Source organism: Fundulus heteroclitus, chromosome 15 (assembly GCF_011125445.2).
Source record: "Fundulus heteroclitus isolate FHET01 chromosome 15, MU-UCD_Fhet_4.1, whole genome shotgun sequence".
NCBI lineage: Eukaryota > Metazoa > Chordata > Actinopteri > Cyprinodontiformes > Fundulidae > Fundulus > Fundulus heteroclitus.
In genome coordinates this window covers 6,640,941-6,713,029 of record NC_046375.1, presented here as the reverse complement: position 1 = coordinate 6,713,029, position 72,089 = coordinate 6,640,941, and the positions used below count along the sequence as shown (strand labels likewise).

At 39.7% G+C, this 72,089-nt stretch overlaps 1 protein-coding gene across 2 annotated transcripts; it reads right to left on the bottom strand.

The window, feature by feature from the left end:
- Window positions 1–14,841: 14,841 nt before the first annotated feature.
- slc24a4b (solute carrier family 24 member 4b) lies at window positions 14,842–55,215 on the bottom strand. Of its 2 annotated transcripts, none has more exons than XM_036147291.1 (17): window positions 54,444–55,215; window positions 45,909–46,016; window positions 31,257–31,333; window positions 29,064–29,138; window positions 28,885–28,969; window positions 28,678–28,781; window positions 27,796–27,870; window positions 27,685–27,710; window positions 27,072–27,125; window positions 24,395–24,486; window positions 20,311–20,480; window positions 19,991–20,138; window positions 18,694–18,860; window positions 17,895–18,009; window positions 16,680–16,792; window positions 16,502–16,567; window positions 14,842–15,480 (listed from the first exon to the last, which is right to left on the bottom strand). In XM_036147291.1, exons 1-17 carry the CDS (start codon window positions 54,604–54,606, stop codon window positions 15,331–15,333), a joined length of 1,788 nt encoding a protein of 595 aa, XP_036003184.1. In that variant the 5' UTR covers window positions 54,607–55,215; the 3' UTR covers window positions 14,842–15,330. The 2 variants fall into 2 exon arrangements, with proteins under 2 accessions (XP_036003184.1, XP_036003185.1); XM_036147292.1 differs by having other exon boundaries at window positions 19,991–20,132.
- Window positions 55,216–72,089: the final 16,874 nt, after the last annotated feature.

Below are 72,089 nucleotides of genomic sequence, written 5' to 3'. Positions count from 1 at the left end.
GGGCACACAACAGACAACATCCTACCCTCGGGAGGAAGTCATTGGAGTATTTTCTGTATGATGTATCTAATAGTTGTTCTGAAAGCTGTTAAGTGTCAAAGAATGTTGCTTTATTTGACCATAGTGAGAGACACTTAGTTCATGTGCTGCTGGAAAATTTGTCCCCTGCAATGATTAAGCACTCATTTGATTTGTTTTTTATATACAACTCTATTCAATAAGTTTAAATATAATGAAAAAGTCCATTTGTTTCAGTAACCCAATTATCTAAGGTAAACACATTATACAGACTACTCACAGACTGATGTTTTAAAGCCTTGGTTTCTTTGAATGACTTTTTTGCTTACATATGAAAACGTTTACGATTAGGATATTACATCAAACAATAAAAAAGTATTTTAATAATTCCTTACAGACACTTTAATCTGACAAAAGAGCCTCAATTGACCCATATTTTAATTTGTTGACTATGACTATATTCTTTGGGTTATTTGATTGGTTTGTCATTTTGCTTAAAAAAGTATTTTTCTATAATTTTACTTTCTCTGGCTTTAGCAGCTGAAATACACCCATTATTTGTTTATTGCACAGGAAAAACAAAAGCGTTTAGATGATAAGGTAACATTTAAAGCACAACTGAAGATTTTGCCATGCCTCTTGCGAATTTATAAAAATAAACATTTAATGGGGTTCTTTATATCTCTTCCTTACCCGCTGTAGAACTTGATATTCAGATGTGAAAATTTGATGAATAATTCATTTTCTTTGACTTTTACTTTATTGCAGACACCATTACCACAGGGTTTTTTTGTGTTTTGTCTCATGATGATTTTAATAATTCATTCTTGAATTTCAGGCCTGAAACAAAACTCAAAGAAAGGGTTCAGATCCAGTTTGTTAACAAATGTGGCGAAGTAATTGAATTTTTCTTAAAATAATGTTCTTTAAGAATGACCTGAAGGGATTTGCATTTCTTTTTTCCTCTCGCTAGAAATCAACAACACTTGACAGTTGATGAGTTTTAATATTCAAAGGGGAAACCTACGCTGGGATGTTAATACAAGCACAAGAGTAGGGGATTACTTTGGTGAACATTTGTGAATCATGACAATAGCTAACTACAAGTATGTTTAACTCTAGCTTTTAAGTTAGGTTTCCCAGTGCAACGGCATAAAGGAATTTTGTTTGAGGCATCACAGCTTCCACAGTAAATCATTGTTCCTGGAATACAAAACAATTGTAAATGATAAATTAAGAAAAAAAAAAATCGTGGTTATTGTCATTTTTGTAGGTGTGAACCCAAAATCCAGCCAACACAGAGTACATTTTAAAGCGTTAATTTAGACTTAGAATACTGCCAGACGAGGCAGGAATGGCAAGGAGACCCCAGAGGATGCACACAGACCAGAAGGTGCAGGCATGCAGTGATGAACTTGAGCCGGTGGTAAATGTAAGAGGTGACTTGAGCAGATGATGCAGGCTGAAGGTTCACCAGGCCGGGAGGAGCCAGCAGCAGGACCTCACTGGAAACAGAACAGACAAGCAGCACGCAGACAATGGAAACCTTCTTCAGTCTGGGCTGAACACAGGACTGCAAGTGTTACTACGACAGATCACATGAGAGGAGATGAGACGATCTGGCAGTGAGGGGGTGAGTAAGGCAGGTATACGGCGGCTGGGGAACAGGTGAGCAGAGTAGGAACTGATTAGTGGCAGCAGGTGGAACTGGTCTGGGCTGGTGACTGGTGGCTGAGGAGTGGACTGAGCTAATTGGAGGATTTCTGTGGCTGAGAGGTGACAGAGCTTCTAAACAAGTCTGGAAAACTCCAAAACAAACAAAAAGATAAATCGTGACAGTTATATGACGGCAGCAAATTAGCACAGCACAAAATAGTGTTCAAAATAACAGCTGGCCAACATCACTAACCAAGATCTCTTTTTGGTAGCAACAATATGGCAAAGTATTTATTGGTAGGTGTAGTAGAGTAATAGAAAACCAACAGATCCAGCAGACATAGATGCTGCTTATTGACCATGATTGAATAATTAATTGATAATGCAATATCCAAAATAATCAAAAGGGTTGGCAAAGACGCAGCCAATGATCAGCTCCAGGGTGATCAAACATCTGGTTAACTGGATACTGAAGACATCTGCCTGAAGTCAAACAGATGGGTGCTGAAGCTCCACAAAGTCCAATTTCTAAGAAAGAAAAACTATATAAACTGGAGGTTGTAATTTGATAAAAAAAAAAGACACACACATTTCCCTAAAATGAAATGGCAAATTACAGGCTAATGTAAGCAAGATCGTTCTTTTGGGGTCTGGGGCTAAAGGCAGTCTGTTTTCTCATACTGTCGTGTCAGACCATTTACTGCTGAAATTTGATCCTCATAACAGTGGATCATGGATTCATTTGGATGCATCAAAATACTGGGAGACTTTATATTTCTTTTTGCCAAAGAGAAAATATCCTTGAAATTAGTGTTTCAACAAGACGACTCCTTAAACACCAGACTTACGTCAAAGTGACTTGTCAGCCAATTGCCCAGACCTTAATAAAAAATTTAAATAGAAAATAAAAATCTGCTGGGTTGAAGTCAAACTTGCCATTTTAGAGCCAAAAATGAGATATATATAGAGGCATTATGGAATGTAGTGCAATTGTCCTCGGCAGAATACGCATTCAATGGTGTCAATCTTAAGATTGACACAATATTTAAGGGAAAATAAATTTACCAACCACAAAAAATTCTATCCTTAAAAGTGCACCTTAGACAAACTCAAATGCAACACAAACAATAAAATGCTTCATTAGACATTTAACTCTACTATTTTGATGTTGAGATACTGATCAGCTAATTAATCTATTTTCACATGGCTGCCAGTCTGCTTTATTAAAAACATTCAGCAACAAATTAATTTTCCGTGAGCGCACATACTGTCCGTGTGAAAATCTGATTTGTTTTATTTATAGTAAAGGCCTCTGCTTTGGTATCCAAGTTGGCAAGTTTATGCTTGATTAGGACAGAGGACAGTTGCGCTGCTGTAGAGAGTTTATTTAAGGCAAATCAAGGCAGAGTGTGAATAATTAACAGTGTTGTGTCTCAAAGAGAAACAAATACTGGTGAAAAAGGATGGAAACAGATCAAGTTCTCACTTTTACCCAATATATGTGTTGAAAATTTAACATTTCAATAAAAACAAAACACAGACCCGTGTTCCACAGATAGCTGTGCACCTGACATTCAAGAGTTTTTCATATTCTTCTCCCTGACCTTTTGTTATACAAGTTAATACAAAGTAGTAAATGTCTCTTCTAGACATTTACAACAAGAAACTAAAATCATTATTTTGGTGTTTGGATAATAAAACATGTTCACCTTTAAGTATTTTAATAAATAATTATTTTGTAACTCGGTATACCATCAAGTAATCAAATGAAGGAAAACCTCCGCTCGCATGTTTTTTTTTTTTTTTACTAATCTTTATGTCAAGATTTTAAAACCATCTGCTGTTCCTGCAGTAAATGGTTACCCTATGAATGGGGGAAAGCGGTTTTATACCATTTAAACAAAATACTGTACACATGTTAAAAAAGAAGATGGAGTGAAACAATTGGATTTAGATCATAATATAAATCCATTTACAACAGTATTCAATCCCTGCAAATCCTTCAAATAGAGTTAATTTGCTGCAAAAAAATAAGCTTTAAGACTAGATTGTGAAAATTGTATGAGCACAAACAAAACCCATTTTAGAATTAAGAAAAGTGCTAAATATTCATCACAGTAGTTCTGAAATGTTTTAGAACAAGCATCACTCCAGTAAAAACAAATATTTCCAAACACCAACAGGATTACCATTTTAATCAAGAAATCCAACAGGAAAACCTTTTCTCAGTTAGTTTTTCGTGTGTTTCTTTGATCAAAAGAAAAATGCATGATTAAAGGATTGTGTTCAGCAAGCCAGATTACTCATATGTAGCACTCTATATTCTGCACATTATCAATCTGGGCCTGTCTATCGAATCTGTTCGGCAAAAGGAGGGACCTTCAGCAGACCTTTCCGAGCTGATTGGGCAAAGCAACACCTAGTGCCCGCCCACCAAAGGTTGGTTTTAGCCAATCATGGTATCAAATGAAAATGTAAGTAGCAGACACCATGAGAGACCACAAGTTATGCTGATTAAGACTCTTCTTGCTGTTCTCTCAAAGAAGAAATCGTGGATTCTGACAAAACAGATGTGATAGCGTGTTTGTTTTGGTTCGGCTGTGGGCTGTGCTGCTCTTGTTCTTTGTCACACCTGTATGTCCCGCCTTAAACCATAATACTGCAAAGTGATTGGGAGTGCAGGAGCGGGACTAAATGGATTCTCATGTGTTTGTGAACGCACAGATACAGTGAGAATTCAGCTTGCAGACAACCTAAACGTGATCTCCAAGTTGGATAAAGAAAATAAAAATAAAGTCAAAAGGGCATAATAGAGGAAATGTTAAGGTTTCTTACCAACTCTGATCTCAAAATCCAACATGGCAGCAGCAAGCTCAGTATGTAGAGAGAGCTGCAGCCAGAAACTGTTTATCTGCAATTCTAACATTTTCATCCTCATCTGGCACACACAAGTATGTTACGCAGTCTGTTAAACATTTTCAAGTGCTACAATGTGAAGAAGCAGGTCTTAGCGCCAAGTTTGATCCTGAAGACAGCAACAAGCTAATGTTGGCAACACAGGCTAATAATGTGCTTTTTCAAATGCGTTTTACCACTCAAGGTATTGTAAAAACTCCGTTAGTGGGCATGTTTCTTTAAATATAGAAAATAAAAATGCCGTGACTAGCTTGTCCGTCCGTCCGTCCGTTGTCTTCCGCTTATCCGGGGTCGGGTCGCGGGGGTAGCAGCTTCAGTAGGGAGGCCCAGACGTCCCTCTCCCCAGCCACTTGGGCCAGCTCCTCAGGAGGAATCCCAAGGCGTTCCCAGGCCAGCCGGGAGACATAGTCCCTCCAGCGTGTCCTGGGTCTTCCCCTGGGCCTCCTCCCGGTGGGACGTGCCCGGAACACCTCACCAGGGAGGCGTCCAGGAGGCATCCTGACCAGATGCCCGAGCCACCTCAACTGGCTCCTCTCGACGTGGAGGAGCAGCGGCTCTACTCTGAGTCCTCCCCGGATGACTGAGCTCCTCACCCTATCTCTAAGGGAGAGCCCAGACACACTACGGAGAAAACTCATTTCAGCCGCTTGTATCCGGGATCTCGTTCTTTCGGTCACGACCCAAAGCTCGTGACCATAGATGAGGGTAGGAACGTAGATCGACCGGTAAATCGAGAGCTTCGCCTTTTTGCTCAGCTCTCTCTTCACCACAACGGATCGGTACAGCGCCCGCTTCACAGCAGACGCTGCACCAATCCGCCTGTCGATCTCCCGCTCCATCTTCCCCTCATTCGTGAACAAGACCCCAAGATACTTGAACTCCTCCACTAGGGGCAGGACATCCTCCCCAACCCGGAGAAGGCACTCTACCCTTTTCCGGTTCAAGACCATGGTCTCGGATTTGGAGGCACTGATTTTCATCCCGGCCGCTTCGCACTCGGCTGCGAACCGCTCCAGTGAGAGCTGTAGATCACGCCCTGATGAAGCCAATAGGACCACGTCATCCGCAAATAGCAGAGACGCAATCCTAAGGCCACCAAAGCGGATCCCCTCAACACCTTGGCTGCGCCTAGAAATTCTGTCCATAAAAGTTATGAACAGAATCGGTGACAAAGGGCAGCCTTGGCGGAGTCCAACTCTCACCGGAAACGAGTCCGACTTACTGCCGGCAATGCGGACCAGACTCTGACACCGGTCGTACAGAGACCTGACAGCCCTTATTAAAAGGGTCCGGTACTCCATACTCCCGGAGTACCCCCCACAGGATCCCCCGGGGGACACGGTCGAATGCCTTCTCCAGATCCACAAAGCACATGTAGACTGGTTGGGCAAACTCCCATGCCCCCTCAAGAATCCTGCTGAGGGTGTAGACTAGCTTGTATTGTTTACAATAGCGCGCTTGACACTCATCAAAACTGGTTGGATGCTAATAGCTGTGCTGTCATTCCCAGACACACACGTAAAAGACTTCAGAGGGAAAGAAGCACATTTTTTATTTACAGGTTTTTCACGCCATTTTGTACTGTGAATTGTCAATTATTCTCTTTTGATTAGTGGTCGTTTCAACCAGAGTGCTTCAACAATTCATCTTTGATCACCACTGAAGGCGATGCTAGTACTTGGATTTACTATATTTATTAGAAACTGAAGTATAATTACGTCACTTTGAATAAATCAAAATAAACATCCGTTTTACTTCCTTGCCCTATTTTTTTGTGTAAGCAAACAGCTCAATTCCCTTCTTAAATATTATAAGATTGCCTCTTTCTGTGAGTGTGAGTACCAAAGTATGTTCTTAAAAATGCAAATAACATACCCTTAATTAAACTGAATCAGTGCTGTAATTAATTTATATGTTATCTCAACCATCTGTTGTTTTTTTTGCGCTCTCCTATATTCAGCAGGGATGACTACTTAGTATTCATAAACATCGATTAGGCGTTGTGCTGCCTTCATGGACTGTGAAGGATGGGATAATCACTGATCTTACAATGCACAACTGTTGAAGCTTCTATAAACAGATAAGCACAACTCAAATCTTAAAGCACTGTGGGTAAAAGCTCCACACTTTGGTGTATTTGCAGCTTCATTTCTACAGAATATTAAAAGTGGCTTCATTAAAAAGGGGAGGCAAAAAACGAACCAGCGTCCACAGGTTGCAGCTTTGATAATGTCAACGTCCTCATTGTGATTATGCGTCACACATTCGATTCATTTTTCTTTTATATAAATTGTTAAAATACCACTGAGAGGTTACAAAGAGAAAATGAAAAACAGGAGAAATGTACCTCTTAAGGCATCTTGTGAAGAGGTTTTGCAGTAAATGGACGCTGTGGATTTAACTGTGGTGGGTGTTTTAACAGCGAGACTGTTAATAAACGTGAGACGCCTGGAAGTACAGAACTATAACAAGACGTTGAGAGAATATAAACAGTCGTGTCTTTGGAGTCCTGAGATACTTAAGGTTTTTCCAGATCTAAGGTAGGTGAAAAAAGAAATTGCATCCTCACCTGACTTCATTAGAAATAGTTTGTTAGAGATTGAGACCTTGTACGCACGTAGCCGGGTCTTATAAACACAAATTTCTTCCACATTGTCCAGATGCATCTCAATCCAGGTTAAAAACAATGCAAGTCCTCTCGACGGGTTCTTAGTTGAAACATTTCGTCTCGTCTCCAACAGACTTCCTCAGTCTATGTAGTTACTGATTAACTCGGCCCTTTAAGCAGTCCCTTTTCATAGTGGCTCAACGAGTTGATTGGGACAATCAAAATTGTGCTTACACGCAAAGGAGGTCCATCAGGCTAGCAACCAGTCGTTAGTGTGCCCCCTCTTACAATGCATTGTAAGAGGGGGACAATTGAAACTTGAGACCACCTCCCCTGTTTAATGATGGGCGGTTTCTTTTACACAGCAAGCAGGCTTAAATTGAAGGCAACCAGACTTTCGTTCAGTTCTTTCTGATGTTGTTTCAACACCTATCCAGGAGTGTGTCAATTCTGGTAGCTGGCACTTGAGCCACTAGGATTTATTTTACACCGCTTTCAAACCAATGTCTCTCTCTGCACAGGTTGCAGTCATCTTCATCACTAAAAGAGTGACCGCTGACCTGCAGATGTGCATAAAGTGCAGAATCCTGGCCTGATGATGTTCCTCTTCTGTGCTGGGCCATCCTTTTGGCCAATGGCTGCTTTGTCTCCCCTGATTTATAACTAGTCACAGTCCTCCTGGCACCCAACAGCCTGCACAACATTACTCTGTGCAGGGCGACCAGAACTTTGGGGTGAAGCATTTCTAGTCCTAATGTGTTCTGGGGTTTGAAAGCTACTGGAATAATATGTAGCTTAACAATACTAATACGCCACTGAGCCTTGTTATAACCATGCCAATTGTATAGAGGGTATAGATGGCAGGGCACTGCAAAGCTAAAACTAATTCAGCCAGTCAGAATCCTTCAAAACAACGGCAGCATTGAACGGCATTGTGCCTCTGTCTTAGGAGGGGGTTGGTGTAAAACCGCCGACCCCCAAGCACTCTTCCTCCTTTGCACCGCAGCATATTGGAGCAACTGGGCTTGTAAAAAACAAGCAAAAAGCATTTGAACTAACCTTAATGTTTAGAACAGTTCATGTATGTTTTTACGTTGAAGCAAACAGTCAGAGATGCCGTTGATTTCGTAACAGTGACTTTGTCCAATTTAACACTGATTAGATACATATTGTAGTCATTCATAACAAAAAATAAATGAATCAGCACCTTTCTGACAGCATTGATTTTTCCTCGACTGCATGGCCAAGTCCATAACAATCGTCTCACATAAGATGTTGGCGCCACATTATTTGTTACTTACCGCAACGCACCAGACCCTAAACTCCATTTTGCCATGCACAGCATTTTCAAATCTCCACTTTGGCCGAAGTTTTTAAGAATAGTTTTTTACCCATTCATGGTATCTGTAAAACAAAGTTTTCGTGTGGATGAAAGGTCAAAACGCATACAAATTTATTCATTTCCCTCAGATATCCAACCAGGTGTGGACAAGGCCTGTGAAAAATCTGACATTGCAGATATATATTACCATGTATCAATGCAGGAAAATGATCCTTGCAGCATACTATACCCAATCAGTGTTCAAGGTTTTTTTTCTCCATTTTGCCACTCGGAGTGTACGACAATTTCTAAAATGAATGTTTGTTTTTACAAATTTCTAAATAAAATATATTTTCACATTAACTTCTTCCTACCTTACCATATCTGTTTTGGGTGCAAAACATCCAATATTTTCTTTTTCAGTACCTGGTTTGTCTTACACATAGTTATGTGTCAGAGCCAGAAAACACCGTTCACTGTGAGCTCTATTATGGTTTTGCTAAGAAGGGATACAGAAGTTGTTTTATTCTAATGACAATAGTACATTTTATTTGGTATGCTGAAAGAGTGGCAGAAACCCTAGAGACTGTGGCGCAAATTACATAAGCATAAAGCCATTTACTACCTAACGGTGAACATGCAAAGTTCATCTTTTAAAGAGCCGAGGACAATCTAACAACATTCCTTGCACAAGGACTGCAGCAAGCAGCAACCCAGTTTCCCCATCATCCATCACTGCAGTACAGCAATTTACCCAAACAGCGAAGTGGTTGTCAAAAATACTGGCAACACACAAATAAGGAAAGAAAATGTCCCCAAACTATAACTGCGGAGGCGGTGGGTGAAAAGATAAACAACTTTTGAAAGTGGAGTTCTGCTACTGTATATGTCAAGGCCGGGATGCGTGGGCCTCATCTCTAAAAGTGGTACAACAAATGTGGGAGCCGGGCCAGCGTTCACAGAAGATGATCAGTTGCCGCCCAAACGGGCTTGTTAGGGGGCAGAAAGGGAACTCGTCAGTGCAAGAGATCACGGCTGACAGCGAGGCTTGTTAACTTCAGCAAGCTAGCCAGGAGGGTGGCTCATTAGGGAGAAGCACCAGTAGCCTGCTCAAACCATGCTGGTCTCACCAGATGGCTGCCTGTCTGACTGATGAAGGACATGAACATCCATCATTAACAAATTAGGTTTGGCACAGCTTCTGCAGATGAAGTCATGTGAAAAGGAATAATTCCAGCTTCTTTGTCTTTACTTTAGATGCACTTTAACAGTTAAAAACTTGATCATAGGGTGGCAGATTCTTAGTGATGTACAGGGGCTTAATTCTCAGCTCTAACAAAGTTTTGTTGGAGACACCGAGATGAATCATGCTGCAACATTGCCCCCTGCTGGGTATGAAAACAAAAAACCCAGATTATTTGGGATGGGAGCAGAAAAAAAAAAATAACTCTTCAAAAATGACCCCTGATATGACTTGCTACATCATGCTTTAACTTTGTAAACAGTTTTCCCCAATTAGAAGAGTACTATAATATAGCCATGTTATACCATAAACAGGCTCGTATATCTCAAAGACGATGTAAAACTGTGATTTGTCACCCTTCAAATATTTATTCATTTGATATGTTGAGTGTAAGGAGATGGAAACAGATTAAAATGTGCATTTAAATATTTAACAGGCAGATGGAACTGAGATTTTCTAATTATGGCCAATACAACAATGTAAACATGAGTACATCCAACTTATTGACTTGATCTCGAGATTTTTTATTTTTCATTAAGATCCATTACATATCTTAACTTGGTTACACCAGAAATAATTCAAAAATCAGCAAGTATTCAGTTCCCTTCCAGTTATGTTGGTTGCAAATAAAATACGTGTAAACTAAAACAAATCACTAGGAGAGTTTGTGTGCATGTGGAGTGGAGCAGCATTTCACAATCAGAAGAGTACATGCTTTCAAAGGTTTGTCACTAGCTTGATTTTCTTAAATTCTCCATTTAGCATTTGGAATAATCCTGAAATAATCCTGTCAAATCCTTGATTATTTTGAGTTTTTATCAACTTTTTCTCCCATGTTGTACAACAAATGGTTAATCAGTGCAGTCTTCTCAAAATAAGTCACCAAATCAATCATAGGAAACTGTTAACTTCATTCATAACACTCATCAGTTATAGTGTAAAACTACTTTTGTGCCAAGTGCCACAATATTGTATAGCTTGCAATCAATACATGATTTACAGATTGTTTTTCAATGTCCATTTACAAATGTTCAAAATCACATTTTCTTTAAGTAGATCTTTACAAGCTACCTTTCCTCTTCCAAAAGGCAATTTTGTCCCTCCTTGGTTGCTTTCATGTTTGCATACCAGGACCTGGGTGGGATGCTGGAGTACCAATAAAACCAGAACCAGCAAAACCGATCCATTTTATAATGTAGCCCAGATTGGCCTCATGTTCATTTTTGGTAATGGACTTAAGCAAAAGGTGTGGATACCATGTTAATTTCCAGAAAATGGCTGTCCAAGTCTAGAAATTAAATATTTTATCAATGGCTTTAATGTTTACCGCCCTGACTTCAAATATGTTTGTAAAAGTAACATATTTTTCTATTGCAAACTTTAACATAGTATTTTGAACACAGACACCATTTAAAAAAGAAAAAGTATTGTTCTGTATGAGTTTTAAAAACAAAACAAAAATTATATATATATAAATAAAACAGGTCCCCGTCACAAATGAGAACTCTTGTCTTAATGAGTGCATGTATAAAGCAAATATTTAATAATCATTTGGGGGGGGGGGGGGTGAGGGCTCCATCTGTCCATACAGGATCGGTTTCCTACTGCCTCCAGGTGGTGAGAGGAACTTTGTTGTGGCTCTTGACACTCTCCTGAAGTTCCCACAGGAAGCTCCCACAAAATCCTAGTTTACAGACTTGTTCTCATCGCTTCAGACCAAGACCATTGTGGTTCACCTGCGTATCCCATGGGATGACCAAAGAGGGGATAGCTTGCAATGGAAGGACTTTCACAGGTAGCAGCAGCATGGTTACAAGCAGATTGGAGGGCTTTCAGGTCCCAGAGACCATTGGCCACTGACATACTGAAAAAAAACAAAAAAACAATTTGATTCAGTTTGAGGTTACATTTAGCCAAAAATAAACATGACAGACAAAACCCATTGAGTTTTCAGACTGGAGCAGTTTTACAAACAGTTGCCGTACCAAATAGTTTGGCTTATTGGTGTCTTGAGATTAAAAACCTCAAACCAATAGAGTTGCATTTCCACACCTGTGATCAAGTTGGGATAAACATGCAGATATCCGCCAACACATGACCAACTCACCAGAGTACCCTGGAACTTGATGAACCGGCAACAGTGGATGTAAACCAGGCAGAGATCCAGAGCAGGTGGCCCCCCATTTCTGTCACAATCTGGGATCTGAATAGTGGTTGTTGGTAGATGCAGTCAATGGGCAAGTCGTTCCTGACTTGGCTGCCAGAACATGTGATTTGGTCCAAGACTGGAAGCGATATTTAAGGCTAGAAGATGTAGCGTTCCTATGGGTGAAACTCTTAGGCAGTGCCCAAAAAAAAAAAAAAAAAAAAAAAACACTAGTCAAAGATTAATAACCTACATATATAAGCCCGGGACATGCATTTCCACATTTTCTCAATTCATTCTGAAACTTTCAATTTATAGTACAATAAGATATACAATCACTTCATATCCACTGGAAACTTAGTATAAACCACCATTTCCAAAAACCTGCATCAAAATTGAAACTTACCTTTGAACGACTCAGTTTTTATTCAACTATTACTTAGCCGGCAGTTGCATCCTCCTCTTGAGCATTTCTGCATACTCCCAGAGTATGTAAAGCAAGTTGAGAGACAAATGTGTAAGAGTCATTTTATTTTATTTTTTTTCTTCACATTATTGCTTTACAGTAAAATGCATTGGTTGGATATGTCCAGTATAGCAAGACAATACATTCATATAAGTTATACAGATGTCCTCAGTAATGTTTTATAGTAACTAAATTTACATTAAATATATTTTTGATCATTTATTATTCTTGACAAACAACTCCCACATCACATTGAGCTCACAGTGCATTAGGTCGCATTCAGTCAACAGATACAAATCCTCTCGTGTCAAATTGCCATCTCTAATGTGTTTCCTCAAGTGTGTGGGCATTTATTTTATTTCATTTTTTATTTATTTTTTTTACTCATGTCCATACAATCTGGATTTATGAAAAATTACAACAAATTAGGGAATCAAACTTCCTTCTTTTGACTCTCCTCCTCCAAAAACAAGTGACTTTGGACCAAAGATGCTAGCCGTATGACCGTTAAAATCATTTGCAGATTAGGACCAAAAACACACAAAAAAAAAAAAAAGGTGTTGAAACCATTACTGTGCTCAGACCTGACATTAGGTACATAACGAAGGAGCATCAACAAAAACTGAAAATTCCGATCGACTCAGACAGCAACGCCATGCAGTCTCCCCAGAAAGCATCAAAAAATTAAGCTCCACAAGTCTTGCACAGAAAGTGTGAGGACTTTGTAGGCCATGTGTTCTCCTACATCCCACAAAGAAAGCCCTGGCAAAGCAGCAGTCTAAGGTGGTGTCTGGTATTTTTTTTATTTTTTTAATTCCTTGGTCTGCTCTGTACAATAAAAGTCCTGGGAGCAGCCAAGTTTGTTCTGAAACCTGCGCCTCTGCTCCAGCTAGGGTTGGCGAGGAGTTAATGCCCTTGTACCAGAGTGGATAACCACAGGAAATGAAAATACGCTGGGAGAAAACTTAGCCTTTCCACAAACCCACTGCTCCAGACATGTCCATTTCTTTTTGCCCAGTTCCTCGGCTTTCGCACACCTGTGAGCTCACACATTAAAGAATACTAGACAAACTGACGTCACATCTCCACAGGATGCCCCATCATTAATATGGCAACCTTGCAGGGGCCTTTGTCACAAATTCTTTACATTTAAATTGCATATACAAGTGCCCTCCACCAACAATGTGGCCGAGGAGGTTTAGTCGACACTTAAAAACACTCCATACACGCACACACACACACATTTTAAAAGTCTCTGCACCCCCCCCCCCCCACTCCTGGACTCCTCACAGGCATTTTTTTTTTTTGGATCGTGTCAAAATGTCTGGATTGCAGTGCTCTTAGCTGCCGTTTTTGTGAAGTGGGCCAGGCAGTGGCCATAGAAACTGCCCCGAAGCCCTCGACCTTTTGCTGTGCTGTGGAGGAGGCTTTGTTTTTGTGTCCCAGCATGCACTGCAGATAGATACAGGTGTGCTCACGTTAAAGAGGTTCCGGTCCGTTTTGAGAAAGTTGACGCGAGCCCAGAATGAGGACGCACACGCACACACACCCACCCACACACACAATGTTCCTCTTTCCCACAGACACACAGACATGTATACACTGAAAGTACAAACGCACAGAAGGAAGCACTAGTTGATTCAGTATGAGAGGACGGCTGTTAAAGTGCAATATCTACATACAACGCAAGAAAAACAGAACAAAAGAAAAAAAAATAAACAGATCAAGACCATCATCCCACCTCCTGGAGCTGTCCATCTGAGTTTCCCTGATAACTGGTGGTGCTGATGACCCGGTCTGCACTAATAGACGGGGTGCAGTGGCCCCTGCAGGCCAGAGTGTGTCACTGCAACAAGAGCAGCTACCACAACTCCGCAGCCATCTTTAAGCAAGTCATCTGATGAAGACCGAAAGATGCATCCGGCAGATTCAGACTTTTCTCGCCCGATCCTGACTTGTTCAGGAGAATAAATGAAAAAAAAAAAAAAGGGGCTGAAGCTTGGCTGTCACAACCTTCAGCCACATACTCATGTCAGAGATGCTTTAATCTCAACACAAAAAGCAAGAGAAATGTTTTCCATGTGCAATTAGCTTTCGGTAAAAGACAAGCAATGTCTGATGATTGCAACTAGCTCGGTTCTATATTTCAAACTAGACAAAAACCTTTCCTCTTTTCTTATTTTTTTTTTTGAAAAAATAAATACAAAAAAAGTGTTTACAAATTTACATTGTGCACTGGTGCAGATGCATAACACCATCACAGTCGCTAGATCTGGACTGCGATATGTTGAATTAAAGTGTCCTGACAAAAATGTCTTTAGGAAAGCAGATTAGGGACGCAGGCGAGGGTTTGGGGGTGGAGTAAAGAGCTAACAGGGGGGTTAGGTCCAAGCTAAAGGAGGGGAGATGCCATGACAAGACCTTTCCCCGTTTTCTTGGTTTGACCAAACAAAAATCCTGACACTAGTTTTTTTTTTTTCTGAAAGAATGGCTTTACATTTATTATAGTTTGAGCTTTAGTTAAGTGCCTCATGTAGAACAGATTGTTCTGATCAGAAAAATCTCAAGTGAGAAGAGTGAAATCAAAAACGGGGCACTTATGACTCGAGGTCCACGACATCTAAAAAGGCATGCTTGATGGGTGAGAAGTTAGCAGGCGTACAGAGAAACCAAAGAGTTGACAGCAACGCCTGAAATAGCGAGCGAAAAGGACCAGCGCTGCGCGACGACTGGACAATTTTGGAAAACGTAACAGAATTCACGATTACAGAGCACTGCCTTATAAGAAAATTAGATTCATATTAAATATCGACAAATAAAGACTGCAAGCAAAGGAGGGAAACAAAAAAAGGTCGCCAGATAGGTCCAGTTTGTCCAAAAAAAGAAACTCCAGGGTTGCCAAGGTGGGGGGAGGGGGGGCGTTGAGGTTTTGGTAATTGTTGCATGCTGCTGCGCTCTAACCCTCCATGCACATGGGCAAGTTGACAAAGGTGAAGACGTTGTACTCGATCATGATGGAGAAGCAGAGGAACACGGCGTACAGAACAAGGACATAGACGCCCAGCTTTAAATCCAGCTGCCACTTGTTTATGTGGATCCCCGACACCTGCAGACAGAAAGCCGAACATCAGAAACAGATCTGCACAAATTCAAAACCTTTGCAGGGGAGAACAGAACATTTAATCAGTATTATGATTGCTTTTGTTTCCCCTGAAAACAGTTTGTTTTCCCAAGTAACTTGAAAAAAACAATATTGTTCATTAAAAACCGCCATGTTTCACAATTTCTACACCAGACTAATCTTTAACAGTTTGCACAGAAATTGTGGAAATGAGCCAGTCTTGCTGACAAGGACTCCTGGTCACATGATTTGGCTGCATCTACTCCCTAGGACCAGAGGTAAGTACCAGTTTCCAAGGGTGACATGCTGAAAACAGCATTGTTTAGAATTTTTTTTTTTAACCATGTTTAACAAGTACCCATAGAAATTGAGATCTTTCACAAGAGCACTCTGTCTAAAAAGGTCAGCAAAACACCCTACAATATCTAAAAATTACCAATGAAAAAAGGCCAAGACGTCTAAATACGTCAGCTACGTCCCTGAAAACCAGGACGTATCTGAAAGAAAACCATTTGCGGGGTTGACTACCAGTCGATGTATGAACATAGTCGTCCTGATAAAATTACTTTTAGGATCAACTCGTTGAAATTGGATTAAGAGCCACAGATAATCCCAGGGTCAAGGTTTTTCACTAAAGCACAATGGGCAAAATATCTAGATATGTATAAAAGCTACTAGAGACACTCCAAAATGATTGTATCTGCAGCTGCATCAAAAAGCTCAGAGGAGCTGATCGAGAGCACATAACACTTTTCAGATGTGTTTTTATTTATTTTATGCATGGTTCCTTTCCTTCTGCTTTACAGTTGGTACTTTGACAAATCCCAAAAAATATATTCAAATACATTCATACAATACGGTTTATTGTTGTGGTTTGACTTTTTTTTTTTTTTAAAGTTCAGTGCGTCTGAATGGTTTTGTTCAGCATTTCAAGGAAAAACATTTGTCTTTTTGTTTTGATTTAAAGTCTGTATAATTAGTAAGTGTCTCATTGTTTTATGCTCACCGTGAGTGCAACAGAGCCCAGCAGAAGAACCACTGAATACACCAGCCCCCGACTGTTAATCATCACCTGAAACAATAAATAGGAGGGTAAGTCACTCGCTCACAGATCCTCAGTCTCCGGTAATAAATTACATTTTCTGTCAAACTGATCAGACAGTTTTGACCCGTTTTGAACTGACCTCTGATCCATAGTTTACACACATGGTCTGCATTGCCCAGGGAACCCCAAGTCCCACCAGGATGTCAAACACATTACTGCCAATTGTATTAGACACTGCCATATCCCCCAAACCTGAAAAACAATAAGTTATTACAGCAAGAATAAAGCTTTTCAATTAGATGTTTAATCAAAGAGGGTTTTTTTTTTTTTTTTTTTTTTTTTTTTTTTTTTTTTTTTACACACAACTAGACTTTACTGCACTTTTGGATATTCATAGAGATCCAAATTATTTTTAGCAAGGATGCAAACCTGCATTTGTTCAGCATCCATATAGGGTTCTGCAGCAACTCCTATTTGCTGCATTGCATACTTTTCAGTGCGACTTCTCTCCCTGAACAAACTGAGCAAATAAGCACTTGTGTACAACTTCACCTCTATTTTGTCTTGATGCCTAAAATTTTGCCCTGTAGGTTTTAGCTGGTCCAAGACAATTACTTTGGGTGATCGAGAAATAGGGGTTGGTCTAGACAAATAAGGAGGTTGAAATCATGAGAAATCTCAACCAGGTTTCCTGACACAGACGGATCTATAATAATGACTTGATTAATGTACCTTGATGTCAGATTTCTATTGCAGCAACTATTCTTGATAGTGACATTGGAGTTCATAGCCAACAAAATCCTATTTTTCTAAGTTAAACTAAACTGGTCAACTAGTTGTGAAAAAAAAAAAAAAAAAAAGCTCTTTATCTAGATCATGGCAAAAAAATATAAATAAAACCTAGCCTTTGATGTTCAATTTCAAGATACCTTTAATAACGTTGTCATTATTTGTTTAGTGCAACTTAGTCTACTTGGGAAATGGCAACTAAACTTTAAGAACTTCATAAGTCTAAGTGTTTTTTCCAGTCATCACACGGATAAAAGGTGAACATCAAATAATCTTAATTTCAACAATTTCTTTGAGCCAAATAAACACAAAGTATAAAGTATAATAGTATGAATTGAATGTTTGAGTATATAATCCTTACATGACCCCTGACTTGCGGTTGGAATTTTGAATGCACAAGGACCTAATACAACAATGTGAAAAATCAATGGCCAGGCATCACTGAGGCTCCATTAAACCAAAAGCATAATAAACACCCACCGCGAGATCAATAACTGTTCCTGCCCCCAACAAACCTGAAAGTAATGCAAAATTAGACTAATTTTCTGAAAAGGTAAAGGAATACCTTGCCGCGCCACAATGAGACTGGCTATGCAATCTGGAACGCTGGTGCCCGCAGCCAGAAACGTGATGCCCATGATGACATCTGGTATTCCCAGAGTGTAGCCGATTATGGTGACCTAAAGAGGCGCAGAGAAGGCATGGTTAACAGCAGTTTCTCACACGCTGTGTTCAACTCCAACCTGAGTTAAAACTCAAGTTAAACATGACAAATCTTTAGCATTCGATCAGCATTTTAGTGCTGGTTTTAATCAAAAAGTTGTGTTGCTTGTACCTTCAGGTGGCAATCGACTTCTTATACATAAATCAGTGTTGGACAAATAAATTAGCTTTTGGGATTTCTTTTCAGTCCTCAAATACCAACACTGTATTATTTATGGCTGCACTTGTACGCTTCAGTACATATAAAATATTATACCATCCCTACGAACAGGTGTAGGGTAGCGTGTCCTAATTTCTTCCCTCAGCACATTGATCAAAAGATATAACCAAAATGCATTTTCTTGCTAAGCAGTTTCTGTCCAAGCACATCTAAATTCCCAATTTCCAAGAAGTTAGATGTCAATATGTGAACATTTCTTAAATATTTAATGCATTACTAATGTAGTTCCTCTTAAAAGCAACCACTACAAATGCTCATGAAGATCAGCCAAGATATGCAGAAAAGCTGAGCACAACTTCTAAAACTTTATTTTACTCGTTTCAGGCAACAGAAATTAGTTTTACATATTTACATACATTAGACCAGTTATATTTAAATTCAAGCACAGCAGAAACCTGACAAAAAAAGAAAGTAAACTCACCATCCAGACCATCAAGTATGAAAAGACTGCAATCCAGACGGTGGAAAGAATGAAGGAGACCATGAAGAATTTCTCCCAGCGAGGCTTGGCACAGTTGGGGACCGTGATGAACAGCAGCAGTAGCAGCGGCCATGAGATCAGCCACTTGATCTTGCTGCCCACGTTCCCTGCAGGAGGAACACAAACGGGGAAGATAAAGACAGATTCAGAAGCTTAAAACTAGAGTGAACTCATAAGACATTAAATATTTAATGCTTTTAAATTGTTATAAGTGTGTAGTTAATATAATGCTGCCACAAGTCACAGGTTTTTCCTTCTCCCTGACCTTAAGGGGCATTCCTGATTTGTTGAAGCCGAGTCGTTAGCAGCCAGTATCTTTGAGTTTGTGAATATTTAAGTTCATCTGTCAGTTGCCACCCAGAGCAGCCATCTAATGGTGCAAGTTGTTCTTTTCAAAATAGAAAATATGGTTTCTTTCACATTTTTTGCGGACGGAAGGTTCATTGCAGCCGACTTTGATCTGTTACTGTGGTGGAAATCTTTTTAAAATGGTGCTAAACTGCCATTAAATATAAGATTTGATTAGTTTTAAGATTGTCTTTGGAACTTGGACTTTTTCAACAGCTTGATTTTCCATTTTTGAACAGTTCCTCAAAAGATAAAACAAAGACACTGCCTACTGCACAAAACCCTTCTTGCTGCTTTTTATTTTAAACAGTTATTCTGCTCATTCTTTCTTCCCAAGCAATCTGACTAAACAGGAAAGATTTCAGCTGAAGTCTATTTCCAAGTCAAATACATTCAGATTTTTTTTTAAAGTGTCCTCAAATATAGTATTCCTGTCCAATAAATTCATATTTTAGTTTTAATTTATTGAGTATTTCTGGCTTTATTAAAGCTTTTCTACAGAGCTGGTGTGTTTGTCGTGATTTAAACCAAAATCCCTTTCAGCAGTTGAATATAACCTTTAACCTGGTTTGTCCCATTTTTGATCAAAATCTCTTTTGCAAGACCTGGCCAAGAATGGCAAGCACAATAAAAAACAGTTGCTACGCATCACATTAAAGACTGAACACATTAAGGTTCAAATGAAATGTAAAGTGTAATACAAGTGCCTAAAATACAAAAACTTCTGGCATTAAACATTTCTTCAAATCATTGCCCATCGGAGAATGTTTAATGGGTTTCAAACTCGAACGACGTGTGCCGATACACGTTGGATCTTTGTCCCCCTTAAACCATTTTGATACATACCAGATCAAACTTTCATAAAAAGGTCAGTTCCTAAAACACATACTTGGAATGTGAAATGGTGAAATCGTGTCGTTTTCTTCCGCCTCTTTGTCCTCTGGTTTGTCCTCTGGCACATTTCCGTTCTCGATTTCAACCTTGCCGTCAGTCACTTGCGTCTCCACGCCATTGGCCGCTTGCACCAACTTCTGGCGCTTTCAGAAAAAAGAAACTAAGTCAAAGGGCACACAAGCAGACTTGCCGCTACTAAACCTCTTCAAACTGAGCTCTCTTCTGCAGACAAAAATGGAAAAATTGTGCCAAGTACACAGAGAATAAGAAGATCTCTCTGCTTAAAATAACTGCTATAACAACGGCCCGTTGTACCTCTGTGATGATGAGCCGACTGGCCATGCGAAGGCGGGTTTTAGGTCCAAAATGGCTGGTGACCATGACTCGGAGCCCGGCCTCAGGAAACCTAAACTTTGACGGGCTGGCATTCATCATCTCATCCACCATCACCACTGAGCCACGGCTGTAAGCCTTGCTCGGCTTGACTGAAAAGATGAGGGCACATATTCAATTTTATGAAGCAAAAAGCCTCGCAACTCTAGTTATAAACACCCAAAGTGCTATCTTAAAACTTTACAAAACCTTTGAGGAACTCAAGGAAGGCTATGGACCATTTTAAACCCACTTTTCCTAGAGTGTTCTCAGTACTTCAGGCCAAAATAATAAATTTAATCATGCAGTCAATGCCAGCAACCTGAAATATTACCCTTTAAATGCATGTGGATCCTAAACCTTGCGGACAAACTTAATAAATGGTGAAATTAAGGATGTAGTTTGAAGAACGATTCATTCTCCCAAAAAAAGCATTTGTTCATCTGGCAAGACTGAACATTAAAATAATATTAATTTCAGCAGAGGAAGCTACTATACTATAGTACTCTACCAAGACCAAAGTTTACCTTCATTGGCGGCATCAGTTTCATATTTGGCAACTGCAGTTTATTTTGATCAGCAATGGACAGACTTGGGCTTAATGTGCCTCCCAAGATTTGACTAGGGGAGATTCTTTATACCATTTACTGTAGTTCTGTTATCTCACTAAAATGTTGTATATTGAATTATAACATTGCTTTCACTGCAATTAGTTGAAATTTCAGTAAACCCCCCTCTCCGCCAACTGGTTATTTAAGGTGCACACAATTCACCCATACAGCAAAACTATATAAGAACCTGTAATAAAGTATTTTCCCCAATCAGATATATTTTAACTGAAACATGCAATGTTGTGGAGGCAAAAATAAAAAAAAAAGTATTTTGATAGACAAAGATAACTAGAGTAAAAGGGGAAAAAACTAGTTTGTTAAAATGCAGTTGTCTCCTAAACTAAGGAAGTGTTGGTACCATCCTTGGTTCCAGAAAATGCCATCAATTGTGCATACCAAATAAACAATTTTAATTATTTTTATGTCTAGTGGTTTGTTGTCCCGCTCTTATTTAAAGAATAGGAATTTGCAACATATTGATTAAATTTAGGTCTGGACTTTGGCACAAAAATAGAGGTTTAGGAGTGGCCTAGCCAGTCGGGTAAATTCCTTCAAGCTGTCTTTGTTGTAGCTGTTGCACATTTTCTCAGCGGGTCAAAAGTTTGTGTGAATAAACACACTCAACGTTATCTTTTTATACATCTCTAGTTGTGCGTAGACATGCTTTATAAGTGAGGTCTGAGAGCAGCTGGTGTTTATAACCATAAACCTGGATAATCATAACTTAATGAGGCTTTTCCAACCAAGGTTGGGCTGGACAGCATTTCTCTGAAAAAATAAAAATAACTTAAATACTTTTTTACTATAGTCAGCTTTGTCTGATATTAAAGTTTGATCATCTTGCAAGTGACAAAATTGGAAGTCCGTAGGAGCCCAATACTTTTCACAGCACCATATTTCTTATTTAACAGAAAATGAAACATTCCTACTGTTGCCAGCCGTGGTAGACACCAAATAATAAATGAGGATAAAGGCGGCCATCGACTTCAACTGTTCAGTGTTTGAGGCTTGGCTCTACATTCCTCTTTTGTAACACTCAGCACCAGCTGGGTTTAAAGTTTGTGTACAGCTTGGGTGATCTTTGTCTTGAACCTGAATTTAAAAAGAGCCTTCCTTAATTGCCTTGACCAGCTTTAAAATTACTAAGCCAGATTTTATTATATAAAGTCTGAAACAGTTTCTTTGGCCAACTAAAACTTATTTTTCTTTGCTGGCAAAATTAGCTTTTAGTTCCCATACACATGAATCACAACTTCTACAGTACACTTATTAATTTAACCCAGCCTCAATTTGACTTATGCATGCACATAAATTAACAGTGTAAACAGAGCTGGCGTAAACAGTTCCTCTTGTGAAAATCATTACCACTTCAGGGAGTGAGCAGGTCTACGCTCCAGAGATTGGCTGGAGAAAAGCAGCATGCAAGCAGAAAAACTGGCACAAAGCAGCACAACACAGACAAAGAGTAGGTTTAGTAAGGCTAAACAGACAGGCATGTTAGCAATAATGCAGTCAGTTGGAAGAGTTGCATTTCTGAGACAGGTTCAATTTAAAATTTTAAAGAGCAAGTACAGAAAAAACAGGGGAGGACTGTGGCTTTGAAGTATAAAAATCAGAATTAGCTTCATCAGGCAAGACTGCAGAAACACAGAATCTGTAGTAGATCAAGCACTAGCAGCGTTCACATGAACAAATATATAAACTAGAGGAAATGAAAAAGGATAAATGAAGCAGTAAGCACTTATTTGCTTGAACAGCCTTTTGATACAAAGAAAAAGAAAGGAAGGCTGTGCAATATGCTTATGTTGTTTCACAGCAGAGTAGCAACTACTCAGGCTATAAGCAGTTTATTTTGTTCATAGACATCTGAAGCTTATGTCCAGGATGTGTGGGGTTTCGGGGGATATTAGCTGCCCTTTTCATAACCCTTGACCTGGATGGATGGACTCTGCTAGGCCTTATTCCAGACAGCATCCGTGAGGACCAGTTCAGGTCCCAAGAAAGGTTGGTTCCTAAACAAGAAGTGATCCAACGTAGACATAATTGTTTATGGTGAGGGAGTGTGTGGGGTGCTCCCCAGAAGTTTATAGTCCTCTTCAGTCTTTACCTTTTTTTTTTTTTAAGCTTACCCAGCTAGAGTCTGAGACAGTCTTACCTGCTCTACTGCTCGTCAGGGGGATGAGAAGAGAAGATCTCCCAAATTCACTCTGGTCTTATTTCTTTCTACCAAGTCCTTCCTCTTAAAATTGTACGCAGTTTGCTTCTTGCAACTCAGCCATTTTTTAAGTGGCGTGAGCAGCGGAGCAACAATGAACGGCTAACACCAGAGCTAACCGCTAAGCTAACCGCCAGATACATAAACATAGCTCTCAACTCTCACGCATTGACCGTGTGACACACGCATTTCATCAATTGCACACGCTCACACGCATTACTTTGAAAATCTCAATCTTACAACGTAAATCTCACTCTTGAAACGCACGCGTATGGCGGAACCAATTTGCGGTACAATGGTTTCCGCACGTCCAGTAGTATACGTAACACAGCAGCAAGGACCGCCGCCGCGCAAAGCAGTTTCCCTCATCCAAAGTTAAACAGTTGTACGGTCCGTGTTGTGTGCGAATTAAATGGTAAGTGGTCATGTGTTATTAAAAACTGTAAAATGAAAGCAAAGTCCGTGTAGAATAGTGACCGTCTTCAATCGACCGACAGGCCCCCACCCCCCCCGTTGGACAGTTTTGAATTGAAAAACAGCACCCCCCCCCCCCCCCCCCGTTGGACAGTTTTGAATCGAACAACAGCAGCCCCCCCCCCCGTCAACAATCTCACTCTCAACAGTCGTCAAAAGTTGAGAGGTATGTACATAAACACTTGAAGTGCGCATGTGCAGTCAGCAAGCAGAAATCAACAAGGAACAAGCACGCACATTGGCGTTACATGAGGGCGTCCGAATTATTTGCATGTGGGAAAACCACTATATAAGGCGATACCCACGTAACTTGAGGGACAGAGGGGAACGTGTTTTTACAGGCCTGCAGCTCCTCATTTTTTACCTCCTTTTTCTGAATGCATAATGCATTGGCTATTGTCAGGCTGGAAGGACCATTACACCCAGTATAAAAGTGTTTCAGAACAGGATTACCAACTATAGCTTTAGGGTGGCGAGTCAGGTGTGGGTGATTGGGTTGGCGGTGTTGATTTTGTGTTATATTGACAAGACTTTAGCAGAAAGCATTGGCTACAACACTATGTTAGTTTATTAGAAAGAAGCCACAGACCCCTCAAGAAGTCTTCAATCTTCCAGAGAATCAGACTCAACCATTCGTTTGGGACCCAGCCTGTCTGATTAACCTTACCTGCTGAGAGTAAAGGTGACGACGGGTCGTCGTCCCATACATAGTCAAAACAAGCATTACCGTCCTCCATCTCGCTGCTGGTTGCAGCGTTACCATTGGCCACATTTTTGCTAGACTTCCCCATGAAAAACCGCTGCATGCTTGAGTTGAATCTAGGGGAGGAAAAATAAAACCAACAGAAAAGCTTATTAAACTTTTTTTTAAACTGTACATTATGTGAAATAACCAAGGGACCAGTTTTCAACAAGACAACATTAGCGATATGCTGTAGAAATGCCAAGACATGTTGCCTTGTATTAGAGCAGAAACTAGACGTCCAAAAAGAAACTTCCCCAGAAGGCAATCACGTGGCTCTTAGCCACACATTTTCACTGAGACCATTTCAATGCCATTACAAAAAAAAGCAAAAAAAAAAAAAAAATAACTAAAAGGAACTATGGCTGCCTTTGAACATAACAGAGGTAATAGCTGGAGAGTTAAAAGAGCTGTTCTCTGCCCTCAGCATCTTCAAAGAACGTTACAACTAAAAAACATCTGATTAGAGTAGAGAACAAAGTGAGACAGGACTCTGTCAGTATTTGTTTTTTTTAAGTACATCCTTACCAAATAGCATTTTGATTCCTTTGATAAAAAAACTGCTTCTCTTTTCAGCGCATAGTCAATATACAAAAGACTATTCATATCACATCTGTTGCGTTATTGCTAAAGAAAAAAACGTTTCAGACAAAGTTTGAAAAACACTGCATGTATGGCTGAAGATAAAAGGATATTTGTGATAGACATGTTTCCTTGAAGGATAACTGATCTCACTGCAGGCTTTAAAAAAGCACAACATGCTTTTGTGTTTGTTCAATAGTAATTTGATCCAGGCTTCTACAACAGATATAGCTGCATTTTTCAACATTTGTGATAACGGCACGCAACACACAAGCACTCCTCAAATTTAGACCGTCAGAGAGAAATGGTTTCCACAATTTAAGTCACAAAGTGAATCTTGACTTCAGTACAGATATTTTCTGTTTTGACTTAAGCTTATGATTACAGCTAACGTAACAATCATGCTTCTAAGTAGAAGAATATTCAAAACGCATTTCTAATTCACATGGCTTATACAGTCACAGCAAAGACTGTCACCTTGATAGTTGTCCAGCTAAAAGACGTCCTCCACATGGGGGGGTCAGAGAAAGGGGCACTAAAAGAGCCTTGCTGGGACCACGGCCAGCAACACTTCATTGTAATACAATATGATAATAGTAATATGCATTTTATCATGGGTCTGGGAACAGAGACACTGCATTCATCTTCCAACACTAAATGTTTTATACCTGTAACCATTATAGTAATTACTGCAACCATGCACCATAGATGCAACAATAACTGTAATAACTTATGTGCAATAAGCTATTTAAACAAGGTGCTATAACCCATGCAATAATCATGTATAAAGTGTATAATAACATATGTGCAATAACCTATTTATACATAGAAGTGTATAGAATTGTATATAGCTGTATAACTGTATCTAACTAATTCTACTTACCTACTTTGGCACCTTCTGACTTTTGAGCCGATGGGACAAGTGAATTTCTCCATTGTGAGATCAATAAAGCTTATCTTGTGTTTCACATTTTATGTTTATTTCAGCAAGAAACTATTCCAGTGAGGGTAATTGGGCAATTGACTAACTTTAGCACACCGATTAAAACTCATTTCTTCCTACAGCAGTTTGGTAATGTGCAGAAGGAAACATCCTTAGTTTTTTGTTTTTTTTTAAATCCTTTCAAGCAGGACATGAGGGCATTTAAAAGAAACGGCAGTGCAGCAGTTCTACATCCCTCGTTTTGATCAAGGAGACTCAACTTCAGTGTGCATTTAATGGTATTAAGAGTGTATTTTGTCAGTTACAGGATTATATTTGGAGAACAAACCAAAAATGCTTTTGAGATGTACTGCTTGAGATTTGTGGCATATTTTTATTTTATTTTTTTTTTGCCTTCGGCTTTCATCTCTCCATATTTGAAGAGGGAGGGTAGGAGTATTATCTCGAATCAGAGCCCCAGACGGTCCGCGTTAAACACACTCTGCTCCATTTGGACTTGATCGGCCCAAAATGCTCAGCAGATATTTTGGGTCAAGGGAGACATGACAGCATGTCCTACTGTAAGCGTTTATTCCTCCGAATGAGAAAGGAGGGAAATGATCTGGTTAAGCCTGGTGCTCTTAGCCACTGCAGAGGGAAAAAGATTAAATTCTTATGGCAGTGAGCGAGCAGGCTGCCACTGAGTGAAGCACAGATTACCAGCTGGACAGAGACAGCAGCACAGGACAGAATGGCTGGCATTATTCAGTCTGGACTGTAAAGACAAATGAGGCCTAATGGAGTGCACTTATAGTCATGAACGCATAGGTCTATGTTTAGAAAAATAATGGAAAAAAAAAAAAAAAAAGGACTAAAATTCTCTGCAGGCTGACATGTGGCTGCTGTGTTTAACAGCCAAAAGTGGGTTTTAATCAAGTTTCAATTGTTACCAGCTACAAGCTGCGAATAAAAAATATGTTACATTGCTTTAAAAACATTTATCATGCAAGCTGCAGCACATAATATCTATATAGTATAAAACTTTTGTCTTCTTGGCAGAGGGCAGAAATGGTACACCCCGTCCCCTTCAGGAAAAATGTTTGTGTACATTAGTAAAGATCTAACAAGAATCTTTTTGAAAAATCAGGTAGAACTCACTTCATGACCAGGATGTAGCCTACATACATGATCACCAGCACCAAACTCTCCCACCTGCAGGAGGAGAAAGGAAAAAGTTTAGTCAAGTACAGAAAGTTTTACATTTTGCTACAAAATGAGTGGATTTGGACAGATCTTTTCATTCTGCAAAATGTAGAACTAGAAACTTAGCTCTGAGGTCTAAACATGCTTCATAAAATTAAATTTATAATTTTGAATATGGTCTTAAAGTCAATGTATCCAGATATATTGTTTTAATATGGGATCATGGAAAAGTGTTTAGTGAACCGAAATCAAAGCATGAATCACCATTTCCACCAACTACTCCTTCAGGACATATTTAAAAAGTTTAGGCTTGAAAAGCACAGATTTGTGTTTTGATCACTGTGTAAGAGGGCTAAACTGTAAAGCTATGTGTCAAACCTACTGTAAGGACTTTAACGTGGCTCCGAATTTGAATGCAGCCTTATGTGACATGGCACAATTAATGGCCTCAAGGTATAATATTTAAAAAATAAAAATGTTTCTCTCGAGTTAGTGAGTTGGAACTTTTTAAATTGTTTAAAAATGCATAATAGTTTGAGTCATTTAAAGCTTATATGGATAAACTTACCAAACAATCTTCTCATCATAGATGAACTGTGGGAGAAAAAAAAAAAGAAATTTAAGAACTCAAGTACAATTTTTTTAAATAAAATCATATTAACAACTAATGTTAACTTACTGCAATCAAAGCTATGACGGACAGGGTGTAGTAGAAGGAGTCCCTGAAAACAGGCCACCAGGTCAACACCACCACCTGTTAACATGTTTAAAAAAAAATAAATAAATAAATAAAATAAAAAAATTCATGAAACTAGGTGGAGCAATATACAAGTCAACTTTTGGGCAACATCTTTTTTAAAACTATTGACTCATATCCTCACCTGATGTACAGTACATTCAGTTAATTTAACTAAAACCCTCAACAGAATCCACAACAGCCAAGGTGACAAAAAAAAAGTCCCCTTTGAAGGAGAGAATCAGGCAACTACAAATTATCTGCATTTTTTTAAAACAATTTTAAAACAATGGTAAAAAGGTCAAGATCAGATCGTAAAAGAAAAACGATTTCAATAGTTACTATTGCTGCAGAATTTTACTCTGTTGTAAATAATTATTTAATTTGGGGATTTAGGAAATAAAAGCACCTCATAGGTTTTAAATTAGATAAAGACGAATTCTTAAAAAACGAACTTAAAATTAAATTATCAGTAACATTAGGAAGTGTGTGTGTGTGAAGGGTTTCCGGTTTTTAATGAGATTACCACAGCACACAGCAAGTCTTTGTACAAATCTCCATGCTTTCCTTCCTGGACAATCCCTTCCATAATCACTCCCATCTCTGCTTTCTAAAACTGCTTCTCATTGTTGAAACTTTGGCTTTGTTGCGATCTTTAGTCACTGAGCTACAGTTTTCTTGAACCAAATATCAGTCCTTTATTTCACAAGCTTTTGTTTCTCCTCAAAGGATGGGGGGGGGGGGGGGGGGCAGCACATGTGCCGCTCTACCGTCTATAAATAAACAAGATGATGCAGCCGCAGTCCCTCGCTCCGACTCGCGCACCTGTCCGGCAAAGATTCCACACACACCAATGATGCACAGGATGTTGAAAACTGCTGAGCCGACGATGGTCCCCACCCCCACGTCACCATGGGTGATGAAGACACCTGCACACAAGGAGGGAGCCTCTCAGAACCAGCAGTGACACGGACCATCTGGGACCGTCTGGATGCACGAGCTGCACGCGTGTGCCTGCATGAGTGTGCGTACCGATGACAGACGCAAAGAGCTCGGGCGCAGAACTGCCAGCTGCCATGAAGGTGGCTCCAGCGACGTCTTCACTAAGATCCAGTTTCTGCAAGATGAAGAATTGTTAGTTTGTTTTGTCGCATTTAGGGAGAGCCTTAAAAAAAATAAAATAAAAAAAAAGATTAAAACCTTTACAGTACCTCGCAGATCTTCTCCAGTGATGTCACAAAGTATTCGTCACAAGTTATGGCGAGAGCCAGGAACATGTAAAGAGTCTGCAAACAATAGTCAGGAAAACAGCATTAAGGACAAGAGCAAATGCATGTATGAATCCATCTTTATTCAATTGAAAAAGATGTTTTTTTTATAGATCAGGACACATCCTCGTGGTAAAGGACAAGTGGAGGTGAATGACAACCCACATTAAATCCCAACAAATATTTAGATGTAAAGTGCTTCCCTACAATGAGAAAACCTGACAGGACATCTATACTCCCAGAGTAAGAAGCAAGGGGGAGAAGCAGCCCGGTTCAGCGGCTGAGGATAGATCTATAAATTATAGATTGTCGTGACATCATGAGGGCTGATCAGCACTCATTTAAATGCCCTGCTCTATGCTATCCACAGGGGGCAGTGCAGGACTGCAGCATTAGACCTTCCACACAAGTTAAATCTTGCTGAACAGTTAAAGAAGTGAAACATTACATCAAGTCAGAGTCGAAATAGCTGTGCATTTAACCAAAATATTATGTTCACCCTTTGGAGTTGCTTAGAGGCAAACATCATAGAAGTTGTGCCTTAAAGACATGAATGATTGCCTTTCAGCACCGACGACAGATTCCATCTTTGGTGACCCAGGAATCTTAATTACGCTTCCTATGCCTTTGTGGCATCAGGTTTTACTACACTAAATGCATCATTTTTGATGCCTCTCTCCGACAATGGTCTCCAATATGGTTCTAACCTCTGAAGCCCCAGCAGCCCCCAGTTTTAAAGGGATGAATCCATTTCCCCCCCCCCCTACGTTCATTAGTGTAAAATCCCTCTTGTTAAAAATGGAAAATTTGGTATCCAGAGATTATCCAAGATTAAACCAAGATTACTTAAATGCTGTTTGTAATCGCTGAATAAAGCGTGATTAGATTTAAGCATGTTATTTTGAGCATAAATGAACAACAATAATAATTGGTATAAAACTGAAAAATGCTTTCATGCCATCTACATAGTAAACATCTTTTGGCAATGTCATTAGTTTCTATTCTCCCTCTAGGCTAGACAACATCCATCTTATTTCCACATCACCAATTCACAGCACCTAAGACACTTTACAGAAGGAAAAAAAAAATATTTAATACAGTCATTCAGATTCCAAGTCAACTACATCAATTATCAAACAGCTGTTGGGTTCAGCTTATTTTAATTGGTTAAAAAGGTTATCTAAAGGAAGCCCAGCAGGTTGGAAGAGATGAAACATATCCCTAATGTTTTTAGAAAATTGAACTTCAATTTACATTCGACATCAGGATCCATTTTTCTCACTCTATCGAGTCCTACTGTTCTTCAATTATGCATTGCTTGTCATCATTTCTGCTTATAACTTTTTGTTCTCTTTTTTTCTTCATAGTAGGTACACCTGGTCTGGCGTTATGTTAGCTGTGATCATCCAGAGAAGACGGCTCACCCGCTATTATCATCTAATGTAGAACAGATTACTAGAGCAATGTGTGCTTCTGTGCTTTTTGTCTCTTGTTGTGTCTCTGTTCTGTCTTCTGTAACCCCCAGTCGGTCGAGGCAGATGACCGTTCATACTGAGCCCGGTTCTGCTGGAGGTTTTTCCTTCCCGCTAATGGGTGTTTTTTCTTTCCACTGTCGCTTCATGCTTGCTCAGTATGAGGGATTGCAGCAAAGCCATGGACAATGCAGATGACTCTCCCTGTAGCTCTACGCTTCTCCAGGAGTGAATGCTGCTTGTCGGGACTTTGATGCAATCAACCGGTTCCCTTATATAGGAAATTTCTGACCAATCTGTATAATCTGACTGTTTTTGACTTTGTAAAGTGCCTCGAGATGACATGTTTCATGAATTGGCACTATATAAATAAAATTTAATTTGTGATTAAAATCACCTAAAAAAAAAAAAGGACTCACACCTCATTTTAGCTTGAGTTGAAATTGATTTGAAAGCACCGATTATGACAATTAAATGGAATCAAGCCTATTTCAATAGGTTCATACAGCGAGTAAAAGTTTGTAAGAACAGGATACAAGATTGAGTTTTGGTTGAGCAATTTGATTTGAAAGAGTTTAAGATCCCATTGCAGAATAAAAAAAGCAAACATTTGACAGTGAGAAAGACTGAACTTGTGCATGCCGTGACTGGGGCGAGTTCTTACCGCCGCAATGTGCAGCAGGACAGCTCCACTCTTTCGTTCGTTGTTGGTGAAAAGGTCATCGGGGAACTCGTGTATTGCTGAGAAGAGAGGAAATGTCACGGTCACAACACATCAGCAGCATGACTGTGAGGTATTCACGTACCCAGCCCACCCCAACAGGACTTGGTGACTTCATGATGACTGTCTGTCCGGGAGGCAAACCCCTGGGGGAGTTTAGTTTTTTTTCTCCACTTAGTAACTTTTTTTTTTAGCTTTTTATTCACACTGAATATGCTCAAAATACTTCGAAATCCACATTTAAGCTGCAGCATGTGACACCTCTTTGCAACCAATACAAGAAAAGAACAGGCAGACATCCTGACTTTGAGGGGAAAAGCCTGAGCTATATTAAGAGTCTAAAATCAGAATTAAGGCAACCAGGCGGAAAAGAGCCTGAGATTTTCTCCATCAGGTGCTCCAGCTAGAGTCCAGTTTGATCAAAGCTCAGATCTGTGGAATCGTGATTACTCCACATATTTCCTTTGGCTAGTGAAGGTGGCTGGTCATTTCCACAATGAGCGCCAACATCAGAGAGTGGTGTCTGATTTGATTCTGTTGGACAAGGGCTGTTGAATCAAAACGTCCCACTCCCCCCTTTTTTTCCCCCAATAAGCTTTGAATGTCACAAGATGTTCAAGTTTCTTTAGAATATAGGTTTTCAAGGCCACCAAATAAAATGTCTTCCAAGTCTTCAACATGCAGCAGTTCCAAGTCCTTCCCCGTTTCCAACCCTTACCTTTTCACCGTCCTGCTAGTTTTAGACATTTCAACCCTCATTCTAAGCAGATTCTTTACCTGAACTTTTGAACAAGACAGAACTGGAACAACCCACAGAAGCATCTAAACCTTGAAGTACCCAGAGGAACAGGCGTGGGGAAACCCCGCCTCAGGGGGTGAGATGAAGCCATTCAATGCCTTTTCAGAGGCATTGAATGTGTGGAATCGGCTTGTCTGAGGTCTAAAGTTTTTTTTTTTTTTTTTTTTTTTTTTTTTTTAAAGGACAATGATTATTGGGACAGTGATAGACTTCTATCTGAAAGGAAGCATTTTACAGGTGGCAACAATTTGTGACTGGTGGTTTGTCTTCATTTAGAGGAAACGCTGGTGTTCCAGTGCCAACTGATCAGAAAAGCTAAAACCCTAAAGTCTTGATAGAGAAACCTGAACCTTACAACTATTGTCAGATCAGGAGTTTATTTGAATATAAAATGAAAGGCAAATAAAAAAAATAAAAAAACACCACAATATGCTTTGGATCGATAGGTTTCCCCACATTGCCTGTGAGAACATGTCTATATCAGATGCAGACTGTGGCTTCCATCCAACAAGCTCCATATGGCATTACATCTCAGAATGAAACCATTTGTTAGTACAGCAGGTTGTCTTCAATTAACAGCCAGTGTGCATGCCAGCAATAGTTAACGCTTTAAACTGGTTTCATGCCAACTACATCTGGTCACGTTAAAACCACCAAATTTAATGCTTCATAATTGCCATTTTATGACAGACTCAAAACTAATTTCAAGTGTAAGTAAAAAGGAAACATTGATTTGTAAGTTTTTAAAAATGGAAAAAAGAAATCTTGAAGTACAGATACCTTTAAATGTCCAGTGCAACAAATTGCCTTTTAGTGTCAGGTATAGAGTAATAATGCCCACCAGTCTTAAATTTAAACTCCCAATCCAACTGTTCTGTGAAGGCCATGGGGGTTCACTCATGTGCAAAGATTAACAAACTTAACTGACAGCTCAAAGCAATAGCCCAAGCTTTTAACATCTTTAGACGAGGAACTGAGCAATGCTCAATGAGATGCTCAAAGTATGCAACCCTACCAGGGCAAGGCTGTCCACCCAAACCGAGCAGCAATGCAAGGAGAGGCTAAGAGGCCACGTTAACTCTGGAGGAGCAGCAGAGATCTACGGCTCAGGTGGGATATTTGTTAGAGACAGTAAGGAAGAAAACAATATTTAAAGTATTAAGTCGTCATACTGGGAGCTACGTAGGGGGACACGAAACCCATGAGCTGCTTTGGTCTGATGTGATTGAAATTAAGTAAATTAAACAATAGCGCATGTGGGAAGAAAATGCTGTTCTTCCTGAACCAATCATGGTGGTGGCATAGTGGCAGCATCATACTCTGAGCGCTCAAAGTTCATGGAAAGATGGATTAAATCAGATACCAATGGAAGAAACCCCATTAGAGGCTGTGGGGAGGCACGGAGTTACATGGGTCAAACCCTACCCCTGCACACCAGCGCACCCTCAGATTTTTATTTTTAAACATTTAAACCATTATCCGTTCGTTTTAACTACACATTTACACAGTTTTATGCTGGCGCATTACATTAAATCACAGTAATGTGCCATGTGCTTTGATGTATGAACAGAACCATTTTCACACGAGTTGCTTGGTCACAGCAGAACCAGATGTGTATGAGCCCCCAAACTTGATTTTTTAGATAGACACCACAGTCTTGGAGAAAAGTGGTTGGAGATAAAGGGTTTACATAAAATTGAATCAGAGTCTTTAGTTCTGGTTCAAATAAAGTCCTGTGTCAGAAGTGTGGCCCTGGTAAAGAAAGACAGCGCCACACATTATAGTGGACCAAACTGAAAAAAAAACAGTAAAATTATACAAACTCGTGAGCAATTTGACTTAATGAAGGTATATAAATCCTCATGTGGTATTAAAGGGTATCACTTTTGTTTGGCTTGTCCCATGGTTCAGTCGGTGCAGTTTTTAAAGCAATCTACATTCACCCAAGCAACCTCGTGCCATGAATGGAAGTTTTAATTTCAAACGGGCTTCATCAAAATTAAAACCATTACAGAAATCTATAGCGATTTCTGTCCCTTACTGCAGCTTTAATCAAAACAACAGATGGCGATACCAAATTCATAAGTTGATTAGAAAAGAAACCTCAATGGAAACATACATTTTCATTTGCAATGAAATACTGGAGCACCAACACAGATCTTAGAGAGACGACTGTGCCAAGCAGCTTTACCTCTTCATAGCCGACAGGGTTATTTACTGAAATATCTCAGAGATGGATGCTAGCTCAGTTACATGATTTGTAAGCAGGAAATAGCCCTTACAATTTAATCAATCCTGTAGCCTTCCTTCTAAATGCCTAAAGCTATACTCGCTACTGCAATCTCCTTCCAATGACAACAAAAAGGAGATCATAAAAAAAAAAAGGTATTAAAAGGGTGTAAGCACCAAGACTGCACAGTGGTGACAGGTAGGCAGGAGGTCACCTCTCAGCCTCGTAAACATTCAATCAGACAGCGTCTGTGGAGTTGGCCACCGTCTGCTGGCAACAGAGGTCAAACCCGACATGAACATTGCTTTCACAGCCAATTCCCCCCCACAAGGACAGGACATGATGTACATACAGACTGAGGCTAGTCGTAACATTTGACAATAGGTGAAATTAACTGGAAATGTCCCAGAACGACCCAATTAAGACCATTAATGGTCAACAAGCCAGTCGAGTACTAATCAACTGTTGAAAAATGTGTGCATGTACCCTCTAGTTTTTAAATCTGTTTATTTTTTTAACATTGAGATCACCCAAACAAAGTGATATCTTACAGAGCTTGCCACTCTGTAAGAATTACCAGTAGGTGAGACTTGTCTCATTTAGCCCCGGGCAGCTTTATTTAAAAAAATAAAACAACTAATATTTAATATAATACGATTTTAGGAGTTCAACATTAACTTGCTACCAAGAGTCACCTAGTGTAGCATTACCTATACTTAACTGAACCATACCTGTACTGTTGCACTGATTCCTTGCATAAAATGAAATAAATAAAAAATTAGGATTTTACTGGTAACCCATTGATGACTTTATCAGACATGATTAAAAGCTTAAAAAAGGAAAAAGAAAAAAAAGGCAGATTTGCAGCAATAAATGGACACTACACATTCCAACAATTAAGAGTATGAGCCAGTGGATGTTAAATATTTTTGTGGCTACAACAGTTTAGAGGCACAAGGTTTAAGCAAATTAAGCTTGTTGGCAGTAAAAGGATGCTTCACCAAAATCCACATGGACATAGTTGCATTCTGATTTATGAAGTTCAACACTTTAATTCAATACAGCTATTTCAGATCATTGCCTCTTTTGCACACAGCAGCGACAAGTTAAGTTTATTATGCACTGAAACGTATCTTGGAAGTACATTTTAGGAGTCATCTTACTTTTCCCATAGATTGGAAGATAAAATGCTTTTACTGCTCCAGTAAACTTTTAAGATGCAGTATTTGTTTTACTATGGAATTATCCGTTTCTGTACAAGTGCAGCCGAGTATCAATAAATAAATATTTGTGGGCAGGTGAGATTATCAAATATGACCAAGTTACGGGAATGTGATGGAGCCTAATATGGCAACAGCAACAAAAAAAGTCACGGATGAAGTGACTAGGTATTAATTTGTCAACTTCACAATTAGATAAACGCAATGAATTAGCTTGGTTTTAAAATTTAAAGAATGAAAACTCAATCCATAAGGTGTGAGGTACAAATCTCATCAATCCTTGCTTTTTGTACAAAAATCTACATAACCAAACTTAATATGATGCATTACTGGCAGAACAGACATTTTTACTCGTCTGCAGTCATTATCTGGCAGAATTACAGACAAGGATCCATTACATGTTGGCCTCAAGTATCTTGTAACTCCTGCTCCAGAGGGTGAGAAAAAAAAAAAAACGCCTGGCAGGAATGTGCAGGAATATGTGCAAGTGCCCCCCTCCCAGCACTTCTGGTGGTCTAGGCACAAAACCTCATGACTCACACAAAGGTTATGAAAGGGGGACCTCTTTGCCTGTATGGTGCCATCAGACTGAGGCTAAACAGATCTTCCCGAGAGGGAGAAGCACAAATCTCAAATATTATACAACCAAATAAAAAAAATAAAAAAGTAAAAAAAAAAAAAAAAAAAAAGTGACGCGAGCAAAATATTCTTTCGGCAGAGTGCCCAGTGCTGCCCTCTGCCAAAGCCTCTGACCCACAGACCAGCCAGGTCATTAGCTAAATACAACTGACAATCCACTCCAGCAGTCAAGAGACTCTTCAGAGAGAGCAACTCCTCTGGGTCATTATTAGCCCATTAGATAATTAACTTGCTCCAGAAGGCATCAGTGAGCAGCGTAACGTGAATGCAACCATCCGCTATTCTTGCAAATCATGACTCGACTTACGAAATCATCTCTGGGTCACATGAAAATGCAACAAAGCTCTCTCTCCACATGACATCATTCAAATAAACTTCTTAAATACACACATTGCTACATAAGCAACTCAATCTGCACTCACAAAAAGGTGGATGTCAATAAATTAGAATACTATTGGGGGAAAAAAAATAAGTCAATTTCAGTAATTGCATTCAAATATAAAACTCATGGCATTTAGATTTGTTTAGATGATTATGGTTTGCAGCTAATGGAAACCCCATATGTGGTTTCTTGGAAGGTCAGTATATACACAATTACAAAAGAAATAGGGGACAACTGAAAATTATATACACCGTCTATATACTCTAAAGTATATGCACCCAATACTTGATTTGGGCTCCTTTTAAATGAGTTGCTGTATCAGTGCCGTGTGGCATGGAGGAGATCAGTCTGATGCTCTGCTAAGGTGGTTGCTTTATGAGCAGCCTTAAACTCCTCCACATTGCCCGATCTTGTGCCTCATCTTTTGCTTGACAATAAGCTCCTCAATGGGGTTTAGCAAATGGCCAGTTTAATGGCCAGTCAAGCACAGTGATTTCATGGCCATCAACCAGGCATTGGTGTGGGCAGGTGCCAACTCCTGCTGAAAAATCAAATCAGCATCTCAAAGCTCAGAGGGGAACATCCGTTGCCCTAAAACTTACTGGCAGAGTGCAGTGCTGACTTGGGACTTGATAAAACAGTGACCAGCACCAGCCGATGACCTGACATAACTGCAGAAAGTTCACTCTGCACCTCAAGCAACTTTGGTCCTGAGCCTTTCTCCGCTCTTGCTCCAGACTCTGAAACCTTGAGGTCTGAATAAAATGCAAATTGTATCACTGAAAAAGAGGACTTTGGATCACTGAGCATCAATGGCCGTCTGCTGGACAACTGTCAAGGTCAGCAGTCTTCCCTGTGATGATTCCCTAACATTTGTGTCACAGCTAATGCCTTCTGCAATATTTTAATTGTCTGAGAATAATGAATTTCAATTAGCTGCAAGCCTTAATCAAAACCGAGAAATGCTTGAGAGATCACTGATTCCCAACTTCCCATGGAGTCGAATTACTACCAAATTAGTGACAATTATCTTATTTTTTTTTATTTTTATTTTTTTTTTTTAAAAAGGTATAACTACTAGGTCCGAATTCAACATTTACACAAAGCCACATGAGGTCATGCTTAGTCATTTGCAGAACAAAGGACTCCATGTTGAATAACTCGAGAGAGACCGTTGTGAGCAATGCGTTCAGCTGAACACAGAAGAAAGCGGTGCACCTTCCCCTCAGGGTACAGTGCAGCACCAACTCCATCATGTTTATTAGTACCTGGCTAAAATTGGAACAGGATGCAATACATCAAAAGGTGTATAAATGCATAAAGAGGTCAGGCCTGTTCAAAGAAGTCTGCACAGTAAAGTTTTTTTTTTTTTTTTGCAGGTGTTTGTTCCAGCGCTCCCCTCTCCACTGCATCATTTCCACTGTTGGCTTGCAAACAAGAAGCAGAGTCAGGTCAGTTTGCATTATGCACGCAAGCATCCCAGCCTGTACAATTGCCAGTCCTAAAGAAAAAAAAAAAGAAAAAAAATTTTCCCAACCATTCCCTGCAGTTGAGGCATGTATTTGAACAACGGCAGGCCTTTACCTTTTGACAGCTAGCCAAAATTGCTAGTTTAAAGCTTTGGTTCCGCTAGGAGGGAAAGAAAAAAATACTAAATCTATCCAATTTACAGCAGCAGACCTTTTGTGAGCCATTTCTACTTTCTTTTCATGTCATAATCAGTTCCTCCTCCATGTCATAAAATATGCATCCCCAGCCTACAAGTATAGCTACCGAAAACAATGCAAGATTGTTTGTTTTGTTTGCCTTTACATTGTACCTTAACCAGGGCAATTATGCCGCTTATGTAGGAGTTTAATCTGGTTTCAGCAGCGTCTTTATTGAATGCAAATATTTCCTACAGCACATTAGCTATGGTACCATCTTCCCCTTCGGATTGCGTGTGCTCTGCAGCACCTCGCAGGATGATATGAGAAAGTAATCTAATAGTCTGCGTCTCCCAAGTAAGCCACAAGTCATTTCCCAGTGAGCATGCATATGTTGCTCATATCGCCTGGAAGAGCCCATAAACCATTCGGATCCTAAAATAAGACATTGTTCCCAATTTATTTCCGTTTGCCTTACTTGGGTAACGGATGAAAGTGCGTTTGTTCCATTTGTCATGGGATTGCTACAGGGAAGTATCTGATGAGGTGGTGTGACTCAAGATCTGCATGCAGTGGTTTTAACACGGTTTTAGAGGCTTTACCAGCTACTTTAAGATTATTGCTGTTAGGAAAGAAGGGATCTTAACAGCCACTGGCTGCTGCAACAGTCGATGTTAGTTTAAGCATATTTAACTGTATAAACTTAAAGGATTGCTGGATTTAAAAGGAGACTTCATGAAAAAGTCACTCTTTATCCCTAAAGTATATTTTGTTGTGTCCTTCAAGTCTCTAGGAGTGCAGGAGCTGCATAAATATCAATGTTCTTTTTGGGCCACATTTTTTCAAGCCGTTCAATATTCTCGGTTTCTATTACGTTTTATAAACAATTACATGAGTGTTTACTGCAGAACTGCTAAACAAGTTCATGGACTTCCAGGTTACCAGTCTCACGAATCTGCCATTTGTAGCTGAAGGATAAGCCATTGTTTGTTCATTACGCCGTCCCCCAGCATACTGCAAAAATAAGGTGACCAACACCCTATAATCAAGGTACACATATTTAGGAATCTTTCATTTGTCAGACAAAAAGATGTCATCTGCCCAGAAAACTCAAAATCATGTTTGAGACAGATGCAGCACTGTTGAAACTGCAAGTATTGGAGAACCAAGTTTTGCCAAAAGAAATGTGGCAAAACTGATAGATTTTAGGCTAATCAAATGCAGTACCAGGAACCCATTTCCTTCCAGTACTGCCATATCCCAGAACTGCAACCTACCTGGAGTGCCCAAAAAATAAAATGTTTTCAAATCATCTGCAATGTGGCCAAAGTAAAGAAGTTTCAACCTGTCTTGTTCAGTGGTGGTTGGGTTTCAGTCAAGAAATATCTGAAAGAAGATGTTTTCCTAGGGGTTATGGGCAGGAATGACTCGATAGACCAAAATGATTGGGGTTTAGCTGATCAGTGACAGGCCCAGAACGCCACTTCAACTCAGACACAAGGAAGGTGGAGGTTGGGTAGTGGTATAGTTGGCTGCAAATAAGCTAGATGGACATTTTAGAGCTGAGGATGCACTCAAAAACCTATGGCCATATTAAAAAAAAAAAAAAAAAGAAAAAAAAAAAAGACACTAAGGTCGACAAAAAGTCTGCATCTTTCAGGACTCCTTTTCATGCAGGATAATACTCTGTTGATTCATCACACTTCACTGTGTGGCAAGCCAGTAAAGGTCTTAAAGATGAGGGAATGAAATGGCCCCTTACCTCACCCGACCTGAACCCCATGGAGAAGTGCCAAGCCCTGGAGCAGCAGATTTATGGTAGAGGGAAAAAAAGAAAGGTACACTTCTCTGAACAGTGCCTATGGCTGTAGTTGTTCCTACAGAAAATGTTTACGTCAGATCCAGAAACAGACTGAAGGAAGAGAACGTTTGTGTCAGGCATTTAAAAAAAAAGGGGGTCTACTCTGGTCCCTTTTTACAAATGCCAAGTTTTTTGTTTTTTTTTTTACATTTTGAATTATCCTCACCAACCCTTGCATTTGGCAGGATTTAAAACTTAGGTTCAGAATCTCCAACCTCACCAAGTTCTGGCCATTTTGCAAAGAACAGTGGTTAAAAAAAAAAACAAAAAAAAAAGAAATCTGGTACAGACAGGCAAAGCTGATTGACCTGAAAAAAATAAATAAAAAATTCTACAAGATATTGCAGTTCAATACAAACTTGCGCCACAGATACAGTGGGAAGAGCTACTATTTTTTTTTTCTTTTTTTAAATTGTGAAAAAATTTCACAACTGCACACTATGTTGGTTTAAAAAAAAAAAAGTTATACCGTCCAGATGATTGGAGGAAAAGTATTGTTAAATCTGACAAAAAATAAATAAATAAAAATACAAGGAGTGTTACTACCTTGAACCTTTTCCCAAGACACCATGCTTTAGCTGAATGATATAAACTATTCTCACATTAGGTCCTCATGACATTTTTGGCACAAAGCTGTCTTTATGAAGCAGAGTTTTAATAAAACAATACATTTAGCTTAGTTGCATTATTTCAACAGCAAAGTAGGATTAAGGCAACCTTTATACAGCTTTAGAACTTTGCAGAGCCTTAAAATAGTTTAGGCAATAACATATCCATTATCCAAGACTTTTGAATTAGTGGCCTTTAAATCAAGCATCGACCATAATGCAGGCCCAGAGAGAAAGGACGACTCACTGTAAAAAGACAACATGAGCCTGGTCCAGCAGCAACGTGGACACTCAGCATTCATGCCAGGGGGCAGCTGCTCTGCAGGGTAAAACCACCAACACCCTCATCTGCCCCCTTGTTTCTACCCCAATCAATAAAATGTGTGTTCAGCACAGGGAAGCTCTCCGAGACGGTTTTAAAGTCCAACATTATGGCTGTAAATTTAGCCTTTACATAAATCTAACACGGGTTTAAAAGGACATCAAGTATCGATTGTTTCTCATTGGAAGTTAGCCAGCCTTCGATGCTTTACAATCATCCCAATCGCTGGCTTGGAGAAAGTTACAACGTAATCATTTTAATCTGACAGGTCTGTGGAAGCATGCACTTATCAAGCAAGAGACCAAAAAGCAGTTAGTATAGCACTTTGTTTTCCAGGAGTGATTGCTCAGTGACCTATATAAAGAGGCACTTACGATAAATGGCTGCTTTAGCAGCCCAAGTCGTACGAATGGCAAGAAAAACATTAACACACCAGGAACCACAAACAAAAGCTCCCTTGGTGAACAGACATAATGAGGAAATGACTGAAACCAAAGATGGCTTGGAGGAATTTATGCACGTCTTCAAACCGTTGCCTAATTATGCTGATTAGACAGATTCTCCTGGTCAGCCCTCTGTTAACAGAAGCTGGCGCTAATAGCCAATATTAACTGGAATATTTGCATTGTTTGAACTTGATATTAAGCTTTACTGACATTGATTAGTCACTGTTTGGAAACTGCAAAATCTGGCATTTCATAATCAGTGAAGGAATCATACCCAAGCACTACTTGATAGGACTAAAAGTCAACACTCATCTGTGTGGAAGTTGATTATTGAAGTAAACTCAAAGTTAACAATTAGCAACAACAGTAACAGAACCATACAATATCACAAATGTATGGTTCTCATCGGCACTGTATGCACTTTGCACAACGTGAGCTGCAGTAAGTTTTACTTAATTTACCAAGTACCATCCATTAAAGTTGTCCACATCATTAATATATTTCTTATTTTAAGCAGCACAAAATGTTTGAAGGTAAAGGCGTGGTTGTAGTTTTGACCATCTTAGGTTTTCCAGTAGATCACTTTTCTGGGGCCTACATTTGCTTTGGAACCCAAGCAGAAAGACTCCAATATTACCACCTATTGCATGTTTTCCTAATCTGGTCACTTTGTGCATAAATTTTTATTTTTTTAAGTTTTAAATACATCATTACCGGCCCCTTTTATGGTGCAATATTATGGTTTAAATCAAATTAAAAGAAGAAAAAAAAAAGCATTTTTAAAGTCATGGTCATCCTGTGTATTAAAGGGAACAAGTCATGCAAAACTCACTTTTTAACCCTTATATACACACTGAGTACTTTGAGTCTAAAAATGCAGGAAATTTTAATTTAGTCTGTCCAGGAGCTATGCAGATCTCTATTTTTCCCAGTCTTTTTCCAAAGATGATCAATTTTCTCTGTTCTCTATTACGTTTTGAACAATTATGTCACAGTATTTGTTACAGAGCTACTAAACAGTCATGGACGTCTGGCTTACCAATCTCTCGAATCCACTATTTTTAATTCCCTTTGTGACTGTTTTAGTCCAAGTTGAAGGATGCCAAAGCTACATGTGGTTAAGTGAAAAATGTTTATTGCACTGTCCCCAACCATACTCCAAAAATGTCTGAACGAGGGTTGAGTGGAGTGTTCTGGGTCTGTCCCAATTCAGGAAAGGGCCTAATTTACGTGGGACAGACCCTTCGTGGACCGCGAAAAAGACAAGGCCGGTAGAGATCGGCTTGTGAATTGAGATGATTTAGTAGTCACCAGCTGTCCCTACCCTTACCTTAGTGTTGCCATACAACTGAGAAGCTAAACAAACGAAACCCAAAGATTGATCCTGTTGTCTCCTCTTCTCTAAATAACTGTAGGCCTACATGGTTTTTATTTTCCCTTTACATATTCATTATGACCCACAGTCCTTTGTTTAAAATGTTTCTTTATAATGTTTTAATAGATTCAAATTCATTAATCAGAAAAATGTTTAATTTTGCTGATTAGCGAGCTGGCTGTGGTCCGAGCACATCTTAGCATTTTTTTTTATATGATATTTTATGTGATATGTCAAACCAAGCAGATATTTCAGTTCAACATAGCTAATGTCTCACCTAAAAAAATAAAAAAAAAAAAAAAAAAAAAAAAAAAAAAAAAAAAAAGTTACTTTTATGTCACAGAAAAAGTAATAAATCCAGCTTTATTCACAGGTTTTCACTTCCATCATAACCACTGTCGTTTCCAGTTAAAGTTGTCTTCAACCCAGTGGGATAGGGTTACCAATGACGGATACACCAGACCCATTATTCGAAATTGGAGAAAAGGACATAGTCGGCCACATTTTAAGGATTTGTGAATTGGGACATCATTCGTCGCCGCGCTGTGACGTAATCGGCCTACGAATATGCCCCAAGTATGCAGCCGCTGAATTGTAGAGACACCCTCTGAGCTGGAGGTATGAAGTACCTCCTTTAGATTTAAAGAGACCCCACCTCAGAGAGGTGTATAAAGGGGGAATGTGGGGGTAAATTGCAGATCCACTTTATATAGACCACAACTGAATGATTTCAGTGTGAAAAGGAAGAACTGAAAAGCAGGATATGTCCCCTTTAAGAATATGTATCCAATTTATTTTCGGGTCAGTGCCTAATTTGTTTTGGTTGCTCACTGCCAGCAAGATGAACACATGCTAGGTTCTACTCCCTTATAGTTAACGAGGAACAAGTTTCTATCTTTTGTTGTCGGCACAATCTGTGCTCATTTTGATTTTATTCAGTTCTTAGAGCATGGATAAAGGAATTAATGCATCAAAACAACATCTGATTGCATTGTGTAAGTCCCTCAGTTAAATCACAAGGTACAAGATGTGTCCTCTACTCCATGAGTATTGATCGTATGTAGCCAATTCACTGTCAGGCTGCAAGTACCCAAAATTGAAAGCTGTATTGTGAGAGTCCGGGACAAATATGAACTCATGGCATAATGCTGGAAGCAACTGCTGCACCTCTTGCATTCTCATGACTGTACAAATGAGAATAGTCCATCAGCTAATGCAGCCACAAGACTGCAACTTTACCAGCATTATTCACGAGACAAGAATAAAGTCATATGACCAGCTTTGAACCAACAACGCAGGGCTGCGGTGAGATAAGAAACGCGAGGAATGTCAAGGCCCATCCGGTGCCCCTTGTGCTAAAGAGTGGAAAAAGGCAACATGCGGAAAACTTCAGAGTCTCGTGATTAGGACCTTTAAACCAACCTGTGACTCTCTAGACTGGAACTAATGCACACATGCATTCTTGGTAATGGTGAAACAAAAGCAACTTTTGCTCATTTTCGTCATGAACAGCGGGAAAAGATTTATATGATCCCGCCAATATCCAGCCTCGCACGGCCAGTAATGAAGCAATAACCTGGTAAACCTCACCAAGAGAGCAAACGCAACACTTGAAATTGCTTCCAAATTATCTGTGACCCAGACTCGTCTCCCCTGCGACGCTTGTCACTGTCACAAATCGTACGGGTTGAGATGCATTATGCAGAATAATCATGCTGTGGATTTAAATTCATCTGTACTAAATTCTAAAAGTGGTCATGCATTTTACTGAAAGACATTTCTTTAGAAAGAGCAGGCAATCTCCAATTCTCTTCAGTCAGTGAGTAATGTTAAAGGATGGGTGTTATTTATAGATATCAATATATAATAAGTAGTCAGCAGAGACTTAACTTCTAGGCCTGGCAGCTTTATTGCCATTCTCCTACAGAGTCATGCAGGGTCACAGAGCACATGTGACTCAGGGTTTGAGGAAAACAGAAGATTGCCAGAATAAAGCCTTCCAAATGGCAAATAAAGTTATAAACACATGGTAAAAATAAAAAAAGAGCAAATTTCTATTCATATATGGGTCCCAGTTAGAAGATATATGTTTAAACAGTTCTTGTGTTATATAACCAAATGAAAAGGTCAGCAATGTATATAAAGAATATTTCATTTATTAGAAAGATGCTGAAATATCCAGTCACAAAAAGGGGATTTGTGAAAATTTAATTTATTTTCCCCATTGTAAGTTTACAATTTTGAGTTTTCTTATCAAATGTCTCACCTCTTAAAAAAAAAAAAAAAAAAAAAGAAAAAAAATCTCATTCAAGATATCACAATGAAAAAAATTTCATCACTCCGTCTTGGATCCTACATGATGAGTAAAATAGAACTGCAATTACTACAGTCATTTTATCAAATCATTTATGAACTTTCAAGGTTTCCATTTTAATTGCATCTACTTTATCCCATCTTAGTAGTATTTACATTTTAATCCAATTCTATTTTAAAAACCTACATTCATTTGTAAATGATTAACATTTGTTGGAGCCAAATTGTCACTGAAAGTATAAATTATAAAATGGAAAAAGATCAGAGTGACCTACACCCTTTGACCAAATGTACTCCTACCTCATTGAAGAACAGAGAAATATGTGAAATATGAAACTATCCTTGTTTGAAAGAGGTATTCAGCAATAATATTAAACAGGTAATACATGTATACCTCCATCCCATCATGTTTAAGGTGCATAATCTGGATCATGTCTTAGTAGGTTAAAGGGAAGACAAGCTCAATGCAACAAGAGCACCTCCATAAACCTTCCAGCAGGCATGAGATCACATGCTAATACTTTAATCAATCCTGTCTAATTGTCACTTTTAGCAGACATTCACCCAAAAAAAAAGCTCTTATTCCTGAGGAATAGTTTTAGGATAATTAAGGTGTTTTTTTCAGCCATTTAAAGCTAAACAGCCACCACCTTTTTGTCCTGGAATAAATACAATTTACATGGCTTTGTTACAAGAAAAACAAAGTACTTCCAATCTGCTCAGTGGTGTTCAACATAGATAAACCAAGACGTACCTGGCTCCGAGCAGTTCTTTGGCTCTGTGTCGTTTTCAGACATGGAGGCCATTAGCCTCCTACCCCAGTGTTCAATGTCCGGATGTCCCTCCACAACCATCCCATGGCCTGTAACAGAATTAAAAAGACAGCACTGGTTAGCCAACAGTAGCAAATACACATTCAAATCTTGCAGCATTTCACTTGTTTAAAAAGGAGATTGTGTTAACATTTTTTAGTTCCAAGGAAGCCTTAAAAACTTGATTTTGCAGTAAAACAATACACACGAAAGGAAAAACAAAACATAGCTGACGTTTTACGACTATGCTCATTAATCCAACCAAGGTTTGCTTTTACTTAATCCTTTAAAAGTTTCCTTTTATGTAGATGTGGCATTTTTATCCGGCAACACTACAACGTCAAAATACAGCTGTGCTATTATGTTTTGAGGGTGGGAGCTTTTATTTTATTTTTCCCCATTTAAATACACTGCTCTTAAGCCTCTAATGAGGACGAAGTGGGGCGGAGGGGATAAAAGCAGTTTCAAACCTATTACGTAAAGTCGTTCAAAACGCACCGAACAGCACTTTAAAGTTGCAATTTTCATAAAACGCCGTGATGCAAAGCCAATGCTGGACTGAGGGACAGGATGATAAAACAGTGACGCTGTATGCACATTTGTACTGCTCACATGAGAATGTCGAGCCCACTAATAGGCAGTGTTTAATTCATCTAGAGCTTATCCATCTTTCTGCTCCTCTCTGGCTTTAAATCATTGATTCTTCAACAAGAACAAACTATCCTGAACAGATGTTTACATCTTCTGGGGCTAGACTGCCTGAATTACATTGACCTGACGATCGAGTCCATTAAACGACCTTACCGCAAGGCTTCCCCTTCGTCTTTTGTCAAATAAGCTCTAACCAAAGCTTGTCTTTAGAGAAACGATTTCACTTGAATGGTGACAATACTAAAATGCCATTTTGTCATGCAAGAACACAGAACAGTCAAGAAGGCTGCAAACTTATATACAGGCAAAAGTGGAATGGATTGCTAAGCGGAACCTACAGAGGACATGTAGACAACTTGTCTAAAGTCTAAAAAAAAAAAAAAAAAAAAAAAAAAGCCGGTAATATGTTTGATCCAGTCAAGAAATGTTTTCGTACAGGAGTGCAGACAGTTTTGCTGGTTTGTAACCTTGGTAACTTCCACCTTAGATTTAAAATGGGGTACTAAAAAAAATTTCCAGTTGGTCCAGTAAATAACCTTACCTTTATGAAAATGTAACAATTTAGGTTTTTAAGCCGTCTTGGTTAGGGGTTGCTTTGTTTAATGGTTAATTAGGCCATTAGGTTAGTTAGTAAGCAGCAAGTTGACATAAGCAGATTAATTAATATTGGTTATCCCCCCCCCTTCTACAACAATCTAAATGTTTATTGTAATAAAAACACCATAATACCTTGTCTGATTGTAACAAAAAAAAGACTGAAAGTCAAAAACTCATGAGTCAACAGGTTATAAGATCATGTTTAATAAATCAATAAGGCTGGCGGAGAGCGTTTTAATTAGCCGATATCCACGTTTAATAATCCCTTCAATTTAATTATGCAGGGGGATGCCATTAAGCATCTGAGCTCCCAAATCAAATTCTGCTCGGAGGTATACAACCCGGTCCAAAACAAGTGTACTTCTGAACTTTCTGGAACAACCTCGCAGCATTTTGGGATTAAAGCTCCATTTTTATGCATTAAACAAGGACAGCAGTGCTCAACTTGCCTTGAACTGCATTTTCTCCAGACAGAAGTACTTAATGACTAAATCCAGAATATTTCAGAAGCCAAAAGGATCAGCAACCAGTGAATAACCGAGTTACACAAGACACACACTGCTGCTTCCCACAATTTGTTGCTTTCCAAGACCAACCCCTGCAGCTATCAGTTTAACCCATTTCCACCAATCAACTCATTTGGCTGGTCTGCCACCTCTGGCCTCTCCACCGCTCTCGGTCGTCACGGATGTGCAGTTAAAAGCCGTTTGATTTCACATCCCGCCATCACCAGACCAGTTTGTGATTATAAATCATGTGGTCTACTTGTGCCAAGAGAAAAAAAAAAAAAACTGGATTAGATACCCACAACCATTTTAATTTTGTCAAACTGTTTATCTAAATGCAATTTCTTCTGCCACTTACTCGTGAAACCACATGCTCACAACTGACATTTCCACTTGGAGCGTCACGGCAGCACAAGGGCACTGTTTGAACCGTCCTGATTACCACTAAACTGCAGTCGTTTAAAGATGTGATTCCGTCGGCACCTTTGGGCAGACTGTGCAAGAATGGAGGTGGGTGCGATATGGGCTTCAGCCAGTTGTGGGAATGACATTGCCAGCTTATGCAACATCAGATTTTCTACAGACTACATGTTCTCCTTTACTTATTTATATTCATGCTTTGCCGTTGTGACGATAAACAGGGAACCCCTTATTTTCACCAGTCCCCTTCCTAATCTCCTTTAGCTACAGGTCAGCCCTGTAAGAGGAGATAACTTAAATCATCTTAATGTTTGCAGCAGTTCCACTTCCTGCGCCACCTGACCACTGATGGAAACTCGTGTAAGCTTTGGACTACAAATGGGGAGCTTTAATTGCCAAACCACAGCTTCATTTAATGACCAATTGCTTGAATTTAATCAAAAGAAAATCCACTGTTATTCCTATAAAATCCTGGAAACAAGCAATATACAATTAAAAAAAAGGTTTAAATTCTCAAGTAAAAACAAATGTCTGCATCATTATGCTTAAATGCATAACCCAATATATTTCAGCAGAGCAAAACAGTTTTAACTCATTGTTATAATGGACGTTTCATGCACGTTGTGGCCAGTCTTCAAATAAAAGCGTTAAACTCAAATTCCCTTTATGTAAATGCATTTTGCTTACATTGTCATCTTCGGTGCAATTATCAGGCTTAAAATAAAAAGAAAAAAAGAAAAGAATTTGAGTAAACAAGAGCAATTGAACTGCTGCTCAGTCTGTTTGAAATGTGTCCTAGATTTTATTTCAGTGTTCTGCTGAGAAATCACAGACTAGACGTCACCCTCCACACTCGGTGCCACTGCTAAAGGTTTGCATGCACTAGAACATATTTCCTTTAACATCTAAAAGATAACTAAAAATCAAACCTTTTATTTTGGTCCAAAATATGCTTCACAAGATTTTGAGCTCCCCGAGACCTAAACTGGCACAAAAGACTAATTTATCTAAGCCAGTCTTTGAAAAACGGAAAAGAAAAACATGTCATGTACAGTAAATTAGTGTTGATCTTTATGTCAGAAAACTACTACTCACCTAAATTTCCCCATATCCACACCAACCATGTCAGTGTGCATGTTTTAAATACCACTATCATATAGAAACTTTGTGGGTGAGTCAAGAAGAGCATAGAATTGATGTTAAAGTGCTCAGAATGACCTACAGAGAGATAAGAGTATGCAGAAAAATATTGTAACAAATGTTATAAGACCAAGAGCTGTCCTACTGGCAAAGTAGAAATTCACAATATAGATAGGACAACATGGGAGCCCCCCACTGAATAAATGTATTCTAGAGGATGGGTTTTATTAATTGCAAGTTTCTTTTACTGCAATGAAATGTATAGCTTTTTGCCCATTTAGCAGTGATGTCAAAAAATGAAGAGAGCCTTGTTGATTGAGAGTCATAAGCATATCCCCATCTGCCCTGTGTGTGAAATGTTAACCAGACAGACCTGAAATTACCAAATACTACCATGCAGAAATTATTCAGCAGTCCAAGTCTGCCTTGAGAAAGCATAGAATATCTGCCTATTGTCGACATCACTGAACAGCAGAACCAAGCAGTAATGTTTTACTAATCTCCTCTGGTGCCGTCTGGAAAGCCCAGCAGGCAGATAAACCAAGGTCAACCATCCATCAAACTTCACATGTGAACAATTACATCTCTCTCTTTTTTTTTTTTTTAACCATAAATTTTTGCTCAAATCACACACGCACCACTTCAGTCAACCTGGCACAGGGACCTGTCAGAGCGATGCCCTGCTGCTGCACACACACACCTGTCCCAGCCACCCATGTGCAGCTCGGTCACAAGTGCATATGCACGCAGCCATCAGCAGGAGGGGCAACATCTTGAGCCCCACCCCTGCTTCACAAAGATGCAACCCAGAGGCAGGACATCACAGCCCATCCATCTGGACCATTCAGCAAATCACTTGTCATCGCTCACAACTAGGCATGGGCCAGCATTAGATTGGTAACTTTAAGGACAAATACCATGGTTTCATAGTAACAGAAAAAAAAGGGGAAAAAAAAAACCTGAGTCAATTTCCTTTATTGAAAACATTTACTCCTACTAAAAACATCCCATTGTTGGCTCGACAATTGACCGATAACAGTGAGAGATGCACAGAGCCGTCTTTTTTTTTCTAGCAGAATCCACTTTCTGGTTCTGGAGTATTAACCACATATTACATTTTTTTTTGCTCAGATTTCTGTTCTTTCTAAAAGGAACATGACATGAAAAAATGTTATGCTGCAGGCTTTTTAAAAGGAGGTAGTAATTTAATCTTATAAGATTAGCCATAACAAAAGCATCAAAAGCACGACCCTCACATGCCACTGAAAGAAAAGTGACATTTAAGTGCAACCTGCTTGTTGATACAGAACTAAATTGTAATATAGTTTAAACCATTTGGTGAGGAGGGGAACAGTTCGAGTTTCAATATTTTACAAGGCAGAAATCCCTGTTTAATTGGCAAGCATAAAAAAAAAAAGTTACCTTAAGAATTATGCAATGCGTTTAGCTTGCATACTAGATATCCATTTTTCTCAAAAAAGGAAATATTTAAAAACATTGAGACACTAAATTATCCTAAACAAGAAAAAAAATGCATCCACACAAGAGGACGCAGCACAACTACTGTGGTAGGCTGTGGTAGCTATGCCAGGCCCACTGGTGGCGCTGTGATGCTCCCAAAGAAACACGCAAAAAACACGAGGCATGTGTAGACAACTCATGTGAACGTAGCAGCATGGCAGGGGATCAGAAACAGGGGACACTCTGTAGAGTGGGCTCATTAGACAGGAAGAGTGAGGACGCTAATAACAGCCGTTACAAAGCCGCAACACCGGAGGGCGCCCTCTTTGTCATTTGAGACAGTGAGGCACATGCGGGTTACAGAGAGAGAGCGAGAGGTACGGTGTAATCGTTTAGGATACAGCTCGCATGATGTATACATGGAAAATTAATCCGGCGTTTTGAAATGTGTCCGAACTGGGACCCGGTTTAAAATTTAAAAAAAATAAAAATAAATAAAAAAAATCATCATTCCCAGTCTTCCAAAATGCCCCATCGATGCAGGAGCAACGCCTAAATGACAAAATACCTTTGCAGGTATACCCAATCTGGTCTCTGCAGGGTCAGGGTCACAGTCCAGTCTGTTTTTAAGCCAGCTGACAGTGTGTGGCAACAGGTGGGGGAGGAGCATCACTGCTCAACGATGCTGCATACAACCAGAGACATTCCTCCTCCCACACTTTCTGGCATCTCATTAAAATATCTAAACCATAATCTTTTAAAATTAAGATGAAATGGTAACTGGTCCGTGGTACATCACAACCACGGCGAGCACTGAGGTTTTATTGTGTCGTCCCTAATCCCCTCTAATGGTTCAAAGTTTAGGCGGCAAAGCTCAAAAAGACGTTCTTACGCTCAGCTTTGGGTGTCCTGAGTGAAAAAAATAAATAAAATAAAACAGATGCCTGACAAGGGCTCCCAGAATGCACCATTAGAGGATTTGCTCTATTGTAACCCATACTACAATTTCAGAATAATCTTTTAAGCCTCTTGTTTCTAATGTAATTAACAAAACACTCCTGATAATCCCTTAAGGGTTTGTAATCAGGTATAGTTAGTACTGGATTGCTTTTAGCCTTGGGCCTAGGATGACTGCGCAGCAATAAGGTCTGAAGTACTGAAATAATCGACTTTTCATCTGCAGAGTGTTAAATGTTTGTTCATATGCAAAAAGCACACAAGTTGCAGTATGTGAGCTATAGACAATAGTATGGTATTCCCCACGGCTCAATTCTAAGTCCCGATCTTAATCTGTACGTGCTGCCCATGAGATCTCATAAATTTCCACAGTTTGGTTAATGATGCACAGATTTATATTGCTGCGTCTCCTAATGAGACCACCATCAGTTATTCTTTTAAAAAAAAAAGAAAGAGAAAAAGAAAGTAGAGCAGATGATTTTTCTACACTTCAACCAAAACAAAGATAGTCTTCAATTCTGAGGGATGAGAAACTTAGTTCTATGGCATTACAACCACGTCATCTTTTCGTCTCCTCCGTAGGAGTCTCGGCACCCTGTAGTCTTTTTCAGGCAATGCAGTTTCCCCCTTCTAGATTCAGTTAAAAATAAAAAAATAAAAAAAAACTAGCCAAGTTATTTCATAACTTTATACCATTAAACTCAATTCTTTGTCGATTTATGCTTTGACTCACTGCAGCACTGAAAAATACAGCCTCTCTTCCTCAGCCAGACACGTGGAGGCTTAAGTCAAAACTGGCAAATATAGAACTGTTCATTAACTTAATCCAACTAAAAATATTGTATCCCAGATCATGATGCTCCCAACATCATATTCCACACAATAGCAATTGTGTTATTTTGGAGGTCTGCAGCAATGCGCTTGCAATAAATCCCAACTTTTGTCTCATCGGACCATAAATTTCAGGTTTTGGGAGATTTTACCCAGACCTCTTTAAACTGTGCTACTAAGACCAGATATACAATGAACTGCTGAGGTTATTTGATGTCACTTAAACAATGACCAGCATTTCCAACTGCTCCTTCAATGTTATGGTTAGTCTAAGGCTATGTTAATAGAAAAAATTAATAAACAAATCCAGTTCTTACAGAATGAGATAATTAATCTTGTTTAAAAAACAGCAAGTTCTCAGTAATTGAGGGTGTACTCAAAAGGACAACTAAACTTGATTGGGGGAAAAAAAAAAAAAAAAAAGTGGATCAGTAAAAGATCCATGCATAAACTAAAGGTTTATAATAGCATGTTCACACTTGTGCAACTGTTTGCTGCATTTTGTAAACAGAACAAAAAGTTTGTTTCAGCTGCAGGTAATACATCACATTTAAGATGAAAAGAAAAACCCTAAAATCATTTATATAATAAAATCCTGGCATAAGATGGGTGTAAAAACCTTTACATGTTCTAAATTGCCAAATAATTAAATGCACATCTTTCCTCACTCCCAGAACTTAGGGCAAAACTTATGGAAAAGCGTATTTTAGCCATGCCTTTCTTTCCTTGGGACCCGGAGGCAGCAGGGAGATTTTATGGTTTATTATATCTGAAGTGTTTCCAGCTACAGCTAGATTTTCTCCTTTGTCCCACGGAAGTTCTATAGACATCAGGATCGTTAGACTAAAGCCAATACTCCCCTCACACAAATGCAGGAGACCATATGACCAGCCTTGTCCTAAGGAGTAGCTATTGCCAGGTTAACCTTTCAGGCCAGTGGCGTCTCATTCTTCACCAGCGAAAACGAGAAGGTTGACCATCAGATTACATAACCGTGAGAGGGCTGAGTGGGATGCTCTGCACGAGCCTACCGCGAGAGTTCCTGTACACGAGAGGGCATGTTTGGGTTGCGCTCGCGCACACACGAGGGACGATCGTCACTGTCGGAATCTTTTTCCTCAGCGCACGAGTTCGCCGATGAATAATACAAGAAAACGCAACCCTTCTCCCTCCCTCCCTCCCTCCCTCCTTTTACCCCCCCATGCCAGTGATCGTCGGTGGCCTCTGCGTAGAAAAAAAAAAAAAAGAGAATATCAGGATGCGGGTGCAAAAGGAACATGATCATCTTCGTGTACCGGAGTGTGCAGAGATGCGCGTGTGCCCATGTGTATGTGCGTTAAGCGCCGGTGTCGAGACGCGATAATGCCAGCGTTAACCCTCCACGCATGACGCGCCTGCAAAACGGCACATTGACACGCAAGAACGGGAAAAAAAATACATATAAAGCCCAATATATATACATAAACTGTTTTTGGCTAAGAAGGACTGTCACGTGGAGATGGAGCATGCTTTAATTAGGAGCGTGCCTGTCAGTTTGAAAACGTGCCGCTGCGCGCCGCGCACACTGCGGCACACAGAATGTACTTTCATTAAAAAAAAAAAAAAAAAAAAAAAAAAAAAAAAAGCAGCGACCTGACGGCATGTGCAGCTTGAGAAACTCTAAGCAGTGTTTTTTAATGCAACATAAGAAACGCCATTTAGGTGAACTGCATGCTCGGGTTGGACACAGTGTTCCTATTGGGGGGGGGGAAATGAATCTTTTCACCATTTGCCCTTGAGATTAAGGCATAATAAAACGTTTTATGAAGAATTATGATCCCAGTCAAGCATGATCGTTATGCAGATGTCTGGGGCTCCCCTTCACCTCCGGTGCATCCCCTGTCTCCCCCCCAAAACCCAAACACACACACTCACCTGTCTTAGTCAACAGAGCCGACATGCTCCACGCCACGAAGAGGACACTGCAGATGAAGCAGACCTGAACGAACAGCATCTCCCTCCTCTTACGAACTTTGAAGATCTTGGCGATTATGGTCTTTTTGGACGGGCTCACGGCCTCGGAGTCGTCCCGCTCCATGCTCCGCAGCTCGCTCGGCCGGGGGCCACTTTTTTTCTGGCGCGTCCTTGAGAGCCGAAAGGGAAAGCTGCCGCCCGGCTCGTCTCTTTCACACGGAGTACAGCCGGGATGTGGTCCTCATTTCAAGTCGTCCAAGTGCGCAGACCGAAGAGTAGGCTAGTGAAGCGGATAGTTTTTTTTTTTTTTCTTCCTTCTTCTTCTTCCCTCACAGCTTTAGAAGAGGCTTTTAGGGCTTGGACAGGGCAATGACAGCGCGGTCAAATTCCCAACGTGGGTTCAGGTTTATTCAACGATGCTTCCTGAATTCAAATCGAGTCAGCCAGACCTGGTCGGGATGTCATTTTGTAGCACGCATCCTGTCCCGGAGGAGGAGAGAGGACAAAAAAATAAAGTCTGCAGCTCTCCGTTGAAGAGTTAATGTTCAACATGAGATGCGGCAGCGTCCAGACACAAACCCGAAAACGCTCAGCTGCGCCGCGTCACAAATCCTCCGCACCTGCGCCTGTTAAGTGAAACCAATCTGCGCTCATCAGGGATAATTGTTCAAAGCGGGCAGCGGTCGTGCCGTGTGCGCCTCCACCCCTCCCCGCGACTGAACTCCCTCTGAGCGCAGAACGACCGAACGGGTGATCAGAGCCGACCGACCAGTGCAAGCCTTAAGCGAACTTTGCGCCCGCTTGCAGGACGAAGGCTTGTCGGGATCTCCAGCCACCCCAGAAACAGACGAATATTCATACAGTAGCGGCAACAATTTTCAAGTATAGTTCAATAATAAAATATGATAAAACAAACCGTGCTGCCAGGACTGGCTTTTTTTTTTTTTTTTTTTGAATGAACATTGTTTCCAAAAACAAAATAGCGACAAAATCCAAAGAAAACATGGAGTTTTGGATTTATAACAGTAAGCAAACGCAGCCTTTATGTGCTGATTTTATTTAGGACAAAAGTTTTATCACTGGGGGGATTGCTGCTGAACAACCCAACTTCTGCCACACTTTGTGTACGCTTCTTTTTCATAAACTTGAAACCACCTCTAAGCTCATTGCAATTTATCTCCTCAAGGAGATAAAATTCAAAGTTTCAAATTTTTGTTTGAAGTTTTTAAAAATGTTAACTTCATTAATTTGATTAATTTCTCTTTCTTTCGTTTCTTTACTTAACAAAAAACAAAACAAAATGAATTTTTCATTATTATGCTTTATACATTATATATATATATATATATATATATATATATATATATATATATATATATATATATATACATTATATATATATATATATATATATATATATATATATATATATATATATATAATGTTTCAGATCCACTTATTATTATCCACTTATTAGGTGTTTTCCCCCAGTTCCTTAAAACAGCAATTATCAAACCACTGCTGAAAAAGAATAACTTAGACAAATTACTGCTGGGGAACTACAGGCCCATCTCAAACCTCCCCTTTATCAGTAAGATTATTGAAAAAGCTGTGCTTCAACAATTAAACACCTTCTTAACTATGACCAGTTGCTTTGATGTTTTCCAGTCAGGTTTCCGTGCTCACCACAGTACAGAGACCGCCCTTATCAAGGTGTTTGATGACATCCATATAAATGCAGACTGTGGAAGAATCACAGTGCTGCTACTATTGGACCTCAGTGCAGCGTTCGATACTGTCGATCACTCCATCCTGTTAGAACACCTGGAAAACTGGGTCGGCCTCTCTGGTACAGCTCTCGACTGGTTTAAATCCTACTTAAAGAACAGGGAATTTTTTGTGTCAATTGGTAACTTTACATCAAAGATGACAAAAATCACAGGTGGGGTTCCCCAAGGGTCCATCCTGGGTCCCCTCCTATTCAATATCTACATGCTCCCTCTATCTCAGATCATAAAAAACAACAAGGTACCATAACTATGTAGATGACACACTGCTCTACATCACCATATCACCAGGTGACTATGAACCCATTAAAACACTGAATAAATGCTTTGAAGAAATCAGTGTATGGATGTGCCAAAGTTTGCTTCAATTAAATAAAAACAAAACTCAAGTAATAATTTTTGGACCAATGGAGGAGCAATCAAGAGTTCAGCTGCTTCAGCTGGTAACCCGGAATCTGGGTGTAGTGACGGACTGAGACCTAAACCCCCAAAAACATCTGAACACAATTCAAAGCTGGTCTATCAATTGAAGAACATTTCCAGGATTAAAGGACTAATGTCTCAGCAGGATCTGGAAAAACGAATCCATGCATTTATTTTCAGTAGAATTGATTACAGCAATGGTGTTTTTACAGGTCTGCCAAATCAGACAGCTGCAGCTGATCCAGAACGCTGCTGCCCGCGTCCTCACTAATACTAAGAAAGTAGAGCACATCACCCCAGTTCTAAAGTCCTTCCACTGGCTCCCTGTATCTCAGAGAATAGACTTTAAAATCCTCCTGTTAGTCTATAAATCTCTGAATGGCTTAGCACCTAAATACATCACAGACTTGTTATCAGTGTATCAACCATCCAAACCACTAAGGTCTTCTGGCTCCAGCCTACTCTGCATATCCAGAACCAGAACCAAACAAAGAGAAGCAGCATTTAGTTCCTATGCTCCACTTATCTGGAACAAAGTTCCAGAAAACTGTAAAAGTGCTGAAAGCCTGAGTTCTTTTAAATCAAGATTAAAACCACATTTGTTTAGTATTGCCTTTGACTGTTCTAGTTAAACTGTTTACTGAAACATCATTAGCTCAACTTTTTAATACAGCTTTTTTCTTACCATTAATAGTTGCTTTTAGTTTCCATTTTTAATTTCCCTACATTTTATTCCAACTGTTTTTGTTTTTACTTTGCTTTTACTATGTTTTTATTTTCCGTTGTCTTAATCATGTAAAGCACTTTGCGTTGTACTTGTACTGAAATGTGCTATACAATTAAATTTGCCTTTATATTTTTCAAGTAGGAGGAAGAGTTTCCTGACAATAAAGAACTACAGCACTCAAACCTGAAAGAAAAAGCTAGGGGACAAGATGAATTTCATTTCAGCAATATTGCACAGGGCATCTTAAAAATGTTTTTGATACATAATTTAAATTCCATGTCCTAAGGACATGGAACACCAAGGTTATTTATTACTATTGACCAAATTGATGCCATTCAGAGGCTCTACATTACAGATGTTGTTATTAGGAGCAACATAGAGTCTACAGCTTCCTGTGTTTGAGGATAAAAGCAGAAAATTAAAAGTTATTCAGGCTTTTATGTTTTCAGAAAATATTTTTTTGTCTTATTATCTTATTGGATTTAATAGGTTTTATGGGAAAAAAATAGCTAGAGAGTTTAAAAGCATAGTAATGGAAATGTACCCCATGTAAAAAGAACTGGCCCATGCAATGAACCCTGTGGTACTCCATAACTAACTCAGGAAGGAAGATTAATCAAATAACTTTCAATAGGGCTGTTTAAGTTACACTGAGCTCTGAAACCTGACCAAAATGCTTCAAACTATGACAGATTTGGGCGTGTTGATCAAGAGCATGTTTCTTATGAACATTGACAATCTTGAAAGTCAGGCTATTCCTTCACAGCGTTTTGATTCATCATAATCTAAAAGTCCTATAATCAATATAATCTAGGGGCTTAATGGTGGCTAAACAATATTGATCTGTCATTTTAAATTTTTTCCTTCATCATCAGATCTGGGGCGAGTCAAGACATCTAAGGTTTGAGGCCCCCTACTGGCCAAGAGGCCCCAATTCTCAAAGGATGCTGGTAAAAGCATCAGAGGGGACAACCTTAAAATCCTAAAAGTTATGAGTCATGAACCGATTGTGCGTCTTATAAACCGATGATCTATTGCCTACTTGCTTTTGTAATTATGTGAAGTTATTTGTAACATTCCGAAATATTGAAAATGTCTATCTTTATTTACCCATATAAAATATTTGTTAAACGTGTTTTCTAAATTATGGTACAATGTCATAACCTGACCCTAGCCAGATGGATGTCGCTCCGCCTAGCTTCACTCACATACATCTGGGACATCTCCCATAGAGAGTGAGTTCTCCAACCAATTTTATTGTCCATCCAATCAGGATGCAGGGATGGAGTTTTCTGGCTGTGTGAAAACGTTTCACAGGTATTTCTACAGTCAGTGGATGTACTAACAGTATCAACTACTAGGAAATTAGGTGCTGAAATATTTTACATGTTATTCATATTAAATATATATATATATATATATATATATATATATATATATATATATATATATATATATATATATAAGTATGTATATATGTATATATATATGTATACTCATATGTAAATATATGTTTTTGTATATTGTTATTTATATATTTATAAATGTTAAATAAATATATTTAAATGAATAAAATGCAAAATATTTCAGCACATGACTTTCTCAGTACTTGATAGTTTTAGAACATAACATAAAAGTATATGGCATTTGACATTTTAAAAGTCTTAAGCCCCCCCTGAACATGAGAAAATCCTCGTTATTCGATGCTGTAGCGCACATATTCCCTAGTTTCTGGGAGGAAATAGGGAGTACCAATATGGCGGCTGGTTGCTTCAAAGTGGCTCGTTCAAACAGCGGGCGATTAGCACTCCAGTGTATAATATAGCTCAGTGGATTAAGCCCATGCCATTTTTCTAGAGTCACAGAAAAACATTATTACACAACATGCTATATCACATGACACTACTATTTTGGGAATAATTACACACAGAGAATACATTCAAACAATATTTTATTATACACATATGTGTATACATAATTTATGTAGACAAATGATTTCGTCCTACACCTTTTGTGAAGTCATTCCCAAGAGCCATAATAGACAAAAAAATCAATGCATCACGCGTGTTAAGATACAGCTGGCTGTGATTATACACCTGGCCAGTAGGTGGTTTTGTGTGCACATGAAGCTCCAAGAAATTAACCCTTTCTAGAACCAGTTGGCTCAAGTGGTTCAAAGCCTCATGAGGCTTCATCTCACTATCATTAGAGGAGATCCAGCAGTGCAGCTGAGAGTTCTTGGCTGACATTCGTGGTGTGAGTGGAGACTGATGACGATCCGGCGGGGAAGAGAAGACTGAGGGAGGCTTTTTTAGAGAGGCTGGCAGGTGGAGTGAATACTGACTGATTGAAGGCTGAACAGGTGTGGATGATTAGTGGAGTGGAGACAGAGCAGGGCAGGAAGAGGAAGGTGCAAGAAAGTTCCTGAGACTGGCAGGGCAAAACTGCCCCATGACATAAGGTACTTTAAACAATTTTTAAAAGCCTTTTTATTAACGGGTAATTCGAACAAATTCAGTCCTACCCTCTGATTAAAAATAATCTCAGCTCCATATAGAACACTACAGATTAGGTTTGATCAGATCATTTGTTTCATATTTTGAACTGGACATGATCAAATGCAGTCCACAGCTGACAAATAACGTCTGTTGTTCTCAAATTGCTGCTCCACCTGAGAGGATGCCACCCTGGGCTGTGAGCCACATCAGCCATTTGAAAAAACTGTCCCTGCTGGTGCGCTTAATGCAGGGAGGCCCCCAAATAAATACCGTGTCTGCTCATGACCCTAGACAACCTTGGGCCGGCTTTAAAGAGTACTATTCGCTGTGTTCTTTATCACAAGACGGCTCTTTCATTTTTCCTGACCAATAGCTATGTGTGCAAATAAATCCCAATTAATCATTCCCTTGTCTGACTTAAAAGTACCACACTGCTCCACATTGATCAGCCCACAACTCGGGGACCTTTCACACCATTTGCGCTTCGCCACGCCTCTAATGATAAAATAATCATCATCACCTCACTGCTGCATTATGAAACCAATATCTTTCTGGGTCCTGAGCATATCCCCTTTTAATAACTGGCCTGCAGGTCACCTGCAATCCCCATTTTGATATAAAGCTGAATAATTGAGGTTATAGATCCTCTATTTCAGAAGCATCAATGCCTCTATTACCTCCCAAATCTAAAAGGAGATTATATATTTTTTTCACGGCCTCAAGGTTTTAACTGCCATGATATGATGGCTTATCCTTGTTGCTTTTCAGAAAATTGGTTTACGTGAAAAGATCTATAGCAAAGAAAATTGATATCGCAGTGAAGACCTTATGTAATGGAGTCCCTGCAAAAAGGGTATAGACTAGCTGCAGTCAGGGATTGTAACAAGACTGCCAATAAGAAAAGAAATCCCTTATTTATTTTGCTTTCAAGAAGTCTGACTTGTTTGTAATCTTTTAAAATGATCACCCCTCTACCAATCCAAGCTTGGGCTGGAGATGTAAAACATCCAGAAGGAAAACCCAGAAACTCTTCCTCCCAGCAACCCTCTTTAGATAATTCAGAGGGACCTCAAAGTGTTCCAAGGCCAGACAGGATGTATTTGACCTCCAGCAAGTTTGGGCTCTCCAGAGGGGCATCCTCCCAGAGGGACGTGACCAGAAAACCGGCCAAAGGAGATGTCCACCCTTGAAAAGTGCCTCAGCACACTCTTTCGATGAAGAGAAGCAGGGGCCCTTCACCTTCTCTCTATGGTTGATCCTGGCCACCCTACTAGTATTTGGTACTTGTTCTCTGGGCCACACGGAGACAAGATCAGGCATATCCGCAAAGGTATACTTTTATTTAAGCTGTGCGTCCACACGGATCTGGCGTTTTGGGAGATCGCAAACGATCATTTTGGAAAATAAGTGGAACATTTCCAAAACACAGATTTCTTGTTTCCATGTGTGTCTTTTCTTAAACAATGACGTCGTACCTCCATCTCTGTCCCTGTTAACCCATAAGCGCCTCGTTCTCACAAATAACAACAAACATAGCGCCGTTCATGCTAAGGCAAATATTTGCTTCATTATGGCTGTTAGTAGCCTCCTCAGACGCTTCCTTTTTAAACGAGCCGGCTCTACACGCCGTGTCTCCTGCCAGCCCACAGCCCACCAAACCTGCTTCACCGTTTTCAGTGGTGTACAATACAATACATGTACATACAATAAATGTACATACACACAGGACTCTTGTGTGTATGTACATTTATTCTTAATCGTTTATGAAAAAAAATACTGTATTCATCTTTGTGTGGACGGGGCCTAAGTCACGATCCATATTGCAAGATGGATAGGTAAATAGAGCTTGTTGGCTCAACATGTTCACGCAAGATGACTAGCCTATTTTCAGTCCTTTTTCTTGATGCACTTCAAATTATTATTATTATTATTATTATTATTATTATTATTATTATTATTATTATTTGCTTTGTTTGGTAGTCTACTAACTCATTCAGACCAACAGGAGTCCTAAATTCAAGGGACCAACACAGAAAAGGAATGAAACGAGTTTTATTTACATTTTTAGCCACTTTCCTGTAAACAGCCTGCCTCAAAGGCACAATTATTTTTATTTCTTTGGTAGGCTCTATAAATATATATATATATATATATATATAACAACGTTTCACATGGACAAAAGGTTATTTTCTTTGCAAGAGGGATCCCTAAAGGGCTGTCAGCATATACTGCGCAATGCCATGATGGTCAGGTGTAAAAACTGGACAGAAAATGAGCGAAAAAGCCGCTGAAGCAGATTCAAATTCGACTTGGCATAAACACATGCCCTGACTACTGTGCTACTGTTTAGTAGTTGGCACTCTCTCAAGTGTGTCACCAATACAGTCTAGCCGGGGACTCTGCAGAGTCCAGTGAGCCAAATGCAAATGGTGAGGGGGAACTATTATGTGGTGTTAGCTGGCATAAGCTGGAAATGTATGATTTTATTACCCAAAGTAATCAGATATGGCTACTTTTTGGAATCTATTGAGTAGTGAAAATTCAGTTTAACGTGTTAAGGAATTTAAAGAGGTTTTAGACTGGCATTAAGCTGCCCCTAAAAACAACTCGAGCATGCTTTCTCATTAATACATACATTTTAACTCTGCTGCCCATTATTGCAGTAATTATCAGTCTGTCCTTGATAACTGAGACCATTCCCAAAGTAAAGCACCTAATAACTTCAAGTATATCTACCGTGTAGAAAATACGCTTATTTGAAGTTTTGTTCAAAGTTAGCTGAGACATCTTTTAGAATTCCTAACGTAGGGGTAAACAGCAAGTCTGAATCAGCTCAAAGGCAACATAAATAAATAAGCTTTACCTACTAGCACTTTTAAGCTCACTAATTAACACTTTAACTTGTTTTCTAAGTTTAATTAAATGCAATAAGGGTCAAAAGAATCTTTGAAGGGGCTTTAAAGAAGGGAGTGGGGTCTCTTAACACGAACCAAGCTAACCTGCTCCCTGTAGATTCGTTTAGCAAGCCTAATGAGGGCAACAATTTTCAGCATTATGTAAATCTCAAGATATTCCTTAAGCCACTTGAGCGCAACGCAGTCGTGCAATTAAAAACGCACCAGTTAGGGATTGTGAAGCATTAGTCACAGGGTTCTTCTGCTATCTCCAGCCTTGCCATTGGTTGTCGTAGCTGCCGGGATGGCATGCAGGAAAACTTCTGCAGAGTCATCACTTTCTCATGTTGATCTAAGCACGGATCGGGTATGCTAAGGTCAGCTTCTAACCACGACCACTGTTGATCGTTTAAGGAAAAGTTACATTTAAAGTATGACAACCTTTACACGTTTCAGCAGAACGAGGTTACATAAACCAAGGACAGTCCCTGTCAGGCCAGTGCGAAGCAGCTCTCCAAAATCATTAACCATCGTTTCCAAGAAGCATCCAAGTGGCTGTTTGGGGGGTGGGGGGGCCAATGCAGGAAAGGAGTTGCAGGTCATTAGTCGGAGCTTTCCAAATTCGTCGCCAGAACTTGTCTTTATCTTGCAGACTGGGTTTGAACACATATACAACATGTGTGACCCGTGCCAGTGCCAAGGGATTAGTCCCCTCCAGGCCCCTGTCCACGCAGCGGGGAAGGCAGTCGGGGACAAATGCCAGCGCCTGCTTACAGAGATTTAGCCCATGCTTTAGACTCCCCGCCTTAGTCAAACTTACACATCTTTCTGTGTCTACAGCGGGTCCGAAAGAACAGCCACCGATCTGCAGAAAAGATAATAAATGGAGCGTTGATGCGCGTAGATGTCCCAAGAGCAGCTGGAGTGATGTTAACGTGTTGTTTTGATATAAATGTCAAACATGTGTCATGTACTTGAAGTGCAAATGACTAATGACTCGAGGTGAAGTGCTTAACAATGATAGTCGCACAACATATGCCATTTGACTCAGAACTGCTCACTTCAGCTCCAGCAGCATTTTCGCCGGGATGATTCATCTTGTTTATTCGCTGGTCCGCGCTGATTACGTTCCAGTCTTAATAAGTGGCTGCAGCATAGCCTGTTTATGCTGTTGTGGAGATATTTTGACAATATGGCATTTATTATTCAGGCATGCGAATCAGTGCACTAGATGCGCTTCATTTTTTTTTAGAGCAGTGAGATTAAATGATGCTTCTGAGATACATCCTTCTGTATTATTCAGCTACGAAGAAATTATGTTTGAAAGTTTAACATTATTGTAACAAAATTATTATTTTTGGTAAATGATTTTGTTTGTTTGATGATTTTTAAAATCATAGTTCCACACTGACCACAAATCAAAAGATGAATTTGATTGCTTTTGTGGATTCTGTTTTTTTCTTTTCCTTTACCCAATTGTTTGACTTACAGTTAGCAAATCGGTCATCCAGTTAGAAAACAGTTTGCAGAGTTAGCAAATAGTTGGCCTAGTTAACACAACTTGCCCTCAGAGCAAACAGATCACACATAGGTAACAAAAAGCTGAGTTGGCATAGAGTTTGCAGTTAATGAAATATTTTTTTGTCCAATTTGGCCCACGGCAGAACAGAGATTCTTCTTGCATGAAGGTTCTAGAGTGTTTGCACATTGTCTGCAATGGGTCAGGATTATGCAGTGGCATTGTGGAATAATGGCTAAACGATACGACACAGCGCCAATTAAAGAAATTTTATCAAGGCAGTCATGGTATTGAAATGAATATTTTACCAAATATCCGAAGCTGCCAGACAGCTGTACAGGGACACGTCCCTTTTTGAGAGGCTTTTCGTGCATCAACCTGCCAATTATTGTCAACCCCACTCTGGATCAAAGCAGGTAGTAGCAATATAAGCCTGGTAGGCCTGCACAAGGAGTCTCACTTACTAAAAAAATAAAAAAAATAAAAATAAAAAAATGATGATTTCTACTCCTTAAGAGCGTCTCAGTCGGCTGCCCGACAAAATAAGATATTCATCACGAGTGTTAAGCATTTCAAGGCACCACCGCAGGTTTATTTGTATGCCTGCTCAGGAGTGAAGAGTAAACACGGCAGAATCGAGCAACAGTGAGTTCTGTCTGTGCGCTCTGGATGCAAGAGTTATCTCTCCATTACCCTCGTCATCTGTCAAAACAAGAAAACTCATCCTTTGCTGGTGACGACATGAGGCAACTTGCATAACCCCCCAACACACACTGCTTTTCAAAGTATTCAGTATGGTGTTATATACTAGAAGGCAGCAAATTGATCATTTATGTGATTTTCATGTCTGCTGAGGCGCTTTGCCTCTTGAAAAATCTGTTATGTAACCCATAATGGGCATTGAAGTGGAGTGTAGTAGGTGGCTTCTGACTTATTTTTAATACTGAATAAAACCTTTCATTCGATTTTTCTGCGTGTAAGTAATTCAGCAGAGGGATGTGATGATGAATAAAATCCCACAGATTTTACAGTCAGAGGGTAGGCAATCGCAAATAAATTAGCATCAGATTGTGAAGTCTCTGTTAATGGCTTCTTCGTCTTCTGAGGAAGACCTCGATGTGCAACAAAAAGCTTTGGGTTTGACGCTATTGTTGGTAACACTGTTCAGAAACGATTTTCGTTATACCGGGTGAAATGGTCCTTTTATCCTGACAGCAGTCAATAAATTATGTATGCAGAAAAAGGAGGTAAAATAAAATATCTCTGTGAGAGCACTGAGGACTGTAAAACTGTGACCAATCACTGCCATTCAGACCAAACAGCAGTGATTGGTCAGAGGATTGGTCCTGCTCTTACCCCTCTGGAGTTTCAGGGGCATCACCTTATCTATTGGTTGTCTCACATGCCAATCATTCTGGCACCCTGCCCATGCGCTGTTGTAGTGTTTATCTATCTGGTTAGCTTCTGTGTTAGCTGTTCATTTTAGCTCCACTGCTCTCACCATATACTTTGAAAATGGCTGAGAGCTGCAAGAAGCATACCGCGTACGCGAAGAAGAGGAAGGCCTCCGTAGAAAGAAATAAGACCAGAGTGGATGTGGGAGATTTTTTTCCCCCCATGATTCCCCTCAGGAGCAGAAGAGCAGGTAAGACAGTCTTGCACATGCACAGTTATTCAAAAAGGGACTTACTTGGCTTCAAATTGATTACTGCAACAGTGTTTTCACAGGTCTGCCAAAAAAAAGTCAATTAGACGTCCTCACTAAGACTAAGAAAGTAGAGCACGTCACCCCAGTTCTAAAGTCCTTACACCGGCTCCCTTTATTTCAGAGAATAGACAATACTTCCATTAGTTTATAAATCACTGTGTTCTTTTCTTATGTTCTGTACATGCGCAGCACTTTGAATTGTCTTGTCACTGAAATGTGCTGTACAAATAGGCCTTGCCTTACCACAGCGGGCCACACAAAACTCTGGGTTAAAACTGAGTTCAAGATTTAAAAGGCATGACCGCTGGCTGTTCATCTTTCCTTCGTGCAGCCCTTTTCCACTGCTCCTGTTACATAACAATTAATATATAATCCCTAAATTAGACGACATAGCCAACAAATATTTCTGAGGGAAAGTTATTTTAGCATTTACCAGATTACGTTCGTCTTCATTTTGCAGGTTTTTATTTTTATGTCTCCAACATCCTCGTCCGAATTTACTACTACCTTAGTAACGACTGTTTCAGCCATTCCTTCTAGACATCAATTCAGCTTTTCTGAAAGCTTTCATTCAATTTATCATACATGAGAGCTTCATAAAAAAAATCTAACTGAATTATTTGGCAATTCATTCACAAGACATTGGCTATAGGAGTAAAAAAAAAAAAATGCTGGTTATAGCTTAGACAGACTTAACCTTTTGTAATGAGCAGCACATAAATAACTTCATTATTCTTTTGTCTGCAGGGCAGAAAGGGATGAGTAGACAGGCAAAGAGCAACCTTTTTCCCTTGCAGAGGTAGAGTGGAGAGCCCTATTCAGACTGACCGCAGCACAGAACATGCAGGCAATTCATTCTGAAAAGATAGCATCAGAACAGAAAAGACAGGCCGCAAAGTCTATATTGATGTAGGAAGCTATCCTCTGAAACAGAGGACAAGTGAAAATAAGTCCTTACAGTGCAATCTCTCGAAGCTGAAGTAAGAGGGGGCATGCAATAAAATCAGAACGACCAGTAGATTTCCCTGCTGTGTGATTTTCATCACCCTGCGCAGCTACATATTGGACACAAAAGTTTTAGCCGCAGTGTAGGAGGGCGATGAGTGGGAGTTGTTAATGTCAAAGTCTAAATATTCATAAGCAGGAATGAAGAGTGACTTTTTAAAACCAGTTTTCAGACAAATTTTGAGTTCATCTGTCCACTCGTGAGTGCAAGCTTTGCATGCATTTTTAAATTTCTTGGGTGGCTCTAAAATTCACCGCATACTGTAATTTATGTTTCTTGCAGACAGCGGAGGACACGTGATGGAATTTATAGCAGCAAGTCTGAGAGAGCGTAGACCTGGATCATGACATACATAACACCCATACGCCACAATGTGCCTATAGGTGTTCTGCGCTGCTGGCTGTTTTGAGAGCATAGCAGCACTCTCAGAAGCGCTCCCAATGTTCCTCATGTTATAATGAGACAGGGAACTGACGGCTGATCATTTTGCAACCGGTGGGCGGAGGTCAGCTGTTAGTACGTATGTCAAAATTAGGGTTGGCGAGTCAAAAAACAGCCAATGTTGTGTACTGACATTACTGTCCAGCACCAACACAAGTTTTAAAGTAAAATCTTCCAGTCAATATTCAAATACAGTGCCTCACAAAAGTATTTATGCAACATCCACAAAGCTCAATATATGTTATTGTGATGTTAGGTGATAGAGAAACTGCAGGTCTACTGGTGGTTCCTAGAATTTATAAAAGTAGAATGGGACGCAGATCCTTTAGCTATCAGGCTCCTCTCCTGTGGAGCCAACTCCCAGATTTGATCCATGAGGCAGACACCCTGTCTACTTTTAAGACTAAGCTTAAAACGTTCCCTTTTGACAAAGCTTATAGTTAGAGCGGCTTAGGTTACGCTGAGTTATCTCTGTAGTTATGCTGCTATAGGCTTAGGTTGCTGGAGGATATCAGGGTCTATTTTTCTCACTCTGCTGAGTTCTCCTACTGATCTCCAATTTGCATTGCTTGTTGTTATTTCATCTTTTAACTTTTTTTTCTCTGTCATTTTTTTCTTCATAGTAGGTGCACCTGGTCTGACGTTCTGACATCATCCAGGGAAGACAGATCACCCACTATTACCAATTACTAATGTAGAAAAGATTTGTGGATCAATGTGTGCTTCTGTGCTTTTTGTGTCTCTGCTCTGTTTTCTCTAACCCCCAGTCTGTTGAGGCAGATGAGCCTGGTTCTGCTGGAGGATTTTCCTTCCCATTAAAGGGGAGTTTTCCTCCCCACTGTCGCTTCATGCTTGGTCAGTATGAGGGATTGCTGCAAAGCCATGGACGATGCAGACTGCTGTCCACTGTGGCTCTACGCTCTTTCATTAGGAGTGAATGCTGCTTGTCAAGACTTGATGCAATCAACTGGGTTCCCTTAGACAGGAAACTTTTTAATCAATCTGCATAATCTGATTGAATTTGACTTTGGAAAGAGCCTTGAGATGACATGTATCATGAATTGGTGCTATATAAATACAATTGAATTGAACTGAGAAACACAAAGTGGAAAATTTTCTATCACAGAACCTACAGAATATAGGTTTTTAGCATCAGAAAGAGACGCCATAGATTTAGCTTACATGGGAATTGTGCAATGGGGAAACCTTTACTCTCCAAGAAAAACATTTAAGTGTAGATAAAGGTTTGCCTCAGAGAATATAGACAAAGGCCAAAACCTCTGGAAAAAAATGTTCTTTGGAGTCCATAGAGTGTTTGGAAACCAGAACAGTGGATGTGTTGGTATAAACCAAAAACGGCATTAGCATAGAAGTGGAAGTGTCAGTTTGAGGATGCTTTGCTGCCATACAACCTGACCAGCTCATCGTCATAGATCCACTTGGAATGCTACGGGGTATCAGAGGGTGTTTGAGGAAACGTGAGACCCTGTGTAAAAGAATTAAAGCTGAAACAGATCTAGAACCTGAACAATCCACCAGACAGGCTGAGAAATTATAAACCTCTAAATGTGCTGTACCTGGGGGAAAAAACAGAAAACTCAAACATCTCAGCTGAAAGTAGGGAGTGAGCAATCTTCTCTCCAAATGATGTCAGAGACTGGTGGATGGAAGCATATCAGGATATATTTCATCTTACGATGGCAACACTAGCTATCTTCCAAGAAACATCAATTTGTCAACTTATTTTAATAAATAACTGAATATTTAATTTTTGTATGAGATTTCTTTAAAAAAAATGCAGAAAAAGCCCTTTGACTTTAAGTTGAATAAAAAAAAAAAATCCTGAATCAGATTCTAACTTCAGTGCCCTCATGCAGTGGCAGTTCATGGCCACATGTTTTACAGTGCTTCCAGTTCACACAACAAAGTATGGTGCACCTTTCTCAGAGTTACGTGTCTAAAACTTGTTCAGTCGCAACTGGCTTGTGTGCCAACTTTTTTTTGCACTGGTGCCACCCCTGAAAGGGCAGTAACCTGGCCAATGATCCATATTGCCCGTATGAAAAACCACCACCCCATGCACAAGTACTATGCACAGAGATTACATTTTGACTTATTCAAATACGAAAGTGCAAAAAAAATTAGGTCCGTACTTTTAAACATATTCAGTACAACTATATCAGACGAGAATTGATAAAATTTCACTGGGATAATGCTAACAAGAATTGTATAAGATTCAGACATGAGCATCTACTTACAAAATAATGTGGATTAAGAATTTTTATGGTCTTTAAAAGCAAATTCTTTGTTATTATCAATGATAAAACCGGGGCTTAACTTCACTTACGTTGCAATACAAGTTAAAGAAACCAGATAAGTTTCAGCTTTGTTCAATCGGGGCTCTGTCCACAACAATGGTGCTTGGATCTGAACTGCTTTCAGATAAACTGTTACAGTGCTGAGTCACTTCTCTGGATTCACGCTCCTCACCCTTGACAGCGCTTGTTTTCGTGTCAACGTTTCTCGGTGTGTAAACGATTCGCAGCCTGATATTACTCAGCCGGAGTCCCGGGTTTGGCAGGGACGTCTTCGGGGGTAAACACGGGGAAGGTGATCGTCATTGTGGTGTCTGAGCTGGAATTAATCATCGGCAGGGTCTCCTCAGAGCTCTCATGTTGGTGTCATCTGTGTCACATCGGATGAAGCCGGGTCTCTCTGATGTGCTGAGTGGAAAGAGCAGGCCGCGAACCAGGTTGCGTTCTGCTGACTGGCTGGAACCACATGTCAGGCGGTGTGCGGCTCGCTAAGAAGCCGACACTGCCCTCATCCAAAAACGTGTTTCCTCATCCTATACTCTGCATCACCTCAAGTCATGGCTGACCGGCTGGTTTGTTTTGCTCCGAGAGGAAGAGAATGTGCTGTTTGTACCTAGGCCGAGCCAAACAGTCTCATGTGATCTGTCCTAAATATCCAGCCACATACGCATAATCATTGAGACAACCGCATGTCTCAGCAAGGGACTCCGACGTGATCAGTCCTTGGCTATGAATGCATCCAACAAAGACCATTGTTTCATCAAGAAAGGGAACATGGCAACTGCCGTTTTGTGGACTGACGATGATCTGCACAGCAAGTGCCTTTGTGTATTTGAGCTCCTGAGCGTTGCTGCTTTGTGAATGACTGGGAAAAGCAACTTGCTTAAGAGGATCACGACCAAAATGGTGGAGTTCGGGATTTCTGTCCGATGGTCTTTTCAAGGTTATTTTTCTTGTCGTATCCGTCTTCAAGACACATTTCTGAATTTTCTTAAAAAAACTGAGATTATAAAATAACATCCCAGGCTTTGAACATCCGACAGAGAACTGTTCAGTCCTTCATCTGAAAAAGGAAAAAGTGCGGCATGCTTGTAAACGTAGAAGGCAGGCGGGGCTGGGGAGGGCGTTTATCAAAGAAGCGGGCGGAGCATTCCTTGGTTGCTCTGAAGAAGCGGCAGAGATCCACAAATCAGGTGGAAGAATGAGTTGGAAGGACAAATGTAAGCCATGCAGTCCAATAAGCTGACCTTTATGGAAGGCAACTGCAACATGCTGTGGGACTGCTTTTCTCCAGCAGGGCCAGGGAGCCCGGTCAAAGTTAATGGGAAGATGAATGCAGCTGAATTCAGGGTTAAAAACCTATTAGAGGCTGCAAAAAGGTTTGACACTGGGGCTGAAGTTCACCCTTCCAACACAACAACACACCTAAACATTACAATCAGGGCTACAATCAAATGCTTTGTATCAAAGACCTTGGCCAAAACAGAATCTGTAGAAACACTCACTGATTTCTGGTTATTTCTCATGGCTTCCTTCCATTAGGACTGAGCTTGAGCTATTTCACAAAACAAAAATCGTTTTCAACATATGCAAAGCTCACTGCTATATTCTAAATTCGACTTGTAGCTGTAATTGTAGCAAAGGGTGGTTCTACAAAGATCTGAGGCCGTATGCAAATGCATAAACCAAGTGTCTTTTTTCTTCCACGTCACAATTGTGAAGTACGTTTTTGTCTTCCAGATAAGATCCCGATAGAAATCCATTAAAATTAGTGGTTGTAGTCTGACTAAATGTTTGCTAGTAAGCTAAGCGCTTCTTAGCTCAGTTAGGTTAGGGAAAAATATTCTAAAATGCCACATTTTACAAATATTTCTTGCTATTGTAACAGAACGTGAAAAACTTTTCCTCCAGATACCTCCATCTGATCGCACCTCTGTCCTCAGCGTTTAACACCCATGAAGGTTGAGCTAAAATTTGCCAAAAAACACATAGAGAATAAGACTTTTGGAATAACGTTATCTGGACTTATAATTTTAAACTTGTTTGTGAGTGTGTGAACATTAATTAGTGGGGTGTCCTAATTATTATTATTATTATTATTATTATTATTATTATTATTATTATTATTATTTTGTATCAAAACAAAACTGATCTACTGAAACTTCATTTATTTGTATTATTTTGGATTTGTATGCTACCTTCCCCAGCTTCCCAAAGAGAATATAGGCAACAAACAAATAAACTGATTTAAAAAGTGACTTTAATAATTTGTCAACATGTCTGGCGTGT

What these genes read in the sequence shown, in the direction of transcription:
- slc24a4b (XM_036147291.1), bottom strand. Translation starts at nt 54,606, where the DNA reads ATGGAGCGGGACGACTCCGAGGCCGTGAGCCCGTCCAAAAAGACCATA. An exon ending in GGCTACATCCTGGTCATGAA is followed by an intron (nt 24,487 to 27,071) that starts GTGAGTTCTACC and finishes TTCCTCCCCTAG; the next exon opens with ATTCAACTCAAGCATGCAGC. An exon ending in CATACTTGATGGTCTGGATG is followed by an intron (nt 18,010 to 18,693) that starts GTGAGTTTACTT and finishes GCGCCTCTTTAG; the next exon opens with GTCACCATAATCGGCTACAC.